Genomic DNA, 72,089 nt, shown 5'->3' on the forward strand with positions numbered 1-72,089 from the left:
TGTCTTCTTTGGTTATTAAGCACTTGGTGTTGGAAATTGCTATTGAGTGCTTTAAGTCTAGCATGTATATGTTGTCAATTCTTTTTCCAATGAATCTAATTTCTTTTGTCTTTTTATCACAGATTAAGCAACAAGTATTATCAAATTCAATTTTAAAACCTTTATCACTAAGTTGACTTATACTTAGCAAATTATGTTTCAACCCTTCAACAAGCAATACATTCTCAATCAATGTTAGGGAGGAGGAGTTACCAATATTACCATGACCAAGAATTCTCCCTTTATTGTTGTCACCATAAGTAACAAACCCTTCATTCTTCAATTTCAGACTTGAGAACTTTGAAGGATCTCCAGTCATATGCCTTGAGCAGCCACTATCAAGATACCATAGTAAGCTCTTGGCCCTCAAGGATTCCTACAACAAAGATCAGAAAAATGATTTAGGTACCCATGTGAAGGGTCCTTGATGGTTAGTTCTTAGCCTTTGACTCTTTTTAATCAAAACCATTTCTCCATTTGGAACTCCATATTTCCTAGAGTAGCAATTCCTTGTTGTGTGACCTTTCTTACAACAATAATAGCAAGTTGTTTGTCTAATGAAATTTCTTTTATATTTTCTGAAATCTTGGTTTTTCTTAAAAACTCCTTTCTTTGCTTTTAATGGCATGTTCATGCTTTGATTAAAACCAAGTCCACTTCTATCAAAAGTATTTCTTTCTTTTCCCAAAATGATATTCAAATTTGCATTTCCATTTGTGAACTTTGCAAGAGTGATTTTCAAATCATCATTTTCCTTTTCCAAAGTCTTGCAATTTTCACAAAAACCTTTTGAGGAAAGGGAGGTTTCACAATGGGCTTCATTAAAGTTGAAAATAGTTTGAAGGTTGTCATGCTCATTTTTCAAATCCTCAAGCTCTTGTTCAGCTTTAATTAAAGCATTTTCATACCATGACAGCTTGTTGAAGTTGATCATAATCTGGATTAGATTCAAGGTTAGAATCACTTACCATTGTGTCTTGATCAGCTCCAGCCATCAAACACAGGTTGTTCTCTTCAAATTCAGATTCATCACTTGTTGTGCTTCAGTCATTGTCTTCCCAAGAAATGTAGGCTCTCTTTCCTTTGCCATTTTTCTTCATTTTCTTTTCCTCTTGTTGCTTCTTTAAGAGGTTTGGACATTCAGCTTTTATGTGTCCCGGTTTCCCATACTCAAAACAATTGTAGGAGGATGTGCTTGCTTCCTCTTTTTTGTTAGTCTTCTTATTGAACTTATAGGGGGAATTCCTCTTCTTCCTTAGGAATTTTCTGAACTTCTTCACCAGCAAGTTGAAGTTCTCTGTTTCAGAATCTTCAGAGTTTGATTCTTCACTGTCGCCACCCGCCGAAACGGACCTTGGCAATCGCGACGATGGTTGGACTCTTTTTAAAGTTTTGAAAAATGATGGATTGTTAGAACGACTTATTCTCAAACTGAGACCTCATCGAACTAACAATTTTATTAAATGATTCACCAATCCATGTTAATCCCAAGCGGGACCCTCCATGGATTAGTGGTTTTCGCAAAAGAAGGGTTCTTGGAGTCGCCACCAATGTTTTACTCAAAACTTTGGAAAAAGATATAAGGCAATTGATTTCATAAATCAACTTTGGCCATTACAACCAGAGTCGGGTAAGGGAGTCGGTTACGTGCGGGGAAGGTGTTAGCACCCCACAACGCCCCTTTCGGGTTCCCTATGACGGATTATTTCATAAATAACAGTGTAAAATTACTAAATTACCCCTATTTATTATAAACGGCTATGAATAAGATATCTACATGATGATAAATTTAAATATGCAACAATCAGAAAGCGGTAAAAGAAGGGATTTTTAGAAAAGAAACCTCTTGAAGCGTGCTTTTTATATATCAATGAAGTCTAGGAGGCTTTTTGGCACTCCCTCCCTCTACAAGCTCGCTCGCTCCTTCCTAAAAAATAATTTTTGACTATGGAAATCCAAAAGATTTCCCTTCGACTAAGTTCGAATCTCCAAGCTAAATGCTCGGAATTCCAGAACTTCGTCGGATCGACTCCTAGAGAGATTTCTAGGGCAGAACACTGCTCAAAAACCCCAGAATACTCAAGGAGGGAGTCAAAACTGTGTGAAAAAGTGTGGAATGACGTTCAATTTTAGGGGTCTACATTCACACACCTCTTTGCCTTTGACTGATGTTAAGGATCTTAGTGACACTCCCTTGCCCTTCTTGTCTTGCTGTTCATTTTCCTCAAATATATGCAGCTTTTGCTCATGCTCTCTCAGCTTTCTAAGAGAGAAGCCATGGTCAATGAAGTCAAGTCCTTTGATTCTTTTATGGCAATCACATTTGCTTGCCATGATCTGTCCAAGCATTGCAACACTTTCAAATTTAATTCTTCTTCTTCAAATTTCCTACCTAGATCAACAAGGTGATTTATCAAGTGTGTAAACCTCTTTTGAAAATCAGAAATTGATTCACCATTGTTCATTCTCAACAATTCATATTCTCTTATGAGAGTATGCTTTCTAGATCTCTTAACATCACTTGTTCCTTTATGAGTGACTTGCAAAGTGTCCCACATTTCCTTAGCAGATTTGCATTGAGAAATTCTAAAAAATTCATCAATAGACAATGCAGATGTAATGATGTTCTTTGCTCTATAGTCATATTGGGCTTTTTTTCTCTCATCATCACTCCACTCACTCCAATGTTTTTCTCTCTTCCCATCATCATCTTTGGTCATAGGGATATAGGGTCCATTTTCAATAGTATCCCACATAGCAATGTCAATTGCTTCAATGAAAATTCTCATCCTAATTTTCCAGTAGACATAGTTTTCACCATTGAAAACAGGAGGTCTATGAATAGACACACCCTCACCATAAGGTAGGTTGCTATTGGTCATTTTTGAAATCTTGAATAACACTCAAGAACCTTGCTCTAGATACCAAGTGTTAGAAAAGAATGGCTCAATCCAAGAGGGGGGGGGGTGAATTGGATTCTATGACACTTTAAAAATTTTCAGAGTTCTTAGGATCTTTATTTCAATTCAAACTTTTCTAATATGAATTTTCAAAGAAGTTCCTTAAAGGATTGTTAATGAAGAATGAATCCTATATTCTTTCTTGATTAATCATTAATAAGATTCAAAGTTAAGAGCAATCAATATGCAATACTTTGATTCAGTTTAAAACAATGTTATGCATACAAACATGTTAATCAAGAATACTTAAAGTAAAGGATAAAGGTAAGAGAAGATTGCACAAGTCTTTTATCCTGGTTCAGCCACTCCACATGTGACCTACATCCAGTCCTCAATCATAACCTGATCAAGATTTGTTCCACTATCTTAATGAAGAAGTTTTACAAGCATACCACACATGCATACACTCCTACATTCAAGATAATCACTTTCTTGACCCCAAGAAAGCACCCATTGTAGAAACCCACGACAAGAATTCCTTACCACTTAAGAAACCTACTCAAGATTTACAATTATTCACAAAGAATTAAGGAATGAATTCACCTGGAATTCAGAAGCAAATCTTAATCCTTCTTCTTTTCAAGAATATGATGATGATGATGATGATCTTTTCTCAAAGCATTTCAAAAATGTTATTCTTCTTGGTTTCACAAAGAAAACACTCCAAGAAGGTCACAAAGACTCCACAAACACGTTTTTCTCTTTTTGATTCTCTGTTCTCTCTTTTTTTGAAGTTTCAAAATGTGCAAACTATTTATAAGTTTTCCAGAACCAGATAATCGATTATTTTAAAGAATAATCGATTATTTTGTTCTTCATGATTTCTGGAAATCAACCAAGAACAATTTAATCGATTATTTTGCAGGATAATCGATTATTCCAGAGAGTGATTCCTGGGATAATGGATTATTTCACAAATAATCGATTATTGCAGCAAGGCATCCTTTTTACCTGTTGCTGGAATAATCGATTATATTTAATGATAATCGATTATTTTGAGTCAGTTTTCAAAAACTCTGTTTTATGTCTCAAAATAACTTCTTAAGTTTCAAACTCATCTTCATACTCACTCTTAATCAGATTATATAAAGATTATCTCATGCACAAAGCACACACATGAAAAATAAGCTCAACAAAACAATACAATTTATGAGCTACTCCTATTACAACATAATAGTCATATTTTTCTTCTTGAATTTGTTTTTGACTTGTTGATGTCCTTGGTCAGCTTTGTTCAACACTTTGTTATCATCAAAACCTTCATTCTCCAGATGTGAGTTGATTCACCACTATGAATCTCAACAGCCACATGATAGTCGCATTTGGAATTAGCATCGTATCCTCTAAAGATATGGTGGTTATATGGGCTTTATCAAGTAAGATACTACTAATGAATTTTGTAGTAGGAGAGGGAACAACTCAGTATAGGACATAGGGATAGGGTCAAACTCAATCGACTTTTGGTCTTGGATATTTTGTGACCTTGTATAGATAGAATTTTGGTTCCATGGTTGGGTAGATTGAGGTGGTCGTATGGTAGGTGTTGTGGGTGAAGCTTACGAAGCTTGAGGGACAGGTTGATGAGGATATGGTGAGATGCTGGTAATGTTTGGGTAGGCCATGTGAGGAGTATAGAAATGAGGATATTTGTTGTTAGGTATCCCAGGAAAGTTGGATGTCACTGCATTAGTATCTCATTCTTTTCTCTTTCTCGCACCACTTAAAAATTTCCTTGAACCAGTCATTCCAACAATCTTAACAACAATCTTCCCACTCCTTATGCCACTCTCAATCTTTTCCCCAATGATGACTATATTAGAGAAATTCGATGAAATTTTTCCAATCATCTTATCATAGAACGGTGCTCGTAAAGTATTAATAAATAAAGCTGCTATTTCTTTATCAGACAAAGGAGGTTCCACTTGTGTTACCACTTATCTCCACCTCTGAGAATATTCCTTAAATGTCTCACCATCCTTTTTGGACATACTGTGTAGTTGAAATCTATTTGGAACCATGTCAATATTATATATGTATTGTTTAAGGAAAGCATCAATTAAATCCTTCCAAGAGCGGATATAGGCCCATTCAAGATGAATATACCAATTCAAAGTTGTCCCAATTAAAGAATCTTAAAAATAATGAATAAGTAATGTATCATTGTGAGCATATGTTGCCATCTTTCTACAATACATGGTTAGGTGGTTCTTTGGACAACTCGTTCCTTTGTATTTATCAAATTCAAACACTTTGAACTTTGTGATGGAGGACCATCCTTGGAGCTTCATGTGGGACTCATCACTAGGTCCATTGCTAGGAGATTGGAAGAGTACAGGGGAGTTAACACCCCTAGAGACATGCTTCCCTTAGCTAACGAATATCAATCTTTCTCCTAAACCTTGTTAGCATGGAATTTATTTTTATTCCTATTTTCCCTTATCCTTAATTTTCCCATTTTACCCTTGTATTTTGGGTATCTTAGACATAGGATTTATTTTACTTGTATTTCCAATTTTACCCTTGTATTTTGGGGTATGTTAGTCATAGGATTTATTTTTATTTGTATTTTTCATTTTACCCTTGTATTATGGGGTGCCTTAGATTATAGGATTTTATTTTTTGGACTAGGGTATTTATTTAGGGCCTAGATGTATTTGTTAGGTGAGCATTAGATTTATTTTTGGACTTGGCAAAACTTGGGCCCAAGTGGAGGGCACATAGGTTGCATGGTCTTATCATGCACCTAGTTGTAGCCTAGCCAAACCCATAGATTCCATCCTTGGCCACCAAGTAGCATCTAGGGTTAATTTGAGTTTCATTTAAAGTGCATTTGGTCGTGCATTTTCGGCCATGCACCCCCCAAATGCAACCCTAAATGCTCCCTCCCTGATAAATACCCAAACCCATGCACCATGTAAATACTTTGGATTATATTGATATTGAGTGAGCATTTCATGTCTCAACATCCTATCCTTAGTCCCTAGGTTAATTTGTCTAACCTTCTCCTATCTCCAGCCTTGGAGAGTAAGAAACCTAGAGTGGCCTCCATCTTCACTTTGGAGTGAGCCAACATACCTTGAGAGCAATCCATTTTCACGCCCAAAATTCCCTCACCCATAAATGTCCATTTCTCTCTTCAAAGGCTACTCTCCCTTGGTGCGCCTAGAGCATTGGGCAAAGGTGACCTTTCTTCAAGACGTTTACATCATCCATGGAAGGGAGGTCTCCATCATGTGGTATCTAGAGCCAAGGTTCATCAAGGGTAACCTCTATTCTTGTTTTTCTTCTTTCCGGTCATGTCATGTCTTCCTTGCTTGTCATTCCTTGTTATATGATCAAGTGTCTTGCTTTGCATTTTGGTTCATTTTATGCTTCCTTGTGAACCTTCCTTGAATGTTTTAGGTTTCCATTTTTAAGGTGTATCTGTCCTTTTTATGTTTAGGCTTGAGTCTCATATGAACATGAAGAACATGCTATGAACATGTTTTTTGATTTTTGAATCCTTTCAAGTTTTGTCTAAGTCTTATTTTCCATTTTGTCTACAAAAAATTCCATGTATGTATGCCAAACACCTTGTATGACTACATGAACCAAAAATATCATGATGCATAACATGAAGTGGGCGTGACATATAGAAGCTATTTAGGAGTCATTCATGCATACTATTTAGTCTTAGCATGTTCCATGTATTTTTGAGTATCCATGTGTAAAATGATTCCTTGCACATGCATTTAAATTGCAGCCCACTTTTTCCTTGCATTCTCACTTGATTTGGTCAACATTTGATGCTTAAAAACCCTAAAAGAATCTAAGAGGTGTGCTAGAAATTTTGTGCAAAACAACTTGTACTAAAAGTACAAAAACCAATTCCACTCAAAAGATACCCTAAAAGCCTCTAAGAAGCCGCCACTTGTGTTCTTCTCCTTCTCCTAAAATTTGACCTAATTTCCTCTCCACCCACAAGTGCAAAACCTAAGCAACAAAAAAGGGCTGAACATAAAAAAATTTTGGACCCAAAAGAATACAAAAAAAAATTTGATGTGAAAAAGAAAAGAAAGAACAAAACAATTTTGGACCAAAAAAGACTTGTTGCTAGACTTGTGTACTTGGACCCTTACCTATGCTTTTGGGAGTTTGACTTATGACATTATTGAACCTATTTTGAGACCTTAAGAGTGGCTGGACTGAATCATATAAAAGACCTAATCAAGTGGACTAAAACAACTAATCTACTCTAGTGTCATTCTAAGACTACTCTTTATGTGCTTCCTTTTTAAATGTGCCTTAATTTTAGTTTGTCATTTTTTTTTTGCCTCTTTTGTTTTGTCTCAATCAATTCTCTCTGACTTTACCCTTTCCTTAATTGTGCCTTTTCAGTTTTTATTTCTTGGACTCTTGCTATTGGGTTGGTTTCATTTTGAGTGTAGGTGAAGAACATTCCTAGACAACTAGCAAACCTTTGGTGGATTGAGTGGAGAAGCAAACCGAAACTCTACCTAGACCTTTGGAGGGATTTCCACTACCAAAAGGAGTGCTTAAACACTTGGAGAGACTAACCAAAGTTTTCTCATTGGTGCAGGACTTAAAGAGAACACACCCTAGACAAGCATTGGTGACAAATTTGGTGACCGTTTTTGTCACTAAATTTTCCATCTAAATTTCTTTGTTACTTGTTTAATTTCTTGCCAATTTTTTTCATTTTGACTTTGTATAAGGCCTTTTGAGGGGTGCCTTGGGAAGCCTTTGGTGTGATCCCATCTCCCCTTGGTTGATTGTTTTTAGTAGCAATTTCGTGTAGTTTGAAGGTGATTTGAAAACCTTCACCTAGGAATCCGACTAGCTTGTACTTCACTATTTTCTTGCATGTTTTAAAATATTTTGTAGTATAATTGCTTAGGACTTTATGTTTTTTCATTGACATTTAGAAGGCTTTCATTTGCCTACTAGGGGGCCGTGCACACCACACACTTAATTTTTGATGGAACTACTTGGAGAAGATTGATGTTCTTCCAAGTTTCCATGCAAGGACCGAAGATGCACTTTGAGGTTGATACGTTTTAACCTTAGAGAAATCCTTTGAAGAAGCTTCAATGGAGGAGAAGCTCTTGAAGAAGGTTCGGTTACTTCCTAGCTTGTGAAGGAAGCTTGAGGAACCAAGGCAAAGTTTGAAGAAACTTTGATAGAAACCTTAGAGAGAGAGTTCTCTACGGTTTATAAGACTCTTGAATGAGAAAGAAATATGATTTATATTTCTCAAAATGTTTAAAAGTGAGTACAAGTGAAGAGATTACAAATATATAGGGAGAGGTAGCTTGTAGTGTAAGCTAACCTTAACCATGGTTCACTAGGAACCATGGTAAGGTGTAGCTAACCATCCATGGTTTCTTAAAACTTGTAGGAGAAGCTAACCTTGACCATGGTTCACTTAAGAACCATGGTAAGGTCAGCCAAACCTACTAAGGTTTAGAAGCTTGGAAGGCAAGCTTCAAAGCTTGTAGGAGAAGCTAGAAATTTCGACCAAGAACAAAAGGAATGAGCTAGGCAGCCAAGGCTCAAAATAGCTTCATGATTTAATTCAAAAATATTTGATTTGGTTTAGTTAGGTTCATCATATGATGATGAGACCTAGCTAAATCAAATCTATGAAAAATTAGGAGCAAAATGAGTGTAATATGCAAAATTTTGCCTAGGCCCAGTTCTGGCCCAATTACTAGTTACACCCTCAAGCATTGCTAAATGACACCCCTTTTTCCCTACTGAAAAAATATAAAATGAATGTATCAACAAAGGAGGTTAAATGGAGTTAAACTCTCCAAGTAACCCACCCTAAAAATAATATACAATCACTAATTGAAAGCAAGTAAAGTGCCTCACAAATACAAAGGCAAAATTAGACCTATACAAAGGAACTATGTACAAATTTTATGAAAAGGTCTTTAAGATCATCCCATTCCTCTTGGTTCTTTTAAGATATCACCTCTTGGATTCCTTGGCCTTGGCCATAGTCTATCAATTTTTGTGGAAAATTGTTTTTGTAAGAAAGGTCACAAAGGGCTTAGTAATTTTTACTTAAACAGACTTGGTTTTTAAGTGATTCTTAGTAGTCCACCTCCCTTGATAGTTCAATTTGTACACATAAGCCTTTTACACCAATATTACACCTTGAAAACGTTTTGTGAAAACTCTTTTCATCACTCACTCTTCGTGAAAACCTTTTTGAAAACTTTTGTGAAAACCTTTTTGATCAAAGCTGAGTGATCATTCTAGTGTACATGGTCATAATTCTCGTAGTATTAGGTCTAGTGTTAGAGAAGAACTTAGAGAATTAAAAGAGTATTTGAGGAAAAAAAGGAGGAAAATATAAAAAGAGAGGAAGAACTTAGAAAAAGAGAAAAAGAGAATGCTAGAAATAATGAGGAAATAAGACAACTACTTGTAAGGTTAGTTGTGGGAAGGAGGTTAGTTGTGGGAAGGGAGGCTAGTGGATCAAACCCTAGATTTCCCCCACCTAAGTCCTCAAAGGGCAAGGGAGTTAGAATACCTTCAAGTATTCATGAGGAGGAAGGGCATCACACCCAACCTCCAAGTGATAACTTCTATAGTAGTCATCACAGTAATGATTACTATCAAAGACCCCCAAGGAAACCAAGACATAGGGAGTCTTCCAATAAGGAACCCAACATCACTCTTCCTCCATTCCATGGCAAAGACAACGTTGAAACCTATTTAGATTGGGAAATGAAAGTTGAACAACTTTTTTCTTGCCATGGAGTGAGTGAAGAAAAGAAGGTTTCTTTGGCAAACCTTAGCTTCCAAGGGCATGCCATGTATTGGTGGACCTCCTTAGAAAAAGAAAGGAGAATAAATCAAGAGCCCTCAATCCAATATTGGAATGAGCTCCGTAGTGCCTTGAGAAGGAGGCATATTCCTCCATACTATGACTGGGAACTCATGGATAAACTTCAAAGAATAAAACAAGGGTCATCTAGTGTGGAAGAATATAGGCAATCTATGGAGTTGCTAATGATGAGGGCTGAGATTAGGGAGGAAGAAAGGACCACAATCTCTAGATTTCAAAGTGGTCTTAATCTTGAGATAAGAGACAAAGTTGAACTTTTGCCTTATAGAGATTTGAATGAACTTGTTCAACTTTGTTCAAGGGTGGAGCATCAACTAAAACGAAAATCTTTTCGAAAAGACTCCACTCCCTCTTATTCCAAGAATTTTAAGAAAGAGGGCCACTCTTCCCAACCTTTTCCCAAAGAAGAAAAATAAAAAGAGAAAGAGAAAGAAAAAAGAAAAAGAAAAATCATCTTTCAAAGCACCTTCTAAAGAATCTAAGTAAAGTGACATCAAGTGCTTCAAGTGTCTTGGAAAAAGACATATTGCTTCTCAATGTCCTACAATGAAAACTATAATTTTAAAAGCCCAAGATCACTATAGTAGCCTTGATGAAGCTACTTCATCTTCCTCTAGTAGTGAAGAAGAAGCCATAGATTCCGAGGAAGAAACCATACCTTGCGAAGGAGACTTACTATTGGTTAGAAGACTTCTTAACAATCAACCTAGTGAAATTGACCAATCTCAAAAAGAGAACTTGTTTCACACAAAATGAAAAGTTTTAGAAAACTCTTGTTCTCTCATTGTAGATAGTGGGTCTAGTTTAAATTGTTGTAGTACTAGGTTGGTTGATAAGTTAGCCTTAACTACAAAACCTCATCCTAAACCTTATAAAATGCAATGGATCAATGAGGAAATAGGTATTGTAGTTAACCAACAAGCAAGCATACCAATCTCCATTGGTAAATATAAAGAAGAGGTTTTGTCTGACATAATACCATTGGAGGCTAGTCATGTCTTGCTTGGGAGGCCATGACAATTTGACAAGAAAATAATCCATGATGGCCTCACAAATAAAATAAGTTTCCAACACTTGGGTAAGAAATTTGTGTGGTGTCCTCTATCACCTTTTCAATTGAGTGAGGACCAACTCAAATTGAAAGCCAAGAAAGATGAAGAGGAGAAAAGCAAAAGCAAAAACAAAAAGAAAAGAAAAGAAAAGAATTCTCCCTTTGGAGAGAAAGAAGGGCTAGGTTCAAGAAAACCTTAACCCTTGTGCCATCCTCATTCTTTTGGTGCCAAAGAAAGATGGCAATAGAGGATGAGCACCGTTTATGAAAGCCATCATTAAATAAATTCTAGGCACCCAATCCCTAAGATAGATGATTTGATGAATGAATTGCATGGGGACACCAAAAATTTTGAAATTTTCCTATATGCTTGGTTGGTGATGCCTTTTGGCTTCCCCAATTCCCCTAACACTTTCATTCATCTAAATCATGTACTGGATTGCGTAAGTAAGTTTTAGTAGTTTATTTCCCTAATTGTGGTCTCACATCTTTTGAAGGGACCAATGGAATGGATGAGCTTAAAGATTTGAGGTCAAATCCTTCCCAAGAAGGAGGGGATGATGGAGGACCATCCTTGGAGCTTCATGTGGGACCCATCACTAGGTCCATTTCTAGGAGATTGGAAAAGTACAGGGGAGGTAACACCCCTAGAGACATGCTTCCCTTGGATAACGAATATCAATCTTTCTCCTAAACCTTGTTAGCATGGAATTTATTTTTATTCCTATTTTACCATTGTCTTTAATTTTCCCATTTTACCCTTGTATTTTGGGTATCTTAGACATAGGATTTATTTTACTTGTATTTCCAATTTTACCCTTGTATTTTGGGGTATATTAGTCATATGATTTATTTTTATTTATATTTTCCATTTTACCCTTGTATTATGGGATGCCTTAGATTATAGGATTTTATTTTTTGGACTAGGGTATTTAATTAGGGCCTAGACATATTTGTTTGGTGAGCATTGGATTTATTTTTGGACTTGGCAAGGCTTAGGCCCAAGTGGAGGGCACCTAGGTTGCATGGTCTTATCATGTACCTAGTTGTAGCCTAGCCAAACCCATAGATTCCATCCTTGGCCACCAAGTAGCATCTAGGGTTAATTTGGGTTTCATTTGAAGTGCATTTGCCCTTGCATTTTTGGCCATGCACCCCCCAAATGCAACCCTAAATGCTCCCTCCCCTATAAATACCCAAACCCATGCACCATGTAAATACTTTAGATTATATTGATATTGAGTGAGCATTTCATGCCTCAACATCCTATCCTTAGTCCCTAGGTTAATTCAGCTAACCTTTTCCTATCTCCACCCTTGGAGAGTAGGAAACCTAGAGTGGCCTCCATCTTAACTTTGGAGTGAGCCAACCTACCTTGAGAGCAATCCATTTTCAGGCCTAAAATTCGCTCACCCATAAATGTCCATTTCTCTCTTCAAAGGCTACTCTTCCTTGGTGTGCCTAGATCATTGGGCAAAGGTGACCCTTCTTCAAGATGTTTACATCATCCATGGAAGGGAGGTCTCCATCACTTTGGGGGGGGGGGAACTTTATATCTGCAACCAAACAAAGATCAACAGCTTCACCGATGTCATAACTACCTCCCTCCACAACCTTTAGCCTCTCTTCTAGCATTTGTAACTTCTCACTAGACTGAACGTGCTCAGTTCTAGAGGTTGGTTGAGATCCCCCAAAAGTTTGATGAGGATTACCTTGGTTGATAAAATCAGTATTTTGGGGTTGGTAGGGAATTTGGTTTTTATAAGAGGCGACATTCGTAGATGAACCCCTGGGCTGGGTAGGTTGCATTTGCATAAGCGGCTGATTCACCAATTGTTGGTGTTTATCTGGAGGGTCCATGATTATTGGAGGTGTGTAGTTAAGTGGAAGGCCATATGATGGCCATTGGACCTCTAGAGGGTCAACTTGTTGGCCGGGTTTGTTAAGATGTAAAGTTAATGGTTATGTTGGGATTGGGGTAGAGCCAGGTGGATACGTAGGAGAAGTTGACAATTCTCCTCTGGTTATTGGAGGGGTCCCTTCTACATTTTTCACTTGCATAAACTGCAACATCTCTAGAATTTAGGTTGTTTGTTCCTTCAACTGATTGACATCACTCCTCAATTCTTCGTTGCATTCCTTTATCTCATCCATGATCTTGGCCTAAGAGCATGTCTTATAATGAAATCGAGGAAACACTTTTGTTTTTTGATTTATTATTTTTTGAGTACAAAGTGAATTTATGAGTATAAAAGAAACGAATAAAGAAAAAAAAATTTAGAAAAAATTAATTTTATATTCAATTTGAAGAGAAATTCCCCACATCTCAATGCTAGAGGCAAAACCCCTTAGGTCATACAATGGTTGACACTGATTCCAAGGGAGCATTCACTCCTTAATGGATAAGGTCATTTTACTAGCAATGCAACAATGCAACCCATATTTTCAAACAAGGATCAATCATTTCAAGATATAAATGTGATTAACAATCATTTAAGTGAGAATTCTCTCCTCAATAAATGATGTTTAAAATAAGTTATATATCAAGTTAAATGTGTTATTATTATATTCCACATCAAAGTGAGTTACAATAATTGTACTATCTCATTTTACATGAGAATCCTAGCTAAATTTTGACAACATTTCATGAGCTTAAAGATCTTCCAAGGAAGCTTCATTTTAGGATTTGAGTTGATCTCTTCATTTACTTCATGCACATGCATTTTCAAGCTTTATGTTTGTTTTTGGATAGCATTAGTCATATCTTCACATGTCTTCATCTATTTTTTTACCCTTTCATGATGGTGTTCTACAATTAAATGTAAGCCCTTAACATCAGATTTTAGTTGGTCTCGCTCCCATGTTAAATCATCAATTTTTTTCAACCATTGTTCTTTGTTTTGACTAGCCATCTTGAGTGACTCAGAGTATTCTATAGCCAAATTCCATCATTTCTCTACTTCTTGGTGTGCATTTGTTAGCTCCTCTTGCATGCGTTTTATTTTTTGTTCTTTCTCACAATCATTTAACTTTGAGCGTTCTTTTTCTTCTTAGATTTTTGTTATGTCTTTTTTCATTGCTTTAATCTTTTCTTCCATATTTTTCAAAAGGATTTTTGTCTCTTTTTCTGCCATTCGCTTTACTTTTTTCATGTTAGTTGAACTTTCATAAGCATTGGCACATTCATTTTTTAAGTGTTCAATTTCCATGTCCTTCTTTTGACATTGCCTCTTAAGAATCTCTATTTCAGTTTGAGCATGTTCTTCTTTTTCCTCCATCAATCTCATTTGAGCTTTCATAACTTCTAACTAAGAGGTTAAAGAAGCTAATGTTTGGTTGGTTTCATAAGATTGACTCTCTCCATGTTGGATTTCTTTGAGGATCTGAATAGAAATTCCTCTAGCTTTTCTCTATTCTTTATATTCCAAAAAGGCTGTCACATAAGGTTTTCTAAGCTTTGCTCCCCTTTCTTTTTAACCTTTCCCTAAGCAGCTCTAACTTTTGCCTATTGCCCCACATTATCTGAAGCATATTGAAAACTCAAACCTCTTAACTCTTCATGTTGAGGCATGAATTGAGTCTATTTGAGTTGTCTAAGAGCGATTGTTGGGGTGTATGCTACACATCCTCTCGACCCCATTAATGGGATATTCAAGAAATTCCCATAACTAAAGTATTTATGGGATGGTACCAAGGGCATACCCATGTAAAGTGCTCTACTTTGAATGTTGAGAGATCTTTTTTCCACTCTGCTGCTTCTAATTTCTTCACTAGAATACGATGAAAACTTCTTAGAGGATTTGGCATATATCCCATATGATTGGAAGCATATAAATGAGTCATGATCCAAAAAAAATAGTAAATGATTACAACATCGTAACATTCCTCTTTCCTTTTGATGACATACTTCCAGAGAGAGGAGACTATCTACAAGAATGGCTGGAATATGATTCTTTTTGTGTTTCATAAGCGAAGAACACATCCATAGCTGCTTGATCAATCAAGTCCATTGTTAATGGGAACAAAATTAACCCATAAATAAGTAGAGCTAGAGTCTTGTTGAAGTGTTCCTAATCAACTTTCTCGGCTAGAGATATCATATGATCTTCTAGAATACCTTTATTTTATCCTGAAGGAAAAAGGGAGTTGCTTCAATTCGTCCATCTCACCACCGACAAGGACGTCATGAAAAGAAACAGAGTCGGTCTGCGCTCAAAGCCACGACAATACATTGTTGACAGAATAATCAGTGTGCTTTTCTCCCATTATCTCATCAATTGGGCCAGACGCTATGTTTTGCAAACGCCCACTTTGCATGCCCTGGGATATTACCGACCAGTGTACTCCTGGCTTGAGGAAGGCTTAGTCATACTAGACGCCTCAAGAAACCCGCGATTCGCAAGGGAACCCTCATAAGTATGAAGCCATCCTGTCCAACAAGCCAACATATGGACTGGAGTACTACTACTTGGAGTAGCCTCCTCCTCCAGCTCCATTCTCAATTCTTGCTCGACCACCTGCTTTTAGGCTCAAGCAAGAATCTCACTCATCCTCTTCATCCTCCTCATAGACTGCAGAAGATCTACCCAGACATCCTCCATCTGTGTATTTTATATTGAAACACTTTCCCGCACTTAGTGTCACTGATCCTCATGGACAAATAGTTGAAGACTCCTCCCCGACATGCCCAAATGCCTTTCCCGTGCCGGAATATAAGTATGAGGAAGGAGTGTATGAGTGCAAACCATACTGCCTAGACGTACCTTTCTCTCTGTCTAAGGCGTACCTAGCTCTACCTCCCGATGCCATAACTGCTCTTCCTCCACCAACATTCAAGAGGAAAATCTATCCAGGTGGAGTAATCAAGTCCAAATTCACATGGACTCCACCATAAAGGACTCCCCAACTTATCCGTCCTCTCCTTCAACAATACTCATCCTCCTTACCTTCCAAAGAGACAACTTCGTCCTCCACACAACCAAGGAAGCCTCCATCCCATCTACCAAAGGTAGAATTATTTAATTCTCCTAATAAATTTTTTCCTGTACATATAGGTCACCATCGCCCCCTCTCAGCTTCGGACCTTTCAGTAATTAGTCATCTACGTCTATGTATAGATACACCCTCACAATTGTACATACCTCCTTCTTTATATACCCCAAAAGCAACACAAATCTACATTTATCCTAACCGTATCTGCCCACATCTTCCTACAATTGATCAAAATAAAATGAAGGAACCTGCACTCCATCTGGGATGAATGCCCGTGCCATCAAAAGTTGAGGTTCATCGATATAAAGGAGTGAACCTGGATTGGCAACAAGATCCTGCTAGGGCACTAATATATACTGAAGACGACGTTGAAAAGCTCTATCAGAACTTCATGCATAAGTGCGGGCAAGAGGCAGGCTCGTCTGGCCTCTCAGACGATGAAAAGGCTAAGACGCTCATGCTGCATGGGTATCACTGGATGACTCCATGTAAAGTGATACACTTCAACGACACATCTGCTTCCTTTCTTCATAGACGATTTGGACCCGACCTTGACGCACTCAGCAAAAGATATTTCATTCATTCTGCGCTATTCAATCTTGATTTATACAGAGATGAGTGGAAGGCGGTCACAGACACATGGCATAAGGTTGATTATAAACGGTGCAAGGATATCCCACCATGGAAACCTGGTATGCCTATGCCTTAGGATGCCCCTTCCAAAGATGCACGGTCTGAATCACCCACGTCCGAGCCTATCTTCGTTGAACCAATCTCTGCATCTGGTCCTCTGGTGGTACTTCAATTTTCCCCTGAACCAGCACAACAATATGTCTCGGTTGAGAAATTCAACAAGTTCAGGACTGACCTAGACAACAAGGTTGACAGCTTGTTTAATCTGATCGCATCCAAGCTTTCCAAGGATCCCCCTTCGTCTTGATGATCATATTCAGGGAAGATAGGACAACTCGTGCAGAATTAGTCATGTTAGAAAGAGGACAACAATGTGTATTTTCTTTTTGAACATTCTTTTTGTACACTCTTATTGTTAATCAATACACATTTTTTTTCGCACCTCACATTTTTTTTCTTCCTCTTTCTTGACATTTTCATCTGTTAACTTGGTATCTTCATCTGTTTCCAATTTCTTTTTGATGATTACAAAGGGGGAGAAATAGAACATACATTAATCAAATAATCAAATATAATCAAACATGCATTAATTAATCAAAAAAGGGGGAGAGCATACACTAAGGGGGAGAATTGAAATACATGTGCACTAACGAACAATACGATCTGCTCTAATTGCTTTAATTTAGAAGAATTAATCTTATCTGAAACAAATTTGATCAATTATATTTGCCATCATCAAAAAGGAGGAGATTGTTAAGATAGACGAAGATGAAAGCAATTCCCAGCAAGGTTTTGAATGTGACAAATATAATACATATTATTTCTAACAAGTGTGTTAGTGTTTCAGAAGAACATGAGTACAAGAAAGATGAAGGACAAATGATAGCAAACTTAGGAGAAGTGATGGATGATCTTCTCCACGGATTTGCTTAGGCCGGATCTTCTTCAATGGAGGCTTGATTCTTCAACTCAAGAACACTTAGAAGCTTAAGAACTCACGAATGCACTCAACCTAGAACTAGGAGGGAAGCATCCAAGCTCAAGCATCAATGGAGAGCACACTTCAAAGAGGAGGATTCTAAGGTGAAATCCTAAGGTTTTGAAGATGAACTCTAAGGGACTTTTGAGAGAGGAAACTCGGCCAATGGCTCACAAATTTCAATTATGATCAAAAGTGAATACAAAAGGTGAAAGAATGGCTTAAGTATGCACGGAATTATGACCCATAGGTGCCTAAACTAAAGCCTCACAAAATGGCGCCTAAAGTTTGAATTCAAATTTGAATTTTGAATTCAAACTTTGGTGCACATGTGTAAGTCCGAAAATTTAGGTGCCAAGGTGCATTTAGGTGTGATTTGAGAGTCATTTAGGGTTAATTTGAGTGGCACATGTTCAGCCACCCATGGTGCTAAACATGTGACTCAAATGTAACTTAAATGACTTCCAAATTAAACCTAATTTAACCTAATTAGCATACTTTAGTATTCCTTGTATTTTCCTATTCTAATGACCTAATTACATTGGTCAAACAATTACAATGGAAAGGAAATATTACAAGAATGAAAATGAGCCCAATATTGGGTACCAAAAGCCCAAAGGCCCATGAAGCCCAAAACTAGGGCCAACTAGCCTAAAACCTAAAATGCTACTCTATGTGGTCCAAAATACAAGACCAAAATATATGATACCTATACTAACATGATGTATACAAAACATATGAAAATAGCTATAACAAAATATGGCCCATGAAAAGTTCAACTTGGGCCTTCTCAGGCCCATCAGGCCCATTGGGCCCTGACTGGCCCAAACCTTCATGTCTAGCCAACTCCTCTTGGTTCTTTGAGTATGTCACCTCTTGCACTCCAAAGCATGATTCCATCATCCCCTCCCTCTTGAAAAGGATTTGTCCTCAAATCTCGAGGATGAATGGAAGAAGAAAAATTAACACCTACATATAAAACATGCAAGGAATAAGTAGTAACATGATAAGATAAAAGATCATGGATCCTAAGAGGAGTCCTAGTATCTAACCTAACAAAGAAAGATAAAATATTAGACTCTCTAGAAATAGGCTCCTCTTCTAAGCATAACCTAGAAGTAAAACCTAAAAATGTAAGAACACTATGACTAAGACAATGAAAAGACTGATTTTTAAACACTACAATATCTTGCCTAAAGTACCCTAAATGGTATCCTAGGCTTTTCCTAAAATATAAAGAAAATACTACTAAAAAACGTCCTAAACAATTTTGGATTTGATTGTTTATTAGATACTCATAGTCATATAATCTATTTTTGTCTTGTAGGGAAGGAAATATATTAAGTTCAAAAAAATAAGAACTTCCCATAAGATCAAACATAGAATATAGATTATTACAAGTTATATCTACTAAACAATGTAAACCGAAAATTGGGTGCTTTATGAAATCTAAAGAAATACTTCCTTCCTTGTGCACCTTCAAGGAAGTAGTATAAGGAGTAACACTAGGTATAGTCCACTCCTTCTTCACTATATCTCGAAGTTGAGAAGAATTCTTTACTTGAAATTCATTTTGTTCCTTGTAGACCCCTAAAATTGTCCGGGTCGGAAATAAAGCTTGAAGACTCTCGAAGACTGAAGGATAATCAGCCAGAAGGACTCCTCGAAGGCCCTAGGAGGGTTCTCTGTAGGTCCAGAGGTCTTAGAATAGCTCAAAATAAAGAAGTGGAGGGAAAAAGCCCAATACGGCCGTACTGAACTCAATACGGCCGTATTGAAGCTTCAATACGGCCATACTGAAGTCAGTACGACCGTATTGACACTTCAATACGACCGCTGCGAACTCAATACGGGCGTATTGAAATTTCTGACTTTCAATACGACCGTATTGAACCCCAATACGACCGTATTGAAGTTCAAAAATTTCAATACGGCCGTATTGGCCCTGTAGGCCGTACTGCGCCTATTCCCTATAAATATGACGTCAATTGGACGTCATTCCACACTTTTCAACATAGTTTGAACCCTCTCCTTGAGTATTCTGGGGTTTTTGAGCAGTGTTCTGCCCTAGAAATCACTCGGAGAGTTGATCCGACGAAGTTCTTGAGCCCCGAGCCATTTTGCTTGAGGATCGAACCTAGTCGAGGGGAAATCTTTTTGATTCCCTTAGTTAAAATTTTGTTCTAGGAGAGCGAAGAGCGGGCTTGTAGAGCGAGGGAACGCCAAAACGCTTCCCAGTTCATTTTTTATAAAAAGCACGCTTCAAGAGGTTTCCCTTCAATCCTTCCTTTTACTGCTTTCTGTGTGCATATTTAAACTGTCATCATGTAGATAGTCAATTCATAATTGTTTAGAATAAATAGGGGTAATTTAGTAAATTTACGCTGTTATTTTAGAAAATAATCTGTCATAGGGAACCCGAAAGGGGCGCTGTGGGGTGCTAACACCTTCCCCACGCGTAACCGACTCCCTTACCCAACTCTGGTTGTAGTGGCCAAAGTTGATTTTTAAATCAATTGCCTTATCCCTTTTTCCAATGTTTTGAGTAAAACATTGGTGGCGACTCCACGAACCCTCCTTTTATGAAAACCTCTAATCCATGGAGGGTCCCGCTTGGGATTAATATGGATTATTGAGCCTTTTAATAAAATTGCTCGTTTGACGAGGTCTCAGTTTGAGAATAAGTCATTCTAGCAATCCACTATTTTTAAACAAATAAACGAGTCCAACCATCCCTCGCGAATGCCGAAAGCCCGTTTCGGGCCGGTGGCGACAGATGGCGACTCCACTGGGGAAGCCTTGAGAGTCAGTCCCATTTAGTGACAGATTATTTTTAACAAATAATAGTTAAAATTACTTCATTACCCCTTGCTTGTATTATAATATGTTTTATTATATGGCTTTAAATAACTGTTGTATGCTTAAATTCCGCAATTGTTTGAAATAAAAACTGCACACAAACCTTTGCACACAACAGTTCCCTCTATACCCGGGGGCATGAGTGGTAATCCATAGGGAGTGGATGTTAGTACGGCCGGTTGATGGGTTTATAGGAGCCTATGAGACCGTTGTCGAAAAGCATCACTCAAGGTGATAACCATGAACTTGGGTCCGACGGTGCGTTGGAGCTTTCCATCGACCTACGACGAGAGGAATTGGGTCCCTATAATGGGGGCACCTTGGGGGCCTTTGACCAAGTGAGAACAGTTAGATCCTCCTTGAATATGCACTTTTCTGCAGGAGACCCCTACCTCGTAATTCGCTCGTGACTGTTCGTGGATGAGTGAATTGTTTGTGCATTCGTTATGTGACATTGTTTGTGCATTAATAAATAACCTCGTGATAAGGTCTAAAAATAATCCCCATGCATAAAAAACCATGACATGAGAGGAAAGACCATGTGTGAAAATATAATAAAAGTGAGGAGCATGTACATCATTACCAATAAGACATCATGCATCCTCATGAAAACATACATTTTAGGATCACCAATACCTCTTGACATGAGTGAAAGAGACCCATGACTATAGAGATTCTCCGTTGGGGAGAAATCATAGATAAAGAAGGGTGGTAAACTTCCGTCTTAAAAAGGCAGCGCCTTAAAGATGGAGGTTTATCAAGCTCGTGTTAAAGAGTGTATTCATTCCATAAAATAAACTAACTAAACATTCATTTTAGAAAGTGGCTGGTCATCTCTCTATCCTTACGCGCGCACGGAAAATCAAGAAAATGGAAGCATTGGAGGAGCAAAACAAGAAGCTCACAACCGAGCTTTCACAGCTTAAAGAGCAGATGGCGCAAATGATGGAACTCATGCGTCATCACAACATCCATGATTCTCATCATAGTGATCATGGGTCCCATCATGAGGGAGAGGAGGAAGAGCATGAAAAAGATCCTCCAAACGCCGTACCCCTTGGGGCAGGAATTATAATAAAAGAGCCCGAGGTCTCAAAGGAACAATTCCATGCCCTCGAGGATCGGCTAAGGGCTATGGAGGGGCATGACTTTGACATTAAGGATGCCGCCGACATGTGTTTGGTGAGGGACATTCAATTCCCTCCTAAATTTAAAGTGCCAGATTTCCCAAAGTATGTGGGATCGACTTGCCCTAAAAGTCATCTCACCATGTACTGTCGCAAGATGGCTGCATATGCCACAAATGAAAAGCTCTTGATCCACTGCTTTCAAGAGAGCTTAGCTGAAACTGCACTCAACTGGTATATGCAGCTAGATGGAAATCTAGTACACACATGGAGACAGTTGGCCGACGCCTTCCTCAAGCGCTACAAATACAACATCGACCTAACACCCGATAGGTCTGATCTTCAAGCCTTGAGTAAAAAGAACGATGAATCCTTCAAGGCGTACGCCCAACGTTGGAGGGAGTTGGCGGCACAGATAGAGCCCCCGCTGTCGGATAAGGAGACGGTGTCCTTATTCATCAACTCGTTGACTGGTCCCTATTACGATAAAATGATAGGGAACACAACGACACTCTTCTCGGACATCATCACCATAGGAGAAAGGGTGGAACAAGGACTTAAAAGTGGGAAGCTGGCTAAGCCTTCCCAATCATATGAAGCTAAGAAGGCCTTTGGGAAGAAGAAAGAAGGAGGAGTCAACGCTGTAACCATTGCTCCGTCTTCTTCCGCTTCGAAGTCAGGCAAATCGCAAAACAACTCTGTGAAGAAGTTTGATAGACTTCCGACCACTTACAGTGATCTCCTGCCGAAGCTAGTGGAGGCGCGCCTTATAGCTTACGTTCCACCAAAGAAAGTGAATCCACCCTACCCCGATTGGTACAATCCACAAGACAAATGTCTATACCATTCGGGGGCACAGGGGCACTCAACGGAGAACTGCCGAGCTCTCAAGTACAAGGTCCAAGACCTTATCGACGCTGGGTGGGTCACTTTCGATTCGACGGCGCCCGACGTGAGCAAGAATCCTCTACCGCAGCAGGAGTAGAGAGAAGGGCAAGCCATGATAGGGCCCCTCCACATTTTTCTTTTAGGGACTCATGATCAGTACCCGAGATCATGAGGACCTTTTCATGTAAATAAAGGGTTTTGTACAGTTTTACACTCATATATCAATAAAAAGGCATTTTTCACACATTATTCTCTCATTTTGTTCTATTCTCTCTCTCTCATTAATATTAATAAACTCTAAACCTAAACAGAACCAATAAATAATTATGTCTGTGATTGCTCGCTCTGACCGGGATCCGAAAGCCGAGGGTGAATGGGTTGAGTTGGACAGTGATGAGGAGACCATCTCTCCGGATCTGCAAAGACTGCTAGATCAAGAAGCTCGTCTACTCCAACCGAATCAAGAAGAATTGGAGACCGTAAATTTGGGGCAGGGTCAAGAGTTGAAAGAGGTCAATATTGGGACCCGTATCAGTGATGGAATAAAAACGCAATTAATTCAATTATTGAGGGAATACAAGGACGTATTTGCATGGTCGTACCATGATATGCCCGGGTTGGACTCCAACATTGTCGAACACAAGTTGCCCTTAAAAGAGGGGTTTCGACCTATTAAGCAAAAGCTTCGACGAATCAAGCCCGAATGGTCCTTAAAGATTAAGGAGGAGGTGGAAAAACAATTGGACGCGGGATTCTTGGTTGTATCCCAGTATCCCGAATGGCTGGCTAACATTGTGCCAGTTGTCAAAAAGAATGGGAAGGTTAGAGTGTGTGTTGATTATAGGGATTTGAATCGTGCCAGTCCAAAGGACGATTTTCCCTTGCCACATATTGATACACTCGTGGATCACACTGCCACAAACACACTCTATTCCTTTATGGATGGATACTCGGGGTATAATCAAATCAAGATGAATATAGAAGACCGCGAGAAAACTTCTTTCATTACACCCTGGGGGACTTTCTGCTACAGGGTGATGCCTTTTGGACTTAAAAATGCGGGTGCCACCTACCAACGAGCGATGGTGACACTATTCCACGATATGATCCACAAAGAAATTGAAGTATACGTGGATGACATGATCGCAAAGTCAAAAGACGAAATGGACCACATCCAATATTTGAGAAAGTTATTCAATCGGCTTCGTAAGTATCAGCTTAAGCTAAACCCAGCTAAGTGTACTTTCGGAGTTCGGTCGGGTAAGCTTCTTGGGTTCATCGTCAGTGAAAAAGGCATAGAGGTGGACCCCGATAAAATAAAGGCAATAATGGAAATGCCTCCTCCTAAAACCGAGAAAGAAATTAGAGGATTCCTCGGCAGGGTGAACTACGTCGCAAGGTTCATCGCACAGTTGACTGACACGTGCAAACCAATATTCAAGCTGTTGCGCAAGAATCATTCCGAAACTTGGGACGAGAATTGTCAACGAGCTTTTGACAAAATCAAACAGTGCTTGGCCAATCCACCAGTATTGGTGCCACCTGTCGAGGGAAGGCCATTAATCCTCTATCTAACAGTGCTTGATGAGTCCATGGGAGCCGTGCTAGGGCAACAGGACGAAACTGGAAAGAAAGAACAAGCCATCTACTACCTGAGCAAAAAGTTCCTTGATTATGAAACCCGCTACACGCCATTAGAAAAGACTTGCTGTGCGTTAGCGTGGGCAACACAAAGGCTCAGGCAGTACATGATAAGGCATACTACTTGGTTGGTTTCCAAAATGGACCCAATTAAGTACGTGTTCGACAAACCAATAATCACTGGGAAGATTGCCCGATGGCAAGTGCAATTATCAGAATTTGACATCATACATGTCACACAAAAGGCCATCAAGGGTAGTACCTTAGCTGATTACCTAGCACACGGGCCGACCAATGACTATCAATCCCTTCAGGACGATTTCCCCGATGAACATATAATGAGTATACAACATGAAGATCCTAAGGACGATGCGTGGACCATGTATTTTGATGGAGCCTCCAACATGCTTGGACAGGGGATTGGGACAGTGTTAATCTCCCCACAAGGAAAGCATATCCCTCTAACAGCAAGACTCAATTTCGACTGTACAAATAATATGGCCGAATACGAGGCTTGCGCGTTAGGAATCCAAGCGGCTATCAACAATGGTATCCTCAAACTCAAAGTATTTGGAGATTCGGCTTTAGTCATCCATCAGCTACGAGGAGACTGGGAAGTCCGAAATCCTAAACTGATACCATATGTTGAGCATATCAAAGATTTGACACAATTCTTCCAAAGTGTCATCTTTGAATACATTCCAAGGGAGGAGAATCAGTTCGCTGACGCCCTTGCTACACTATCATCGATGTTCGCCTTGGATAAGGAACATGAAATGCCCATCATCAATATCCGGCGGCACGATAAGCAAGCGTTCTGCTTACTGATAGATGAAGCTGTTGACGATCATCCATGGTTCCATGACATCAAACAATATCTGTCAAAAGGGGAATATCCTGATATGGCCAGCGATAATGATAAAAAGCATATCCGAAGAAGGGCCATGGGATTTCTGTTGATTGGAGAAACCCTCTACAAAAAGAATTATGACTCGGTCTTGTTGAGATGTATAGACCAAGTCGAAGCTCAAAATGTAATCAAAGAAATACATGAGGGGGTTTTTGGTACCCATATTCCCGGGCCTGCAATGGCTAAGAAAATCCTCAGAGCAGGATATTATTGGTCGACCATTGAAAAGGATTGTTACCAATACGTCCGGAAATGCCACAAGTGTCAAGCATATGCCGACAATATTCATGTCCCACCAACGCCACTCAATGTTCTGGCTTCACCATGGCCATTTGCAATGTGGGGCATGGATGTTATTGGACCCATCGAGCCAAAGGCATCCAATGGACATAGGTTCATCCTTGTGGCCATTGACTATTTCACCAAATGGGTAGAAGCGGCATCGTATGCTCATGTGACCCGAAAGGTGGTAACATCCTTCATCAGAAAGAATATCATATGCAGATACGGTATTCCCGATAAAATCATCACTGATAATGGATCCAATTTGAACAATAAGATGGTGGAAGAGCTGTGCAAAGAGTTCAAAATTCAGCACCATAACTCTTCCCCATATCGACCAAAGATGAATGGGGCAGTCGAGGCAGCCAATAAGAATATCAAGAAGATAGTACAAAAGATGGTTGTCTCATTCAAAGACTGGCATGAGATGCTACCCTTCGCTCTCCATGGTTATAGGACTTCAGTACGTACATCCACAGGAGCTACTCCATTCTCCCTTGTTTATGGAATGGAGGCAGTTCTGCCGGTTGAAGTCGAGATACCGTCTCTGAGAGTAATCATGGAAACAAAGCTTTCCGAGGCAGAATGGGTTCAATGTCGATACAACCAATTGAACCTTATCGAAGAAAAACGACTGAACGCCATATGCCATGGTCAAGCCTACCAAAGGAAGATCAAAAAGGCTTTCGACAAAAAAGTCCATCCTCGAATCTACCATGAGGGAGAGCTGGTGATGAAGAAATTGCTACCAGCTCAAAAGGACAAAATCGGAAAGTGGGCCCCAAATTACGAAGGACCATACGTGGTGAAGCGAGCCTTCTCCGGAGGAGCATTGATTCTCACAGACATGGACGGAGAAGAACTTCGATACCCAGTCAACGCTGACATGGTAAAGAAGTATTATGCTTGAAGACGTTGCTTGCATCAGCCCGCTAGGATGAAAACCCAAAAAGGGCATCCTAGGCAAAAGTTAGGGCAAAACAAAAAGCCCGCCAGTACAAGGGTACTAGGCAAAACAAAGGCAAAATTATCCCCGCTAGGACACGTCCTAGGCAAAAATTAGGGAAAAAAGAATAAGATGCAAAAAGTAAAGCAAGCAACGATCACGTGAACTGAAGACCGAAAGGCGGTTCAAGTGATAATCTTCTAGAAGCAAGCGTCTTGCAGTATCTACACTCCTGGCTCAGGCATCTCACCCGAAACAACTAGGGAAACGGGAAGAGCAGCAATTACAAATATAATTGTTTAAGCCAAAAATGTATAGCCCACCTTGGCCAGCCATTCTTCAGAAATTCCCTTTGTAAATCTTTCTGTGTAAACATTTGTGAATATCAATAAAATATCCATTTGTTTCTTTTCTTTCTTGACCTTGTGATTATGCCTTTAAAATTGATGTTTCTAAAAATTGTACGAAACTCTTAATAATCGGTCAATAAAAGAAAATTGGAGGGGTTCCTGTAAAATCCATAATCTCCTGCATAAAGGCTCACAAAAATACTCCCTCGCGTCAATGACAGAAAGTCCTCCAAGAAGAAGAGGATAGGGAGAGCCACTCACTTTTCTAAATAAATGAACAAAAATAAAAATCGTATCACATTTGTGCATCACACACATGAGTTGCACATTCAAAGACCTTATCATGAGGCAACTGCATAAAATAGAAAAATAGAAAATTGCTTGTGTATGACAGCAGCAAGCAAAATACAAAGATTCAGAAAATCAGCAGCATCATACAGAATAATTGAGCCTGGAGAGGCTTGCCGAAAGAATACTCTCAAAATAACTGAGCCTGGAGAGGCTCGCCGAAATAATACTCTCTCAAAAATAACTGAGCCTGGAGAGGCTCGCAGAAATAATACTCCCCAAAGAAACCTCAACTCACGCTCTTGGACTCAAAATCCCCAGCAAGAGCTATCAAAGCAAGATCGACGACATTCTCAATGGAAGTACGATCACCCAAGCAGAATATCCAAGTCAAAGGACTTAAACTTCCTCAGTGAAGATAGCTCTCCAACTCAAGTGTCGAGTGAGGCTAAGCCTGTAGAGGCTTCCTAAATAATACTCTGGGGTACATAAGATCCCCAAATCCCCAGTCGCCTATTCAAGAGGCATCCCTGCAGAAGGAGAAAAAAATAAAAAAATCAATAATCATTCCCCAAGTGGAATCTGGCCCTCAGCCAATCATTGAACGTCAAGCTGATATGCCTAACAGAAGAGGCTAATCAAAATCAACGACAATATCTCCCATTGGATAACAGCCTACACAGAGGCAGCAAAATCAGAAAACCAAAAGAGACACCCGAACAAGGATAACCGGGATACTCCACCAACGTCGAAAGGACGTCAGCCAATCATAAGGCACCGCTCACATCAGAAAGAGCATCTTTGTGTCTATACCCCAAGGAGTCAGAAATTCCCCAAGGGTACCAACAATGCAATGCAAGTTGGGGCACAGGAACCTGTGAATGACTGCACATCCCCTAGACGGATCCCTGCGTTATCCAGCCCTCAGCGGCACAAAAATCAAAAAAAACAACCGTCGAAGCAGCATCGTGGACTGTGGAGACAAAATCATCACGAATCCCTGGAAAGGAGATATTCACGCTACCCCGTCGTCACAAACACGGAGGTATGCAGCTTCCGGCTCGGACAATGAGCGAAGCTATCTCTGAAAAAGGGTACTCACCGCCTACCGTTGTCATAAAGGTACTTAGCTTCCGGCTCGAACAAAGAGTGAAGCTAAGCCTGGAGAGACGGTACTTACAGCTTCCAGCTTGGGCAACAAGCAAAGCAAGGCCTGGAGAGGCACAACTCATACTGCTCACCGTCGTCACAAAGGTGCTTAGCTTCCGGCTCGAACAAAGAGTGAAGTTAAGCCTGGAGAGACGGTACTCACAGCTTCCAGCTTGGGCAACAAGCAAAGCAAGGCCTGGAGAGGCAAAACTCACACTGCTCACCGTCGTCGCAAAGGTGCTTGGTTTCCGGCTCGAACAAAGAGTGAAGCTAAGCCTGGAGAGGCGGTACTCAACCATCAGCGTCATCAGAGGCGCGTTGATGTCCAACTTCCGGCTCGGGCGTCGAGTGAAGTTGGCCTTGGAGAAGGTAAACTCAGCTACCGAGGATGTCAGAAGCGCCGAGGTATGCACCCACCTGGAGAGGCTACTCAACATTTTCCCACCGGAAGACGCTACAAGTCAGAAGGTCGGCACAATACCCGGACAATTGGGTCAACTCCTTTACTTGTCAGCCGATACACCAAGAGGCCGTCCGACTAAGTAAAGGGGGGGGCAGCTGTAGACCCCTAAAATTGTCCGGGTCGGAAATAAAGCTTGAAGACTCTCGAAGACTGAAGGATAATCAGCCAGAAGGACTCCTCGAAGGCCCTAGGAGGGTTCTCTGTAGGTCCAGAGGTCTTAGAATAGCTCAAAATAAAGAAGTGGAGGGAAAAAGCCCAATACGGCCGTACTGAACTCAATACGGCCGTATTGAAGCTTCAATACGGCCATACTGAAGTCAGTACGACCGTATTGACACTTCAATACGACCGCTGCGAACTCAATACGGGCGTATTGAAATTTCTGACTTTCAATACGACCGTATTGAACCCCAATACGACCGTATTGAAGTTCAAAAATTTCAATACGGCCGTATTGGCCCTGTAGGCCGTACTGCGCCTATTCCCTATAAATATGACGTCAATTGGACGTCATTCCACACTTTTCAACATAGTTTGAACCCTCTCCTTGAGTATTCTGGGGTTTTTGAGCAGTGTTCTGCCCTAGAAATCACTCGGAGAGTTGATCCGACGAAGTTCTTGAGCCCCGAGCCATTTTGCTTGAGGATCGAACCTAGTCGAGGGGAAATCTTTTTGATTCCCTTAGTTAAAATTTTGTTCTAGGAGAGCGAAGAGCGGGCTTGTAGAGCGAGGGAACGCCAAAACGCTTCCCAGTTCATTTTTTATAAAAAGCACGCTTCAAGAGGTTTCCCTTCAATCCTTCCTTTTACTGCTTTCTGTGTGCATATTTAAACTGTCATCATGTAGATAGTCAATTCATAATTGTTTAGAATAAATAGGGGTAATTTAGTAAATTTACGCTGTTATTTTAGAAAATAATCTGTCATAGGGAACCCGAAAGGGGCGCTGTGGGGTGCTAACACCTTCCCCACGCGTAACCGACTCCCTTACCCAACTCTGGTTGTAGTGGCCAAAGTTGATTTTTAAATCAATTGCCTTATCCCTTTTTCCAATGTTTTGAGTAAAACATTGGTGGCGACTCCACGAACCCTCCTTTTATGAAAACCTCTAATCCATGGAGGGTCCCGCTTGGGATTAATATGGATTATTGAGCCTTTTAATAAAATTGCTCGTTTGACGAGGTCTCAGTTTGAGAATAAGTCATTCTAGCAATCCACTATTTTTAAACAAATAAACGAGTCCAACCATCCCTCGCGAATGCCGAAAGCCCGTTTCGGGCCGGTGGCGACATTCCTCATTCTCAACTTTAAGATAAGTGGCAGCATTAGGATAAGAGTCAAGACTTTTGTGAATAAAGAGAGTTCTTTTTAAGTCTTGTTTGGTCATAAAATAACTCTCTTTTGTCATAAAGGTCTTAGTGGAGTCCCATTTATCCACACTCTTTCCTTCTTTCTTTTTTTTGTTTCTTTTCTTTTTCATTTGCTTTTGATCCTCAAACACTTGGGATGGTGTTAAAGGATTAAAAACAATTTCCTTATTTTTATGAGTGAAGGATATTTTGTTAGTGAGGCCATCATGTATAGTTTGTTTATCATATTGCCATGGCCTACCAAGCAAAATATGACAAGCTTCCATAGGGATCACATCACATAAAACTTTGTCTTTATAATCCCCTATAGAAAACTTGACCTTCACTTGTTGATTCACCTCCAATTCCTCACCTTCATTGAGCCAATGAAGTTTATAAGGGTGAGGGTGAGGAATGGTGGTAAGGGCTAACTTGTTAACCATCCTTGTACTACAACAATTAGAACATGATCCACTATCAACAATGAGAGAACAAGTTCTTTTAGAAGCCTTTTGATCATAAGAAGATCACCATCCACAGGATATAACTTTTCAATTTTAGGATCTTCCTCACTAGTCTCACTACCACTTGAAGTGGTAGAACTAGATTCATCAAGACTACTATAAATGTCTTGTCCTCTCAAAATCATGACCTTTTTAGTTGGACATTGAGAAGCTATATGGCCTCTCCCAAGACATTTAAAGCATTTGATGTCACTAGTTTTACTACTAGAAGTGACAACATTTTTATCATTTTCTTTTTCTTTTTCTTGACTTTTACTAGAGCTTTTAGAAGAGTCATATTGACCCTCCCTCTTGTAGTCATTCTTGATATAAGAGTTAGCTTGAGTTTTTCCTTTTAAAGAATTTTTCCTTAAATTTTGTTGTTCCACCCTTATACAAAGTTGGACCAAATCATCAAGGTCCCTATAAGGGAGTAACTCAACTCTATCTCTTATGTCAAAATTTAGACCACTCAAAAACCTAGCAATGGTCAATCTTTCCTCTTCCCTTATGCCAGCCCTCATGAGATACAACTCCATCTTTTGTCTATACTCCTCAACACTCATATTCTTTTGTTGGAGTCTTTGGAGCTTATCCATAAGCTCCCTACTATAATAAGAAGGTATGTGCCTTCTTCTCATAGCACTCCTCAACTCATTCCAATAAGTGATTGGAGGGTCATTGTGAAGTCTTCTCTCTCTCTCTAAGGATGTCCACCAATACATAGCTTGTCCTTGGAAAGCTAAGGTGGCCAAGGGAACTTTTCTTTCTTCACCTACTTGGTGACAAGTGAAGATTTGCTCCACTTTCATTTCCCAATCCAAGTAGGCATCCACATCTTCTTTTCCATGAAAGTAAGGGAGATCAACCCTTGATTCCCTCACTTTGTGTTCTTTAATGACTCTCCTAGGATGAGGTTGATAGTATGCATCCATGTTCAAACTACCATCATATTCTTGGCTTTGAGAATCATTGGAGCTCTTGGTTGAGCTCCTAGAAGAACCTTTTGGACTTTTATTTTTATTCAATCTTTTCAAAAGTTTTTCTTCTCGTTGCTTAATCTTTTGAATCTCTTGTTCTAAAGCCATGATTTGTACTTCCTTTTCAAGTTTTTCTTTTTGTTTTTGAAGTATTTCATCATGCTTCCAAAGTTTTAGTGCCTCAACCTCCTTGACAATTCTTTTAAAACTTTTAGGAGATTCAAAGTCACTACTACTTTGAGAATGTTGACTCATGATTAAGCAATAAGATTTTATATGTTATGCAAAAAGTTATAAAATGTTTTTGGTATTTTCTAGGAATGAAAATAGCACTTGGAAGTCTAAGTGTACAAGTTGCACTATCAAGGGAGGTGAGCTACAAAGAGCCACTTAATAACCAAGCCTTTTCAAGTGGAAATCTCTAAACTCCTTTGTGGTACTTCCAATTCCCCAAAACTTTTCACAAAAATTTTGAATGCTTTTTCACAAATTGTTTGTTTTTGAGACTAAACTAAACGTGAGCAAGTAAATCTACACAAGTCTAGACGTTTCAAGGCAGCAAAATAAAGCAATTAAATGACAAAGAACTTAAAGGAATCAAGATAAGTAACTAGTCGGGTTCCCTAAGTGGAAGCTTGAAACATATGAAATTTCCAAGCCACTTCCACTAGCACTACACGTGAGGATGCTAACAAGGATTTAGATATACCTGACCAGCTTCTTAATACTCCCTCCAAGCTTTACAAATTGATTTTAAAATACAAGAGAGATTGCAAAATTTAAACTAGCCTAGAAAGCAATAAATGGCGGTTTTGGTGACCAATTTAGTGACGGATTGTTGTGCAAATTTTCCAACACTTAATCAAGTGTTTAATCCGCCACTAATCCTTCAATATGATGCTACTGGACCTGCAAAAGAAACACAACAAAGAGGTTAATGGTGGCTGCCTCACAAGGTGAAAGGAATGGTCACTCAAGTGAAGGAAGTTTAGGAGAAGTTTTGGTCACTAAATTAGGTCAAATTTTTAGGTCTTAGTGTCCAAACTTTTCCTACTCTTTGTTGAGCAATGCTTGATCCTTGAGCAAGGATTTGAGGCCACTTCCAGCACAGGGAAATTATTGAAAGAAAACTAGACAAGCAATAAAGCACAATTTGGAAAGCTTATACCAAAAGTTAAGAGTAATATGTATATATGACAAGACTCAAAGAGGTTCAACAAGTAAAACTGGAAAATAAAACTCCAAATAAAGCTAGCACTCAGTTAGGAATGTTCCTAGATAGGTACTAGAGTAGATGAACAAAACAAAAAAAATTTGAAAGCAATTGGATAAGTATAGCACAAGTAGTAGTCAAAACAATAACAAGGAATCAAGTGATTTTTCACCAATGTACACCTCTCGGCTTTTTCACTTTAAAATGCTTTCTCTAATTTTTTTTTTTAATTCTTTCTTTTTCTATATTCAAGTTAAGAGTCCAGAGAGTATATTTGCCTTTTGTTTCAAATTTTTCTAAGATTCCAAGCTATAGAAACCGTGACTACAAGTTAGACAAAAATTCAAGTGAAAACAAGGAAACTAGTGCACTAGTTTTTAGGTTTTGTCTTGGATTCTTTTGTACACTTTTCTTCTTTGAATATTTGTACTTTTGTTTTTATTTAGGCTCTCTTTTTGTCTCTGTTTTCAGCCTATTTACTTTTTAAAATTTGAATCCAAAAGATAGTGCACTAGAAGTAAGATTAAGCACTTGAAATTTTGAGTCACAAAAATTTTTATAAGATTTTTCAATGGAAATGTGATTTGAAAACTTAAGACACAATGGAAACCTAACTCTAAAGAAACTTACTAGAACTAATAGCAAGTTATGAACACAATAAGGTAAAAGAAAAAGCACATATAGGAGGCAAGAACAATAAGCAAACCGAGAACAACAAATTGATGAACAAGACACAAAGAAATTTAGGTCAACATGCTATTCAAGGAATTTTAAGACATATAAAGACTACACAAACATACTAAGACAAAACATGGATTAAAAACCAAAATCTAAATGCAATGTATGCAGTCCAATCACGGACACATATTAGGAATGGAGAGACTCAAAATTAAAATCAAAAACAAGCACAAGCTAATAGGTCCTAAACAAGTTGATTAAGGAAGAAATTCAAGAACAATCAACCAATGGATCTATGGAACAAAATATGATAAAAAGCATGTAGATCCGAAAAGAAACTCAAACAAGACACTTAGAACACAAAGAACACAAAAACAATCGGACCAAAACAAGATGAAGAACTTATCTCCTTGAAGACCTTGCTCTTGATACCAAAAATGATAGCAAACTTAGGAGAAGTGATGGATGATCTTCTCCACGGATTTGCTTAGGCCGGATCTTCTTCAATGGAGGCTTGATTCTTCAACTCAAGAACACTTAGAAGCTTAAGAACTCACGAATGCACTCAACCTAGAACTAGGACGGAAGCATCCAAGCTCAAGCATCAATGGAGAGCACACTTCAAAGAGGAGGATTCTAAGGTGAAATCCTAAGGTTTTGAAGATGAACTCTAAGGGACTTTTGAGAGAGGAAACTCGGCCAATGGCTCACAAATTTCAATTATGATCAAAAGTGAATACAAAAGGTGAAAGAATGGCTTAAGTATGCACGGAATTATGACCCATAGGTGCCTAAACTAAAGCCTCACAAAATGGCGCCTAAAGTTTGAATTCAAATTTGAATTTTGAATTCAAACTTTGGTGCACATGTGTAAGTCCGAAAATTTAGGTGCCAAGGTGCATTTAGGTGTGATTTGAGAGTCATTTAGGGTTAATTTGAGTGGCACATGTTCAGCCACCCATGGTGCTAAACATGTGACTCAAATGTAACTTAAATGACTTCCAAATTAAACCTAATTTAACCTAATTAGCATACTTTAGTATTCCTTGTATTTTCCTATTCTAATGACCTAATTACATTGGTCAAACAATTACAATGGAAAGGAAAAATTACAAGAATGAAAATGAGCCCATTATTGGGTACCAAAAGCCCAAAGGCCCATGAAGCCCAAAACTAGGCCCAACTAGCCTAAAACCTAAAATGCTACTCTATGTGGTCCAAAATACAAGACCAAAATATATGATACCTATACTAACATGATGTATACAAAACATATGAAAATAGCTATAACAAAATATGGCCCATGAAAAGTTCAACTTGGGCCTTCTCAGGCCCATCAGGCCCATTGGGCCCTGACTGGCCCAAACCTTCATGTCTAGCCAACTCCTCTTGGTTCTTTGAGTATGTCACCTCTTGCACTCCAAAGCATGATTCCATCAACAAACATATGCATCAAATGATACACGAACAAGAAAAAAGCACGTCAAACACAATTTAAGGTGAAACATAAGGACTCAGATGGAAGATGATCAACGACCAAGAAGAAATACCAGAAGAAATTGAAAGTCTGACCATACATAAATTGACCAGATGAATGGAAAAGTTAATACGTTAATGACAAATTCTCAAACAAAGGTCGAAGTTTGAGCTACATATAAGACTACTAGATGCAAACGAAATTGTCACACAACCACTTGAGGAATCAAGCCTCAAAGGACAAATCAAGGCATCATCTATAAATACATAAGATCAAGGAAAAAGTTTAATACGGGAAAACAGAAGAGAGGAACGAGAAAATCAAGCGCATAAGTAAAAGCATGCTTGTGTCAGTAAAAGTACATCACATTCTCAATCAAGGACAACATTTTACTAGCTATGTGACCAGGAAAGGAAAAAAAGGTTCCTACGTCTTTGCTATATCCATACACAACTGCTAACAAGAAAAAAAGACCTTACGTAGGGTCTATCACAAGAAGCAACATTTAATGCAAGAATCTGAGCATTAAATGACGAGATCAAAAGGGTCGTGAACAACTATGTCTGCTTTAACAGACACTTACAACGGGCAAATTTCACAAGACTATATATAGGTCTTAACACCAAACCTTAAGAGGTTGGCTGTTTGACCCAAATGGTGCAAGCATGAAGAGGAATTATATTCAGCCCATGAAGTAACAAAAGTAGAGATAGAGCATAGAGAGTCAAATGTACCTTAGTGTAATTCTCTCTGTAGGACTAAGGTAGTGAAACCTTAGAAAGTGTAGATTCTATATGTATCCTCTCTATGAGAGTAAACTATACACTCGAACTAAACTTGTCTAGCCAATACATTGTAGAGCCTGAAGAGGCTAGGAAAAGAATACTTGTAAAGCCTAGTGGGGCTTGTTAAAGAATACTCACTGCTAGCCAGAAGTGGCTGATAAGAAAATACTAGCGTTGGTGAGTGAAGCTAACGGGCCAGTAGTGGTCGAGAATACTTGGAGAACCAGAAATGATTTAAGAATACTAGCATAGGTGAGTGAAGCTAACGGGCCAGGAGTGGTCGAGAATACTTGGAGAACCAGAAGTGGTTTAAGAATACTAGCGTTGGTGAGTGAAGCTAACGGGCCAAGAGTGGTTGAGAATACTTGGGGAACCAGAAGTGGTTTAAGAATACTAGCGCTGGTGAGTGAAGCTGGTGGGCCAGGAGTGGTCGAGAATACTCAGGGTCAGGAGTGGAGGATAATACTCAATGTTCTTCATATTGATATCTAGTGGAACCCTTCAATTGAAGGAGACTGGACGTAGCTCAGTTGAGTAAATCAGTATAAAATGATTGCATTACTTTTCCTGCTTAACTAGGAACAAATCTTCCTTACTGAGTGAATCTTTGTGAAAAACTTCGTCCAATACTTACATACAGTTAAAACCAATTTTCAGATGAAGACGCAAGTTCGTTTAATAGATATATTACACTGAAAAGCTTTATCTACTGCTTGTCCTTAAACGAAACTATCTTGAAAAGGAAAATGTAAGAACTTCAATATTTATCATTATGAAACATTTTCTTTAGTAGACGATAAACCCTTCAGACTCATTGATCTTATGTTAAACAAATTCTGCCTAATAGTCTAACGTTTAAAAGTGCATTAGACGAAGAACATTACTCTTGCGAAAATGATTTGAAAATTCCTTCATACATGCACACACATATTCAACCGCCCTCCTTCTATGTGTTTTTCCGCTAACTTCAAGTATGAACATGTATAAAAAGAGGGATAGAGAGTAGTACATTTCCCATGTGACCTATTATGGTAAACCTAGGGTAGCAAATTTCTAAGGCTAACACCCTAATTCGGAAGATCATTAAGTCCACCTATTAGTGCATGTTTTGTAGGTGGATTTAGACTTCTTAAGATTTACTGGTCCCCAGGTTTCCCTTATCATATAAATAAAGACCTAGCACATGAATCAATCACAAGTAAGGAACATACCTTCTCAATATGATTAACCCATGCTACTAGTAACAACCTGAGCGGTAACTCGACAACTGCCAAGTGAGCATCAAGCCCCTCAATAAAAGTCAGCAAGCGACCCTCTATTCATAGGCTCGCACAAGCTTAGGTATAGAGCCCAAAGTGTGTGAGGTACAACTGTAGTGGGTGTGTGGGGTAACAAACAGACATGTAAACTTAAAAAGTATCCAAATTCGCCTAAAGGACAAGTAAAGAAAAACATATATATAACAAATAAATAAATACAATTCTAACTTAAGCTTAAACCCAAACGAACATGTGTAGGAAAATTAAAATAAATAAATAAATAAAACCATAAAAAGGTAAAAATTGATGTTTATGAAGTTATAAATTTGTGCAAATAACTTGATAAGGCCTGACTCTCAAGGTTCCCAGTGAAGTCACCATTTTTCGCAACCGGAATCACGATGTAATGACGCAAAAATATATTTTTATGAAGCCGCCACCAATATTTTATTTTAAGGGACAAACATTGGAAAACCCTTTTAAAAATCATCTTTAAAATCAAAATTAGATTTGGAAGTCAATTACGTGTAGAGAAGGTATTAGCACCCTATGACGCCTGTAAAAAAAGACATTACCTTTAATTAATTGCGCAAAACTATATAAAATTTACAAATATTTATTTTAAAAATGTGAAATAGGCTTCTTTTGTATTTTTATTTTTAAAAATGTTTGGATAAGAATTTAAGTTAACAAAGGGTTAGTCATTAAACTCTAAAATTTGATAAAACTAAAGATAGAATTTGCTACTAAATTATTATTATCAATAATTATTAATGTTGGTTTTTCATAAAAAGATAGCTTTTATTTTACTTTATACGTGAAAGCTTATGATAGCAGATAACTATTCTATAAACTTTCATGGTCTACGATATTAAAGGTAGGAATGTTACCCAATTAATATCGCGAACCATTGAACAAGTTAAAACATTTTATACATGGAATATAGTCTTTTAATATTTTTTAATTGAAGAAACAAAAAATTTTCATAAGGATTTGAGTTAGCAAATGACTAATCAATAAACCCTTGCAATAACATTAAAGATAGAATTGTTATTCAACTAATATTATTTATATTTATTCTTTGATATTATATTAAAATAAAAACTTTCATATTTGTACATTTTTTATTTTATTTAAAAAAAATTACACGAGAATTTAAGTTAGCAAATGGCTAATTAATAAACCCATGCAATAACATTAAAGATAAAATTGATATTCAATTAATGTTATTTGAAAGTGTTTTTATTTTCATAAAATGATAATTTTTATTTTACCTTATGTATAAAAGGTTATGATAGCAAATAACTATTTTTATAAACTTCTATGATTTACATGATATTAAAAGAAAGAGTGGTACTCTTTTAATATCACTAGTCATTGCACAATTGTTTTAAAACAACTTATACGTGAAATATGCCTCTTTTTTTATTTTTGATTAAGGGAAAAAGATCTTGCATGAGAATTTAAATTAGCAAATGACTAATCATTAAACTCTCATAACAATGTAAAAGATATAATTAACGCTATTAATTGTAGTATATTTTCATTTTTTTAATATTTTGAAAGATAACAACTTTCACATTTCATGCATTTTTATATGCATTTTTATCTAAAAGAGAATATGATTGCACAAAATTTTAGCAAATGGCTAATTATCAAATTCTCACAATCAAATAGTGTCAAAAATAAAATTGTTATTCAATTGACACTATTGATTATTGTTTATTGAAATAAAATTTTAAAGAATATTTTTTTTATAAGAAAATAAACTCTATTTTACTCTATGCATAAGAATTAACGATAGAAAATGATTATTCTGTTATGAATAATAATTAGTGGCTTAATTAGTGGATGCCAATATTCATTATCAATCATTACCATTTATATTTCATTATGTATTATTCCTTTTATTGTGTATTTGTTCAGTTACTACATGTACTTATAAATAGGTTAGTCCTCCCCCAAAGATAATACACCAGTCAGATTCTTTTCTCTATCTCATACTGTCTTATTTCTTCTCTCTACTTTTTCTTCCTTTTATAATACGTTATCAGCACAATAGTCTTTTATCTATTGGTCTTGCAATTACAAGAGAAAGCTGTGAAGATTTTTTTTCAAGAAGGTCATTTTTCAAGACAAATATTTTAAGGTTAGTTATTTATCTTTCATAATAAGAACTTTATCAAATATTTATATTATTTACATTATTATGAATTAAAGTAGTCCTGAAGACATTATAGTAGTCTTGAAGATATTGTGAAATAAAGAAATTCTTCGTACATTTTTGAAATGTCTAGAAGACATTATCAAAGAAGAATGTTCAACCTCTATTATTTTATTAATTTTTCACCAGAAGTGAGAAATATCTATGTTTTATTGACGTGATACATTCTACATATTACATACATTTATTCTGCCTAATAATAATAATAATAATAATATGACACATATTTTTTGCTCATGTTATTAATTTAAATATTTTGCAATAAATTATATATATATATATATATATATACCATATATTCTATTTATTTTGTGTGTGATAATATATATTAAATTAGAGACAATTTGATTTCCATTATTGAAGCACTATTAATAATTAATAATTTTATGGCTATTTATGATTTTTTTTCTTTCCTAATTTTGTCTCTCTTTTATGATAGTATTGAACATGTCAAATATTGCGAAACTCGAATTTGTTGCTCTTGACATTACGGGAAAGAATTACTTATCTTGGATATTAGATGCTGAAATACATTTAGATGCAATGGGTCTTGGAGACTCTATTAAAGAAGAAAACAAAGCATCTAACCAAGATAAGGCTAAAGCTATGATTTTTCTTCGCCATCACCTTCATGAAGGGTTAAAAGCTAAATATCTTACCATAAAAGACTCACTTGTTCTTTGGAATAATTTAAAAGAAAGATATGACCACCAAAAAATTGTGATTCTCCCAAAAGCTCGTTATGATTGGATGCATTTACAGTTACAAGATTTTAAATCTGTAAGTGAATATAATTCTGCAATAGTTAGAATTTCTTCTAAATTGAAATTGTGTGGAGAAAAAATTACTGATGAAGATATGTTAGAAAAAACATTCTTCACTTTTCATGCATCGAATGTGCTTCTGCAGCAGCAATATTGAGAAAAAGGGTTTAAGAAATATGCTAAATTAATTTCCTGCCTCCTTATGGCTGAGCAAAATAATGAGCTTTTATTAAAAAATCATGAGGCTCGACCAACTGGCTTTGCTCCATTGCTAGAAGTGAATGTTGCAACAATGATAAAGAAACTAGTGGTCAAGGCTATGGTCACAACCATGGAAATAATCGTGGCCGTGGTCGTGGCCGTGGTCATGGTCGTGGTCGTGGTAGTAAAGGTGGTCATGGTCATGGTTATGAGGTAAAAAACAATTTTTCACACCAGAAGTGGAAAAACAATGGGAAAAATAAGAAGGAAATGGATGGACATGGTAACAAACACGAGGAAAACAAATGTTATCGTTGTGGTGCCAAGGGTCATTGGTCACGTACTTGTCGTACACCAAAGCATCTTGTTGAACTTTACCAAGAATCAATTAATATGAAGAAAAAGATAGAGACACATTTTGCTCAAGAAGGCGGTGATTCAGATTATGGTCATATGGATGTTACTCACTTGGATGTTGCTGATTTCTTTGCTGATCCAAATGGAAAAATTAATCACCTTATTGGTGATGGGAATGTTCAGAAATAATTTTTTTTTTCCATATTTTATTTATTGGATTTTGGGTATTTCTTATGTTTTGATGTTATTGGATTATGATTTTTTTTAATATACAAATTATCGTTAAATTTTTTTCCAGAATATATTGTCTTCTTGTCTTTTATCATATTGTTTATTTACAATTTTTTATTTTATTTTATGAAGAATGGATATTGACCATAGCATCAATAATGAAGATATGTGTCTCGCTGGTAGTGCAACGACTCACACGATTCTCTAGAATAATAAATTCTTTTTAAATTTAGTGATGCAAGAAATCAAAGTTAGTACCATATCTGGTACTACAAATATAATTGAAGGCTCTGGAAGAGCTAATATATTGTTACTGGGAGGAACAAAGTTGCATATTAAAAATGCATTATATTCTTCTAATTAAGTCTTATAGAAACTTATTAAGTTTCAAGGATATTCGTTTAAATGGGTTTCATATTGAAACAAACAATGAAGGGAATGTAGAATATCTTTATATCACGAAAATCCACTTGAATAAAAAGAAAGTATTGGAAAAATTACCTGCTTTCTCTTATGGACTGTATTGCACGCATGTTAATACAGTTGAAACATATACTATTATAAACCAGAAGTTTACAAATCAAAATAAATTTGAGATTTGGCATGATCGATTGGGTCACCCTAGGACTATCATGATGCGAAAAATAATTGAAAATTCATGCGGACATTTATTGAAGAGCTGGGAGATTCTTCAATCAAATATTTTCTCATGTATTGCTTGTTCCCAAGGAAAGTTAATAACTAGACCTTCACCAGCAAAAATTGGGAATGAATCTATCTTATTTTTAGAACGAATACAAGGTGATATTTGTGGACCAATACACCCCCCATGTGGACCATTTTGATATTTTATGGTTTTAATTGATGCATCAACAAGATGGTCACATGTTTGTCTATTATCAACTCGCAACCAGGCGTTTGCGAGATTGTTAGCTCAACTAATTAGATTAAGAGCTCATTTTCCTGATTATCCAATTAAGAAAATTCGTTTGGATAATGCTGGTGAATTCACATCTCATGCTTTTAATGAGTATTGTATATCCATTGGAATTGATATTGAACGTCCAGTAGCACATGTTCATACACAAAATGGACTTGCAGAATCATTTATCAAACGTTTAAAACTAATTGCAAGACCATTACTCATGAGATCAAAACTTCCAATGTCAACTTGGGGGCATGCAATCTGACATGTCGCAATATTAATTCGCATCAGGCCAACAAGTTATCACAAATTCTCTCCTTTACAGTTGGTTTTTGGTGAGCAACCTAATATTTCTCATTTGAGAATCTTTGGGTGTGTTGTATATGTTCCGATTGCCCCCCCTCAAAGAACCAAAATGGGTCCTCAAAAGAAGGTTGGGAATATATGTTGGGTATGAATCTCCATCTATAATAAAATATCTTGAACCTTTAACAGGAGATTTATTTACGGGTAGGTTTTTCGATTTCCATTTTAATGAGTTGATCTTCCCAACATTAGGGGGAGAACAAAAATAGCTAGAAAAAGATATTACTTGGAATGATTTATCATTATCTCATCTTGATTCTCGTACAAAACAATGTGAACTAGAAGTTCAAAAGATAATTCATTTGCAAAATCTAGCCAACCAATTACCAAGTGTATTCACAGATACAAAAAGGGTGACTAAGTCATATGTACTAGCAGCTAATGCTCCAATAAGAGTCGAAGTCCCTGTTGGACAATTTAATACTACAAACGAGTCACAAATACCCCTGAAGCGTGGTAGACCAATTAGTTCCAAGGATAAGAATCCTCGAATAAAAAAGGGAGCTAAAGAGCAAAATGACCAAATTGAGGATGTACAAACTCAAAAAAATTCCTCTGACATAACTAATATTCCAGTTCCAGAAGAAACTCAGGTACCTGATGATGGAGGACCATCCTTGGTACTTCATGTGAAACCCATCACATGGTTCATAGCTATGACCAATTTGAGTAGTATAGAATTTTATTGCTTTATTCCAAATTTACCCTTGTACTTTGGGGTATTTTAGTCATAGAATTTATTTTACTTGTATTTCCAATTTTACCCTTGTATTTTGGGGTATTTAGGACTTAGAATTTATTTTCTTTTGTATTTCCCATTTTACCCTTGTATTATGGGGTGCTCTAGATGATTAGGGTTTTTAATTTTGGGCTAGGGTGTTAATTAGAGGGTGACGCATTTTTGGTGCTTATTGGGTCTATTTTTGGTGTTAGAAAGGCTTAGGCCCAAGTGGAGGGCAAAGGTTGCATGGTCTTATCATGCACCTAGATATAGCCTATCTAAACCCAAAGATTCCATCCTTGGCCACCAAGTTGCATCTAGGGTTCATTTGCATTTCATTTGGAATGCATTTGCCTACTCCAAATGCAACCCTAGATGCCTCACCTCCTATAAATACCCAACACCCCACACCTTGTAAATACTTTGGAATATATGAATTTGAGTGAGCATTTTTTGCCTCAAATCCTCTCCTTAGTCACTAGGTCTACATGGCCTACCTCTCCTATCTCCTCCCTAGAGTGAGTTTAGGGTTCCCTTGAGTGGCCTTCACCTCCACTTAGTGAAGAGAGCCAACCTAGAAGCACCCAAAACACCATCCTCCCTTTATCTCTCATATTCGCCCAAATCAACCCATTTACGCCCACCTTCCTTTTTCCTCACCCTTGAAGGAACATCCACCCTTAAGGTCATCCTTTTGGCCTTAGCAAGGAGATTCTTCCCACCTTGGACGTCCATGATCAACCCCTTGGTGGAAGGAGCCCATCATTTGGTATCAAGAGCTTAGGTTATCTTCAAGGGTAACTAGCTTCCTTTCCATTTCTTTGAGTCTTTTTTTTTTTTTTGAGTCTTGATTTGCGTCATCTTTGAGTTCCTTGTCATCAATGAAAACCTTGTTAAAAATGTATTTTTATGTTACTCCATGGTTCATTGCTTATTCATGAGCCTCCTTTTGTGCTTTAGGGTTTTTCTTGAGTTTTAGGTTCTTGTGTGCCATTTTTGTTTTTACTCTTGTTGCTGGAAAAATATATTATGAACATCAAGAACATGTCTTCCATCTCTTTTTGATCTTTTTACCTTTAAAGTTTTGTCAAAACTTGTGTTTATCTCACCTTTCTCAAAAATACAAAAAAATATATGTATGATGCACCCATTTGATGTATGAAACCATGAAAATATGAAATGTATGTGTTTTTCCATGAGGTGGCCTAAATTTTGCTGCACCATTTAGAGGTCATTCATGCATGTTAACTAGTCCTTGGCATGCTCCAAATTTGTGTTGAAATCTATGTGTTATTTCCTTCCTACACATACATGATTGGCCACCTTTCCATGCACATCATTACATAATTAATCTTTTGTCCTTTTATGCACATGTGTGAGTCATAAGTTTTGTGTGTGAGTGCTGGAATCTTTGAAAAAAAATCTGCACCAAAAAGAAAATAGTACAAGACACACTCCACTCACAAAATGCTTCTATACCCACTCATGTGTTGCCACTTGTCTCTCTATTTTTGACTCCTTATATGTGCTGAATTTTTAATCACCCACAAGTGTAAAAACCAAGCAACATTTAAAAGAAAAATAGAAACAAAATCTGGACAAAAATATTAAAAAAAAATGTGACCAAAAAGGCTAAAAGAAAAAGAAAGAAAAACAAAAAGGACTTGTTGCTAGACTTGTGGACATTGACCTAATTACCCTTGCACATTGGAGTTAGACTTGGACTGAATTTTTGGACCTTATTGGACCATTTTGAGACACAAAACCGTGGCTGGACCTCTACCAAAAAGGACTTAAAAATTCACAAGTGAAAACCATTAAAGTTTTAACTCCATTCTAGTGCCATTCTAGGACTTTTCCTTTGTGTGCTAGCCTTTTTAATGTGTCTTAATTTTTTTGCTTGTCTTCTTTGGAATTCTTATGTTTGTCTCATTAATCTCTCTTTGAGTTCAGCCTTTTAATTGAGCATTTTCAGTTTTATTCCTTTGGCCTCCTTCTTGTTCTTGGTTGGTTTGTTATCTTTGGGTGTAGGTGAAGTACTACCTCCAAGAAACCCTTAGCAAAACTTCTTTGGGGGATTGAGTGGAGACTAAATCCGTGAGGTCCCAAGTGCTTTGGAGAAGGATATCATATCTCAAAGAGTGCAAACACCAAAGGAGAGGACTAACTTTGTTTGTTCCTTGTGAAGGGGAGCCAAATTGGAGGAGTTGAAGACCTTTCATTTTCTTGCTTTCTTACTTGTTCATTTTGCTCAATTTTGGCCACTTGTATTTGGGCCTTATTTCTTTATCTTGGTTTGTAATTGGCCATTTTTAAACCTCTTCATTTTGGTTTTTGTTCGTGTAGTTGAAGGTGATTTGAAAACCTTCACCTAGGACTTCGACTAGTATATGCTTTAAGTGTTTTTCTTTTGCATGTTTTAAAGCTTTTAGTAGTATAATTGCTTAGGACTTTATTTTTGTCTCAATTTTCGTTTAGAAGGCTTGCTTTTGCCTACTAGGAGGAACGTGCACACACACACTTTATTTTGTGCCAAATTGTTTTGTGAGAAAAGTAGAAAAGGCTTAGTGATTTTTACTTGATAAGGCTTGGTTATTAAGTGATTCCTAGTAGTCCACCTCCCTTTGATAGTTCACTTTGTACACTTAGGCCTTTTTCTACCTATCTTGCACCTTGAAAACCATTTGTGAAAACCTTTCTATCACTCATTCTTCGTGAAAACCTTTTTTCAAACCTTTTTGAAAACAACTTTGTGAAAACCTTTTTTGATCAAAGATGAGTGATCATTCTAGTGTACATGGTCATAACTCTTGTAGTACTAGGTCTAGTGTTAGGGATGAACTTAGACAATTGAAAGAATATTTGAGAAAAAAAAGAGGAAGAAAATATAAAAAGAGAGGAAGAATTGAGAAGAAAAGAAAAGGAGTTTGAAAAAAATAATGAGGAAATAAAAAGATTGCTTGCTAGGCTAGTTGTGGGAGGAGAGGCTAGTGGTTCAAAACCAAGAGTCACTTCTCCTCAACCCTCAAGAGGAAAGGGGCATATGTATTCAAGTGTTCATGAGGAGGAAGGGCATCATACCCAACCTCCAAGTGATATCTTCTTTAGTAGTCATCACAATGATGATTACTATCAAAGACCCCCAAGGCATCATAGACATAGGGAGTCTTCCAATAGGGAACCCAACATCACTCTTCCCCCATTTCATGGAAAAGATAATGTTGAAAATTATTTAGATTGGGAAATGAAAGTTGAACAACTTTTCTCTTGCCATGGAGTGAGTGAAGATAGGAAGGTTTCTTTAGCAACCCTTAGCTTCCAAGGGCATGCTATGTATTGGTGGACCTCCCTAGAAAAAGAAAGGAGAATAAATCATGAGCCCCCAATCCAATATTGGAATGAGCTCCGTAGTGCCTTAAGAAGGAGGCATATTCCTCCATACTATGACCGAGAGCTTATGGACAAGCTACAAAGATTGAAACAAGGGTCCTCTAGTGTGGAAGAATATAGGCAATCTATGGAGTTGCTAATGATGAGGGCTGGGATTAGGGAGGAAAAGAGGACCACAATCTCTGGATTTCAAAGTGGTCTTAATATTGAGATAAGAGACAAAGTTGAACTTCTACCTTATAGGGATTTGAATGAACTTGTTCAACTTTGCTCAAGAGTGGAGCATCAACTTACAAGAAAACCTTTTCGAAAAGACTCCACTCCCTCTTATTCCAAGAGTTTTAAGAAGGAGGGCCACTCTTCCCTACCTTATCCCAAAGAAGAAAAAGAAAAAGAAAAACCATCTTTTAAGGCATCTTCCAAAGACACTAAAACAAGTGACATCAAGTGTTTCAAGTGTCTTGGCCGTGGGCACATTGCTTCACAATGTCCCACCAAGAAAACCATGCTTTTAAAGGGCCAAGATCACTATAGTAGCCTTGATGAAGCTACTTCCTCATCTTCAAGTGATGAAGAAGAAATTTTAGAATCCGAGGAAGAAATCTTACCTTGTGAAGGAGACCTATTGTTGGTTAGAAGGCTCCTTAACAATCAATCTAGTGAAATTGACCAATCACAAAGAGAGAACTTGTTTCAAACAAAATGCAAGGTCTTAGAAAGTACTTGTTCTCTCATTGTCGATAGTGGGTCTACTTCTAATTGTTGTAGTACTAGATTGGTTGATAAGCTCGCCTTAACTACAAAACCTCATCCTAAACCTTACAAAATGCAATGGATCAATGAGGAAAGAGGTGTTGTAGTTAACCAACAAGCAAGCATACCAATCTCTATTGGCAAATATAAAGAAGAAGTTTTGTGTGACATAGTGCCATTAGAGGTTAGTCATGTCTTGCTTGGGAGGCCATGGCAATTTGACAAGTACATAATCCATGATGGCCTCACCAATAAAATAAGTTTCCAACACTTGGGAAAGAAATTTGTGTGGTGTCCTCTATCACCGTATCAAGTGAATGAGGACCAACTCAAATTAAAAGCTAAGAAAGATGAGGAGGAGAAAAGCAAAAACAAAAACAAAAAGAAAAGAAAAGAAAAAAATAATTTTTCCTTTGAAGACATAGGGTTAGGTTCAAGAGAACCTTAGCCCTTGTGCCATCCTCATTCTTTTTGGTGCCAAAGAAAGATGGCAATTGAGGATGTGCACCAATTTAGAAAGCCATCATTGAATAAAAGGCACCCAATCCCTAAATAGATGATTTGGTGAATGAATTGCATGGGTCAATAACTTTTAATGGAGACGCCTCTTTGGCTCCCTCCTTTCCCTAGCACTTTCATTCAACAAATTGTGTACTTAAGGATTGCATAGCTAAGTTTTAGTATTTTACTTCCCTAATTGTGGTTTTACATCTTTTGAAGGATCAATGGAATGGAAGAGCTTAAAGATTTGAAGTCAAATCCTTCTCAAGAAGGAGGGGATGATGGAGGACCATCCTTGGTACTTCATGTGAAACCCATCACATGGTTCATAGCTATGACCAATTTGAGTAGTATAGAATTTTATTGCTTTATTCCAAATTTACCCTTGTACTTTGGGGTATTTTAGTCATAGAATTTATTTTACTTGTATTTCCAATTTTACCTTGTATTTTGGGTATTTAGGACTTAGAATTTATTTTCTTTTGTATTTCCCATTTTACCCTTGTATTATGGGGTGCTCTAGATGATTAGGGTTTTTAATTTTGGGCTAGGGTGTTAATTAGAGGGTGACGCATTTTTGGTGCTTATTGGGTCTATTTTTGGTTTTAGAAAGGCTTAGGCCCAAGTGGAGGGCAAATGTTGCATGGTCTTATCATGCACCTAGATATAGTCAATCTAAACCCAAAGATTCCATCCTTGGCCACCAAGTTGCATCTAGGGTTCATTTGCATTTCATTTGGAATGCATTTGCCTACTCCAAATGCAACCCTAGATGCCTCACCTCCTATAAATACCCAACACCCCACACCTTGTAAATACTTTGGAATATATGAATTTGAGTGAGCATTTTTTGCCTCAAATCCTCTCCTTAGTCACTAGGTCTACATGGCCTACCTCTCCTATCTCCTCCCTAGAGTGAGTTTAGGGTTCCCTTGAGTGGCCTTCACCTCCACTTAGTGAAGAGAGCCAACCTAGAAGCACCCAAAACACCATCCTTCCTTTATCTCTCATATTCGCCCAAATCAACCCATTTACGCCCACCTTCCTTTTACCTCACCCTTGAAGGAACATCCACCCTTAAGGTCATCCTTTTGGCCTTAGCAAGGAGATTCTTCCCACCTTGGACGTCCATGATCAACCCCTTGGTGGAAGGAGCCCATCACCTGAAATTATTGAAAATGAAGAGATCTCAATAAATTATGTCATGAATGGAATATGATGGAATCGAAACAATGTCAATATTTATGATGTATTTGTATATACTATAGCGCTAAATGAAATAAATGATATTGAGGATCAAGAACTAAAGTCCATCAACAATTGTCGACAAAGAAATGATTGGACAACATGGAAAGATGCAATTGAGGCAGAATTAGACTCACTTGCTAAACAAAAAGTTTTTGGACTGGTACTACGTACACCAAAAGTTGTAAAACCAATTGGATACAAATGGGTTTTTGTGCGAAAACGAAATGAAAATGTTGAAATTGTGAGATACAAAGCAAGACTAGTTGCTCAAGGTTTTTCACAAAGACCCGGTATTGATTTTGAAGAGACATATCCACTTGTAGTGGATACAAACACTTTTCGATATTTAATTAGTTTGGTTGTACATGAAAAACTTAATTTACATTTAATGGATGTAGTTACAACATATTTATATGGCTCTCTTGATGCTGACATTTATATGAAACTCCTAGAAGGATTTAATTTGCCTGACGATGAAATTTCTAGAGAAGATTATTCGATTAAATTAAATAAGTCCCTATATGGGCTAAAGCAATCAGGTCGTATGTGGTATAATCAACTAAGTGAATACTTGTTACAAGAAGGATATAAAAATGATCCAATTTGTCCGTGTATATTTATTAAAAGATCTCAAAATGGATTTTCCATAATTGTAGTTTATGTAGATGACATAAACATTATTGGAACTCCTGAAGAGCTTTCAAAAGCAATAGATTGCTTAAAGAAAGAATTTGAAATGAAGGATCTAGGAAGGACAAAGTTTTGTCTAGGATTGCAAGTTGAATACTTAGAAAATGGAATTCTTGTGTATCAAGAAGCTTATATAGCAAAGGTAATTAAAAGGTTTTATATGGACAAATCACATCCATTGTGCACTCTCATGGTTGTAAGATCTTTAGATGTTAATAAAGATCCATTTAGACCCCAAGAAAAGGATGAAGAAATACTTGGTCCTGAAGTACCATATCTTAGTGCTATAGGAGCTCTAATGTACCTTGCTAATTATACATGACCTGATATAGCATTTGTTGTTAATTTGTTAGCAAGATATAGTTCTTCACCTACACGAAGACATTGGAATGGAGTTAAACAAATACTTCGTTATCTTAGAGGTACAATGGATATGGGGTTATTATATTCAAATGTTTCCAAACCAGAACTAAATGGTTATGCAGACGCAGGATATTTGTCGGATCCACATAATGGTAAATCACAAACAGGATATTTGTTCACAAGTGGTGGTACAGCCATTTCATGGCGATCTGTAAAACAAACCATATCAGCCACTTCATCTAATCATGCCGAAATTTTAGCATTACATGAGGCAAGTCGTGAATGTGTTTGGCTAAGATCCGTGATTCAACACATATGGGAAACTTGTGGTTTATCTTTTGGAAAAATGATATCGACAATTATATATGAAGATAATGTTGCATGTATTGCACAATTGAAAGATGGATACATAAAGGGAGATAGAAAAAAGCATATTCTACCAAAATTCTTTTTTACTCATGATCTTCAAAGGAATGGTGATATGAATGTTCAACAAGTCCGCTCAAGTGACAACTTAGCAGATCACTTTACAAAGTCACTTCCAAGAAAACTTTTTGAACAATTGATACACAAGATGATGGAAGGACTTGGAGAAGATGAATGTTCTTCCAAGCTTTCCATGCGAGGACCGAAATGCTCCATGAGGTTGACACGGTTTTGAACTTGAAAATCTCCTTTGACGAAGCTTCAATGGAGAAGAAGCATTGAGGAGGTTCGGTTACTCCTATCTTGTTGTAGAAGCTTGAGGAACTGATAGAAGGAAGTAGGAGAGGTGAAAGTTGAACTCCTCCTAAACTCCTCCTAGGCACGGATCTTCTTCAAAAGAGATAACACCGAATGGAATGGCTCTTGAATGGAGGAGGAACACAGATGGAATTAGGTCCAGCCTTGGATGGAAGCATCCAAGCTTAAGCATCAATGGAGAGCTCACTTCAAAGAGAAGGAATAAGGTGAAATTCCTAGGGTTTTGAGGTGAACTCTTAGAGACTTTGAAGAGAGAAACTCGGCACTATGGCTCACAAATTTCATATATGATTCAAATTAATACAAAATGGGTAAGGAGGGAACTAATATAGCAATCCGGAATAAGGTATTGGCTCCAATGTGAGGGAGCACATGTGGCGCCAAGTTTTGAAATTCAAAATTCAAAAATTTGAATTTCAAAACTTGTCTCACATGTCCTAAACCGGTCACACTAGTGCTAATACATTTAGGTTGGATTTAGTATGCATTTAGGGTTGCATTTCGGTGTCACACAAGTGCAGCCAAGGTGGTGCCAAATGTGTGATCCAAAATGTAACTTAAATGCATCCTAAATTAAACCTAGTTTACCCTAATTTAACTAAACTAGTAATCCTCCTTTAATCCTAATATAATGACCTAAATACAATGGTCAAGAAAATACAATGAATAGGAAAAATTACAAGAAGAAGAATGAGCCTGTCGCCACCGGCCCAAACGGGCCTCGGCGGTCGCGAAGACGGTCGTGCTCGCTTTTATTTTGGTTTTGAAAATGTATTGGATTATTAGAACGACTTGTTCTCAAACTGAGACCTTGTCGATCTTATCCAATTTATTTATTAAATGTCTCACCAATCCATATTAATCCCAAGCGGGACCCTCCATGGATTAGTGGTTTTCGCAAAAGGAGGGTTCGTGGAGTCGCCACCAATGTTTTACTCAAAACATTGGAAAAAGGGATAAGGCAATTGATTTAAAAATCAACTTTGGCCACTACAACCAGAGTTGGGTAAGGGAGTCGGTTACGCGTGGGGAAGGTGTTAGCACCCCACGGCGCCCCTTTCGGGTTCCCTATGACAGATTATTTTTAAAAGAACAGTATAAAATTACTAAATTACCCCTATTTATTCTAAGCAATTATAAATTGACTATCTACATGATGACAGTTTAAATATGCACACAGAAAGCAGTAAAAGGAAGGATTGAAGGGAAACCTCTTGAAGCGTGCTTTTATATATTGCAAAGAACTGGGAAGCGTTTTGGCGTTCCCTCGCTCTACAAGCCCGCTCCTCGCTCTCCTAGAACAAAATTTTAACTAAGGGAATCAAAAAGATTTCCCCTCGACTAGGTTCGATCCTCAAGCAAAATGGCTTGGGGCTCAAGAACTTCGTCGGATCAACTCTCCGAGTGATTTCTAGGGCAGAACACTGCTCAAAAACCCCAGAATACTCAAGGAGAGGGTTGAAACTATCTAAAAAAGTGTGGAATGACGTCCAATTGACGTCATATTTATAGGGAATAGGCGCAATACGGCCTACAGGGGCAATACGGCCGTATTGAAATTTTTGAACTTCAATACGGTCGTATTGAAGTTCAATACGGTCGTATTGAAGTTCAGAAATTTCAATACGCCCGTATTGAGTTCGCTGCGGTTGTATTGAAGCGTCAATACGGTCGTACTGACTTCAGTACGGCCGTATTGAAGCTTCAATACGGCCGTATTAAGTTCAGTACGGCCGTATTGGGCTTTTTCCCTCCACTTCTTTATTTTGAGCTATTCTAAGACCTCTAGACCTACAGAGAACCCTCCTAGGGCCTTCGAGGAGTCCTTCTGGCTGATTATCCTTCAGTCTTCGAGAGTCTTCAAGCTTTATTTCCGACCCGGACAATTTTAGGGGTCTACAGCTGCCCCCCCTTTACTTAGTCGGACGGCCTTTTGGTGTATCGGCTGACAAGTAAAGGAGTTGACCCAATTGTCCGGGTATTGTGCCGACCTTCTGACTTGTAGCGTCTTCCGGTGGAAAAATTTTGAGTAGCCTCTCCAGGTGGGTGCATACCTCGGTGCTTCTGACATCCTCGGTAGTTGAGTTTACCTTCTCCAAGGTCAACTTCACTCGACGCCCGAGCCGGAAGTTAGACATCAACGCGCCTCTGATGACGCTGATGGTTGAGTACCGCCTCTCCAGGCTTAGCTTCACTCTTTGTTCGAGCCGGAAGCTAAGTATCCTTATGACGACGGTAGCAGTGTGAGTTTCGCCTCTCCAGGCCTAGTCTCGCTCTTTGTTCGAGCCGGAAACCAAGCACCTTTGGGACGACGGTGAGCAGTGTGAGTTTTGCCTCTCCAGGCCTTGCTTTGCTTGTTGCCCAAGCTGGAAGCTGTAAGTACCGTCTCTCCAGGCTTAGCTTCACTCTTTGTTTGAGCCGGAAGCTAAGTACCTTTGTGACAACGGTAAGCGGTGAGTACCGCTTTTCCAGAGATAGCTTCGCTCATTGCCCGAGCCGGAAGCTGTAAGTACCGTCTCTCCAGGCTTAGCTTCACTCTTTGTTTGAGCCGGAAGCTAAGTACCTTTGTGACAACGGTAAGCGGTGAGTACCCCTTTTCCAGAGATAGCTTCGCTCATTGCCCGAGCCGGAAGCTGCATACCTCCGTGTTTGTGACGACGGGGTAGCGTGAATATCTCCTTTCCAGGGATTCGTGATGATTTTGTCTCCACAATCCACGATGCTGCTTCGACGGTTGTTTTTTGATTTTGTGCCACTAGGGGCTGGATAACGCAGGGATCCGTCTAGGGGATGTGCAGTTACTCATAGGTTCTTGTGTCCCAACTTTCCATTGCGTAATTGGTGCCCACTGGGGAATTTCTGATTCCTTTGGGGTGCAGACACAAAGATGCTCTTTCTGATGTGAGCGGTGCCTTATGATTGGCTGACGTCCTTTCGACGTTGGTGGAGTATCCCGGTTATCCTTGTTCGGGTGTCTCTTTTTGATTTTCTGATTTTTTGTTGCCTCTGTGTAGGCTGTTATCCGCTGGGGATTCTGGATGTTGATTTTGTCTCCACAGTCCACGATGCTGCTTCGATGATTGTTTTTGATTTTTGTGCCACTGAGGGCTGGATAACGCAGGGATCCGTCTAGGGGATGTGCAGTCATTCACAGGTTCCTGTGCCCCAACCTGCATTGCATTGTTGGTACCCTTGGGGAATTTCTGACTCCTTGGGGTATAGACACAGATGCTCTTTCTCTCTGAGTTGAGCAATGCCTTATGTTTGGCTGACGTCCTTTTGACGTAGGTGGAGTATCCCGGTTATCCTTATTCGGGTATCTCTTTTGGATTTTCTGATTTTTGTAGCCTTTGTGTAGGCTGTTTATCCGCTGGGGATTTTGTTATTCATTTCTTGACTGGCCTCTTCTGTTAGGCAAATGATCTTGATGTTTGGTGCTTGGCTGGATGCCACATTCCGTTTGGGGAATATTTATTGATATATTTTTTTTCTTTTTTGGAAGAATGCCTCTGAGTAGGCGAATTATCTTGATGTTCAGTGTTCGGCTGAGTGCCGGATTCCTCTTGGGGAATGGTTATTGATCTTTTTGTGATTTTTCTTGAAGGGGTGCCTCTGAGTAGGCGACTGGGGATTTAGGGATCTTATGTATCCCAGAGTATTATTTAGGAAGCCTCTGCAGGCTTAGCCTCACTCAATGCTTGAGCTGGAGAGCTATCTTCACTGAGGAAGTTTAAGTCTTTTGACTTGGATATTCTGCTTGGGAGATCGTACTTCCATTGGGGATTTTGACGATCTTGCTTTGATAGCTCTCGCTGGGAAATTTGGCCCGTGAGCTTGAGTTGAGGTTTCTCTGGGGAGTATTATTTCTGCGAGCCTCTCCAGGCTCATTTATTCTGAGAGAGTATTATTTCTGCAAGCCTCTCCAGGCTTTAGTTATGATGAAAGAGTATTATTTCGGCGAGCCTCTCCAGGCTCAGTTATTCTGAAGGAGTATTATTTCGGCGAGCCTCTCCAGGCTCAGTTATTTTGTGGGAGTATTGTTTCGGCAAGCCTCTCCAGGCTCAGTTATTCTGAATGAGTATTGTTTCGGTAAGCCTCTCCAGGCTCAGTTATTCTGCGGGAGTATTATTTAGGCAAGCCTCTCCAGGCTCAATTATTTTGCGGGAGTATTATTTCGGCAAGCCTCTCCAGGCTCAGTTATTTTGAGAGAGTATTATTTCGGCGAGCCTCTCCAGGCTCAATTATTCTGTACGAGTATTTTTTCGGCAAGCCTCTCCAGGCTCATTTATTCTGTATGATTTGTTGAATTTTCTGTATTTTGCCTTTTTTTTGATTTTGGCTTTTTCTGTGTTTTTGCCTTTTTTGTTGAGTTCGGTTTTTTCTGTATTTTTGTTGATTTCTGTATTTTTGCCTTTTTTGTTGGTTTTGGCTTTTTCTGTATAGAAATGTCTCAGTTATTCTGAGAGAGTATTATTTCGGCGAGCCTCTCCAGGCTCAGTTATTTTGAGAGAGTATTATTTCGGCGAGCCTCTCCAGGCTCAGTTATTTTGAGAGAGTATTCTTTCGGCAAGCCTCTCCAGGCTCAGTTATTCTGAGAGTATTCTTTCGGCAAGCCTCTCCAGGCTCAGTTATTTTGAGAGTATTCTTTCGGCAAGCCTCTCCAGGCTCAGTTATTTTGAGAGTATTCTTTTGGCAAGCCTCTCCAGGCTCAGTTATTTTGTATGACGCTGTTGATTTTCTGAATCTTTGCATTTTGTCTGCTGCTGTCATACACAAGCAATTTTTCCTATTTTTTCTAATTTATGTAGTTGCCTCATGACGAGGTCTTTGAAAATTTCTTTATGGCCAATACGGCCGCATCCATTTCAGTATGCCCATGTTTGAGTTAAAAATTTGTTCATAACCCCAATTTGGTACGGGTGTACTGAACATGGTACGGGCGCATTGTTTTTTCTGAAGTTTATATATTTTATTTTTTTTGTTTTTTCAATAAACAGAGAATAAGTGATCTTCCAGTACACCTATCATCTGTATGCATGTATGCAGTATGATGCACCTAATTCTATTTGATTCTTTTTTCAAAAGAATTAACCGATGCGTTTTTGTGTTTAGATTTTGCCCTTCCTCCAGACGGACTGTGCTCTGCCGATTTCTGTTACCGAGGAATGATGCATATTTGATTTTGGTGTCATCAACCAAATGATTCTTCCCTTTCTTTAGAAGATGTGTCAACCCTCCTATTGACCACTATATCTCCATGTTTCCACAAGATTATTCAAAAATCGTTTGGGACAAGAGAGAAAAGAAAGAAAGGATATATTTTCAAAGGTTTGTGTTTTAGAGGGGATTATTTTATTTTTGAAAAATGGTTTTTGTAAGAATGGCTGGCCATGGTAGGCTTATGTGTTTAGGCTTGTTCGATTAAACACTTATGAGGTTAAGCACATCTTTGTTATTAATGATTGTGTTTTGACAACTTGGATAGCTTTCCTTGAGCCCCTTGTTGAATTCAATTGATGGTACCATCATGGATTTATTTTGTTTTTCTTTTTTGACGGCCCTAACTTTTGCCTAAAACACCCATTTGTGATGTCTTAGCGGGCTTTTGTTTTTGTTCATTATTTTGTAACCCTAATTTTTGCCTAGGTCACCCTTTTGTGGGATTCCTAGCGGGTCTTTTGCTCTTATTTTTGTGCAGCCCCCTTTTTGGGTTTCCTGCCGAGCTTTTTTTTGTTTTTTAGGATTTTTGTCCTGAATGGATTTCTTTTATCCATGACGGCACTTATTGAGGCCAAGAAAAGGTGCTCCAAGTTGACACACACACTTCCACATAAAATGATGTGGGTTTATTATTATTAAGATGATTTTAACCTCATTCATGTTTATTCAAACAGGGTTAAAATAATGTGGTCTAGAATTTTATTGCAAGCGAGAAAAGAAGCAATAAAGAATTAATGAAGAATGATTTTATTATAATCATAATGGAAACATGTGCCCTATCGAGGCTCGGGGGTCGGGCTGTCCCCGAGGAGTGATCTCTAATAGTCACTGAATTTACACATCCCTATTAGAAGGAAAAGAACACTTTGACGACGACGACCGGCCTTGACGCTTGTGAACCGGCCTTCCTAAAGATCTGGCTTAAAGAACGTCGAGAAGGATCTTGGTTTCTCTTCGTCCTTTGATCTTTATAAGGGTTGTATCCTAACCCTTGTTTCCCCGGATTATCCTTGATAATGGGTAGCTCCGGGATTCCTTGGGAGTCCTTGCCTAATCCTTGTCCTGGCAAGTATCCGTTCTTTGTGAGCATATGAGCTACCTTCTTCATTTCTCGGGGAAACGTTTCGACATTGGCGATTTCCAATGCTTGGAAGGCGGTTTCTAAAGCTTCCTCGGTTGCATCCACGTAAGGTATGGTGGATGGCTAACTGATGAGTATATCATCTTCAGCTTGTACAGTCACCAGCTTGTCACCCACAATGAATTTGACTTTCTGGTGGAGCGTAGAAGGTACAGCTTTCGCATCATGAATCCAAGGTCGGCCGAGGAGACAGCTGTATGCGGGAGTAATGTCCATCACTTGGAATTCGACATTAAAGATAGTGGGTCCAATTTGGATTGGAAGATTGATCTCTCCCACCACTTCTCTTTTAGATCCATCGAAGGCTCGAACGATCATGTTGCTCGGGCACATTTGGATTCCCTTGATTGCCACTTGCTCGAGCGCTCTTTTTGGCATTACGTTCAAGGAAGATCCATTATCTACCAAGACTTTAGTGATGTGATACTCCTTGCACTTTATAGAGATGTGCAAGGGCTTGTTGTGGTTTGATCCCTCGGCGGGGATTTCTTCATCGATGAAGGTGAGGTGATCATTAGCCTTGATGTGACTAACAATCCTCTCAAACTCGTCTTGGGAGATAGTGTGCGACACGTATGCCTCGTTCAAGACTTTCGACAGAGCTTGCCGATGCGGTTCGGAACTTAGGATCAACGACAACAGCGTAATCTTTGCTGGCGTCCTATGAAGTTGATCCACGATGGAGTACTCGCTCTGTCGGATAAACTTTAACAGCTCGTCTGTCTCCTCCTCGGATTCTTTTTCCTCGGTTTTCTTTTCTTCTTTTTCTTTATTCTTGGGGGCTTTATCATGAAGATCTTCGGGAGTGTAGATCCTGCCACTCCTAGTCATGCCCCCAAGTCCAGCGATGTTGGAGATATCGCTGTCGGCAGAAGAGTGGATGTCGTATATCCACGGCACAGCCTTATTCGATTCGTAGGGGAAAGGTCTTGGAGCGGTGATCCTTAATGGTGTCGGACCTTCCCCTTTATTCGTCTTGATTACCAACAACGGAGTTGATGTGCGCTCGCTTGGCGCGGTTGTTGGCTTACACTTGATGACGAACGGCGTGCGATCCATTTTTGAACATACGCATCGATTTAATCCTTTCTTTTTATTTATGTTTATTACTGAATTACTAGGAGGGATGTATGAAATGAATGATTCCTAGATCCCTCCATGATCTATATGCATGAGATGATGATGTTGAATATGCATGCATTGTGTTTATTGAACTAAGCATTATCATGTTTTTAGGATTTTCCTAAGATGATGCATGATATTGCTTGGTTTGGGTAAATACATATTTTTCTTTTGAATATTTTGTATCTTTTTTTGTATTTTTTGGGTGAAAAGGAAAACTACCTATATGAATGCAATGAAGGTAGATGTTAACACCATGTACTAGAAGATCTTTATTTCTATTTATTCTTTTTATTTAAAAAAGAATGTTGTATGTTTAAAAGGTGCAAATGTATGCTCATACAATGTCACATAAAAATGCACAAACAATTCACTCATCCACGAACAGTCACGAGCGAATCACGAGGTAGGGGTCTCCTGCAGAAAAGTGCATATTCAAGGAGGATCTAACTGTTCTCACCGGTCTGAGGCCCCCAAGGTGCCCCCATTATAGGGACCCAATTCCTCTCGTCGTGAGTCGATGGAAAGCTCCAACGCACTGTCGGACTTGAGTTCATGGTTATCACCTTGAGTGATGCTTTCCGACAACGGTCTACGGGCACCTATAGACCCATTCGACAACCGGCCGTACTAACATCCACTCCCTATGGTTAATCACTCATGCCCCCGGGTATAGAGGGAACTGTTGTGTGCAAAGGTTTGTGTACAGTTTGTATTTCAAACAATTGCGTAAATTTAAAAATACAACAGTTATTAAAGCCAAATAGATAAACATGTTATCATACAAGTGAGGGGTAATAAAGTAATTTTAACTATTATTTGTTAAAAATAATCTGTCACTAAATGGGACTGACTCTCGAGGCTTCCCCAGTGGAGTCGCCATCTGTCGCCACCGGCCCAAACGGGCCTCGGCGGTCGCGAAGACGGTCGTGCTCGCTTTTATTTTGGTTTTGAAAATGTATTGGATTATTAGAACGACTTGTTCTCAAACTGAGACCTTGTCGATCTTATCCAATTTATTTATTAAATGTCTCACCAATCCATATTAATCCCAAGCGGGACCCTCCATGGATTAGTGGTTTTCGCAAAAGGAGGGTTCGTGGAGTCGCCACCAATGTTTTACTCAAAACATTGGAAAAAGGGATAAGGCAATTGATTTAAAAATCAACTTTGGCCACTACAACCAGAGTTGGGTAAGGGAGTCGGTTACGCGTGGGGAAGGTGTTAGCACCCCACGGCGCCCCTTTCGGGTTCCCTATGACAGATTATTTTTAAAAGAACAGTATAAAATTACTAAATTACCCCTATTTATTCTAAGCAATTATAAATTGACTATCTACATGATGACAGTTTAAATATGCACACAGAAAGCAGTAAAAGGAAGGATTGAAGGGAAACCTCTTGAAGCGTGCTTTTATATATTGCAAAGAACTGGGAAGCGTTTTGGCGTTCCCTCGCTCTACAAGCCCGCTCCTCGCTCTCCTAGAACAAAATTTTAACTAAGGGAATCAAAAAGATTTCCCCTCGACTAGGTTCGATCCTCAAGCAAAATGGCTTGGGGCTCAAGAACTTCGTCGGATCAACTCTCCGAGTGATTTCTAGGGCAGAACACTGCTCAAAAACCCCAGAATACTCAAGGAGAGGGTTGAAACTATCTAAAAAAGTGTGGAATAACGTCCAATTGACGTCATATTTATAGGGAATAGGCGCAATACGGCCTACAGGGGCAATACGGCCGTATTGAAATTTTTGAACTTCAATACGGTCGTATTGAAGTTCAATACGGTCGTATTGAAGTTCAGAAATTTCAATACGCCCGTATTGAGTTCGCTGCGGTTGTATTGAAGCGTCAATACGGTCGTACTGACTTCAGTACGGCCGTATTGAAGCTTCAATACGGCCGTATTAAGTTCAGTACGGCCGTATTGGGCTTTTTCCCTCCACTTCTTTATTTTGAGCTATTCTAAGACCTCTAGACCTACAGAGAACCCTCCTAGGGCCTTCGAGGAGTCCTTCTGGCTGATTATCCTTCAGTCTTCGAGAGTCTTCAAGCTTTATTTCCGACCCGGACAATTTTAGGGGTCTACAGAGCCTAATATTGGGTATCAAAAGCCCAAAGCCTAAGAAGCCCACATACAAGCCCAAATGCATAAACCCTAATCTAAGGTCAAAATACAAGACCAAAAATCAAGTAACTTCCTATATTAAGAATAATCCAATAAAACATGGTGTTTAATCAATCAAGGTCCAAGTGAGAAGCACCCTAGGCCCACCAAGCCCATTGGGCCCACTAAGCTCTGAAGCAGTCAAGTCTTCAAGTAATCTCCTGGCCATAGCTCTAGTGGTTGGGCCTTTAGCCCATGCTCTTCCATCAGGAACCAAGGCAAAGTTTGAAGAAACTTTGATAGAAACCTTAGAGAGAGAGTTCTCTACGATTTTCAAGACTCTTGAGTGAGAGAGAAATCTGATTTCTATTTCTCAAAATGTTCAACAGTGATTACAAGAGAGGGATTTACAAATATATAGGGAGGGGTAGCTTCTAGGAGAAGCTAACCTTAACCATGGTTCACTAGGAACCATGGTAAGGTGTAGCTAACCATCCATGGTTTCTAAAACTTGTAGGAGAAGCTAACCTTGACCATGATTCACTTAAGAACCATGGTAAGGTCAGCCCAACCTACCAAGGTTTAGAAACTTGGAGGAGAAGCTTCAAAAACCAAGAATATAGCTTAGAAATTTTGGCCAAAGAGAAATAAGTGAGCTAGGCGGCCAAGGCTCCATTTCCTTCTTTGAATTATTTCAAAAATTGTTGATTTGGTTTAGTTAGGTTCATCAAATGATGATGAGACCTAGCTAAATAAAATCTATGAAAAATTAGGAGTAAAATGAGTCTAATATGCAAAATTTTGCCTAGGCCCATCTCAAGCCCAATTTCTAAACACACCCTCAAGCATTGCTAAATGTCACCCCTTTTTCCCTACTAAAAAAATATAAAATGAATGTATCAACAAAGGAGGTTAAATGGAGTTAAACTCTCCAAGTAACCCACCCTAAAAAAAATATACAATCACTAATAAAAGCAAGTAAAGTGCGTCACAAATACAATGGCAAAAATAAGCCTATACAAAGAAACTACTATATGTACAAACATATGAAAAGGTCTTTAAGATCATCTCATTCCTCTTGGTTCTTTTAAGATATCACCTCTTGGATTCCTTGGCCTTAGCCATAGTCTATCATCCCCTCCCTCTTGAAAAGGATTTGACCTCAAATCTCAAGGGTCTTCTTGATTATTGGCAACAACTACAAATATATAATAAAATTCATTTGAGGTGATATTCCCAACAAATAAATGTGAAAGGTATATCCTAGAAGGAATCCTTTCATGGAACCTAAAGAAATCTATGATACTAGACCTTCTAATATAATGAATAGGATACTCTACTAAACATAGACTAGATATATTTCTAAATCCTAAAAATGTGCTAAAACTAAAACTATAGCACACTAGAGACTCAATCCTAAAAGCTAGAACATCTTGCCTAAAGTACCCTATGTGGTAACCTAGGCACTTCCGAGAAAATAAGGAAAATACTACTAAGAAATTTCCTAAACAATTTTAGATTATATTATTTGTTAGATAGTTATGAAAAGAATTTGTCACAAGGAACCTTGAAGGTTCATATGTTATATCCAACAAATAATATATTCCATAAATTGGGTGCATTATTGACACAACCAAGGTAGGAAAAGTCCTACACAAAGGAAGGCTATCTACCTTGGGCACCACTAAGGAAGTAGCATGAGAAGTAGAACTAAGTGAAGTCCACTTCTCCTTCACCAACTCTTGAAGTTGAGATTCTTTTTCTTTAAAAATAATGGATTTGTGAATCTCTTCTTCAAGACTAGTGGTAGTGTGAGGGTAAGAGTTAAGGTCTTTATGAATAAAGAGAATATTTTTCGTAGGTCTTCTAGTAGTAAAGCAATTCTCTTTAGTCATAACTCCCTTAGAGGATATTTCTTCCTCTTTACTCTTTCCTATTTTCTCACTTTTTCTTTTGATTTTCATTTGTGCTTGATCCTCAGCCACTTGTTGAGGTGAGAGAGGATAAAACACAAATTTCTTTTCCTTATGAGTGAAGGTAATTTCATTAGTAAGACCATTATGTATAGTTTTCTTTTCAAATTGCTATGGTCTTCCTAACAAAATATGACAAGCTTCCATTGGTACTATATCACATAAAGCTTGGACCTCATACTTCCCAATGGAAAACTTAACCTTCACTTGTTGGTCAATTACTATGTCACCATCCTTATTAAGCCATTTCAAATGATAAGGTTGAGGATGTGGCATAGTAATTAAACTCAACTTTTTAACCAACCTAGTGCTACAACAGTTGCACCATGAACCACTATCAACAATGAGAGAACAAGCATTATTTAAAACATTACATCTTGTATGAAAGATGTTCTCTCTTTGTGATAGGGTACCACTAGGTTGATTATGAAGGATTCTCCTAAGCATTAGGAGCTCTCCTTCATAAGGATAAACTAGCTCCACTTTGGACCTTTGAAGTTTTGTTTCAACCTCACTCTCACTAGAAGAGGAGGTAGTAGTCTCTTCTTGACTACTATAAGTGTCATGCCCCCCTTAAGATCATGACTTTCTTTGTAGGGCATTGAGAAGAAATGTGGCCTCTCCCTAGACACTTGAAACATTTAATATCACTAGTCTTTATGCTAGTGTGTGGAGTGATGAGATCTTTATCCTTATCTCTATTTTTCTCTTTCTTTTTAGCTAATTCCTTTGAGGGTTCTAAAATAATTTTCTTTTCAAAAGATTTTTCCTCCTCCATGTAGTCTTTCTTAAGAGATCTAGAGTGGGAGCTTTCTCTTTTAGAAGATTTTCTCAATATTTGTTGTTCTACCCTTACACAAAGTTGGACCAAGTCATTTAGGTCCCTGTAGGGTAGTAGCTCCACTTGGTCTCTAATCTCTAAGTTAAGACCTCTTAGGAATCTAGCTACAGTGGTGACTTCCTCTTCTCTAATACATGCCATCATCATGTATAGCTCCATTTTTTACCTATATTGTTCAACAGTCATATCTTTTTGTTGGAGCCTTTGGAGCTTATTCATAAGCTCCTTGCCATAGTAAGAAGGAATGTGCTCCTCCTCAATGCACTCCTAAGATCATTCTAATATTGGATAGGAGGATCATTGTGGAGACGTCTTTCTCTTTCCAAAGAGGACCACCAATACATTGCATGCCCTTGAAAGCTAAGGGTTGCAAGTGGAACTTTCCTTTCTTCACTTACCCTATGGCAAGCAAAGAGTTGTTCTACCTTCATCTCCCAATCAAGGTAGGCCTCCACATCATCCTTCCCAAAAAATTGAGGGAGATCCACCTTGGATTCCCTAGGTTTAATAGTTCTTCTAGGGGAAGGTTGATAATGGTTACCCACATTAAGGCTTTCATTAGGAGATGTGTATTGGGAGTGTGAGCTCCTACTTTTTTTTCTCTATTTTTTCATATCTTCTTTCAATTTTTCTTCTTCTTGTCTAAGAATTCTCAATTCTTCCTCAAGATAAGCAAGTTGTCCTTCCCTTTCAATTTTATCTCTTTCTCTTTGAAGAGACTCTTTCTTTTTTTCCATAGTTTAAGTGATTTGAGCTCTTTTGTAATGTATGAAAGACTTTTTGGAGAGCCATCACTTTCACTATGAGAGGAATCTTGAGACATTTTAAGACAAAAAGATTTTTCACACAAAAATAGTTTTTAAGAAAATAGTATTTTTGGGAAGTGCTTAGACTTGGCACTTGGAGGTCTAAGAGTACAAATTGAACTTTAGAGGGAGGTGAGCTACTAAAGAGCCACTTAATAACCAAGCCTCTTCAAGTAAAAATCTCTAAACCCCTTTGTACGTTTGCCTTGCACAAAGCAATTTTCACAAAGATATTTTCCAAAGAAAAATAACAAGCAAGTGCCTAAAGTGTACAATTATACAATGCTTGAAAACATAAATGACAAGAAAACATAAATTGCTTGAAAACTTAAATTGCTGAAAATATAAATTGCTTATAACATAAATGGCATGAAAACTTAAAGACAAGAAAACATAAACTAGGTGTTGAAAGCAATTAAACCTATGTGAGAGCTTGAAAGGCACCAAAGACCTTCAAGGACCACTCTCACAAGTACTACACGGTTTTACTATTTAGAACACTTAAGGAGAGGTGGAGATACACCAAAGGCACTCCAAGACACTCCTTAATAAAGGCCTTGTACAAAAAATAGAAAATTAAAAGATTACAAGCAAGATGAAATGCAAATTTACTTCAAATGAAATGCAAATTCACACTCCAAATGAAATGCAAATTTACAATCAAATGAAGTTAGTGGCTGCACTTAATTTCAAAGAAAACAAATTAGCCACTAATTAGAGACAAATTTTAGATACGGATTTTGTAAGGAAAAATAGGTTTTAGAAACTAAAATTTCCGTCACTAAAAATTGGTCTCTAAATTTCACAAAATTTTTCAAAAATTTGTTGCTCCTTCTCTTCAAATTTCAGCCACCAAGCATGCAGCCCTCACTAGTGTATCACTCTTCTTTTAGAAGCAACCTTGACTTTGGTTACTTCTAGGTGTTTGCAAGAGACCTTCCACGAAGAGAGAACAAGCTCCCTAAGCAGCCACCAAAGCCTTCAAGTTGACTTCCTTTGACTTGGCCTCCTACACCTTTTAAGAAGCACTCAACCACCTTCAATTTCTGGAATATTAGTGCTAAAACTGAAAAGGCACAATTTAGAAAAGCTACACCAATTGGTGGAATGAAATGAGACAAACTAGAAGGAGTTCCAAAAATTGACAAGCAAGAAACTAAGGCAAATTTAGAAAGCTAGCACACAAAGGATAACCTATCAAAGGCACTAGAATGGATTAAAAAATCAAAGCTAAGATTAGAAACAAAAACAAGACACAAAATATGTGGCTGGACTGAAAATTCTAGAGGCAAAGTTTCACCAAAATCAAGAGCTAGTTACACAAAATTTTTCACTCCTTTTGGCTTTTTCTTTTGCTATTTTCTTTCTTTTCTTTTTGCAAAATATTTCTCACTTCTTTTTCTTTGATTAATCAGGAGTTTGAATGCCTTTTGAACAATTATAGGTCTCGGATTTAATCATAAAAAATCTGTTGCAAAAATTTTCACACAAAACAAGAGGTGTTCATATGCAATATTCAACTAGTGCTTCACAATTTTGTACTATTTTTTTTTCAAATTTTTAAGCACTCTTTCTCTTGTTTTTCTAATGCTTTTAGAACACAAACACCTCTGTTTTGCCTCTGTTTTTAGTGCCTAAAAAGTTTTAAAAGTTTCAGCCACAACACAAGACTCAAAGAAACCTAATAGGAATTAGTGTTTAACAATTTTTCTTGACAAACTTTTAACAAGACATAAAGGAAACCTAACTCTAAGAAATTTGCTAGAACTAATAGCAAATCATGAACTCAAATATGTAAATCAAAAGCAGATATAGATAAGGTTCAGATTCAATAAGAAAATACACAAAATTTTCGGACACAAACAACACACAAAAAATTAGGTCAACAAGCTAGTCTAGGAATTTTCAACATGAAAAGGACTACACATGACTTCTATGACAAAACAATTGATTCAAAAATAAAACTAATGCAATGTGAATGAAGTCCAATCACGGACACATTTTATAGAATGGAGAGACTCAAACAAAAGCAAAACGCACAAGTATAGGAACCTAAAGCACAAAATAATTGATTCACGGATTAATAGGAACAAGCAAAAACATGAATCAATTTCTTCTTATGTGACATATAGGATTTATCAAAAAAAAAACTAGAAAATTTAGATCCATGCAGAAAACACATATTTAGACATAGGAGAACGAAGATACAACACGGATTCATACAAAAAGTTAGAACACAAAACCTCAAGAGCACTAGGCTCTAGATACCAAAAATGATGGAAGCACTTGGAAAAGATGAATGTTCTTCCAAGCTTTCCATGCAAGGACCGAAATGCTCCATGAGGTTGACACGGTTTTGAACTTAAAAATCTCCTTTGACGAAGCTTCAATGGAGAAGAAGCATTGAGGAGGTTCGGTTACTCCTAGCTTGTTGTAGAAGCTTGAGGAACCAAGGCAAAGTTTGAAGAAACTTTGATAGAAACCTTAGAGAGAGAGTTCTCTACGGTTTTCTAGACTCTTGAGTGAGAGAGAAATCTGATTTCTATTTCTCAAAATGTTCAAAAGTGATTACAAGAGAGGGATTTACAAATATATAGGGAGGGGTAGCTTCTAGGAGAAGCTAACCTTAACCATGGTTCACTAGGAACCATGGTAAGGTGTAGCTAACCATCCATGGTTTCTAAAACTTGTAGGAGAAGCTAACCTTGACCTTGGTTCACTTAAGAACCATGGTAAGGTCAGCCCAACCTACCAAGGTTTAGAAACTTGGAGGAGAAGCTTCAAAAACCAAGAATATAACTTAGAAATTTCGGCCAAAGAGAAACAAGTGAGCTAGGCGGCCAAGGCTCTATTTCCTTCTTTGAATTATTTCAAAAATTGTTGATTTGGTTTAGTTAGGTTCATCAAATGATGATGAGACCTAGCTAAATCAAATCTATGAAAAATTAGGAGTAAAATGAGTCTAATATGAAAAATTTTGCCTAGGCCCATCTCAGGCCCAATTTCTAAACACACCCTCAAGCATTGCTAAATGCCACCCCTTTTTCCCTACTGAAAAAAATATAAAATGAATGTATCAACAAAGGAGGTTAAATGTAGTTAAACTCTCCAAGTAACCCACCCTAAAAACAATATACAATCACTAATAAAAGCAAGTAAAGTGCCTCACAAATATAAAGGCAAAAATAAGCCTATATAAAGAAACTACCATATGTACAAACATATGAAAAGGTCTTTAAGATCATCCCATTCCTCTTGGTTCTTTTAAGATATCACCTCTTGGATTCCTTGGCCTTAGCCATAGTCTATCACATGGTTGGACTCCTTCGTCTTAAAGATTGTATGCATGAGGGGGAGAAATAAATATTTATGAATGATGTACTCTTTTTCCTTCACTAGTTTTTATCCCACAGGGTTTTACCTAGTAATGTTTTAACGAGGCACATTCTAAATATCAGACATCGAAGGGGAAGTGTTATGAATAATAATTAGTGGATGCCAATGTCGCCACCGGCCCGAACGGGCCTCGGCGGTCGCGAAGACGGTCGAGCTCGCTTTTATTTTAGTTTTGAAAATGTATTGGATTACTAGAAAGACTTGTTCTCAAACTGAGACCTTGTCGATCTTATCCAATTTATTTATTAAAAGTCTCACCAATCCATATTAATCCCAAGCGGGACCCTCTATGGATTAGTGGTTTTCGCAAAAGGAGGGTTCGTGGAGTCGCCACCAATGTTTTACTCAAAACATTGGAAAAAGGGATAAGGCAATTGATTTTATAAATCAACTTTGGCCATTACAACCAGAGTTGGGTAAGGGAGTCGGTTACGCGTGGGGAAGGTGTTAGCACCCCACAGCGCCCCTTTCGGGTTCCCTATGACAGATTATTTCTAAAATGATAGCGTAAAATTACTAAATTACCCCTATTTATTATAAGCGATTATAAATTAACTATCTACATGGTGATAATTTAAATATGCACACAGAAAGCAGTAAAAGGAAGGATTTAAGAAGAAACCTCTTGAAGCGTGCTTTTATATATTGAGTAAAACTGGGAAGCTTTTTGGCGTTCCCTCGCTCTACAAGCTCGCTCGCTCCTAAAACTTTTGACTATGGAAATCCGGAGGATTTCCCTTCGACTAGGTTCGAATCTCCAAGCTAAGTGCTCGGAATTCCAGAACTTCGTCGGATCGACTCCCAGAGAGATTTCTAGGGCAGAACACTGCTCAAAAACCCCAGAACACTCAAGGAGGGAGTCAAAACTGAGTAAAAAAGTCCCGAATGACGTCAAATTGACGTCATATTAATAGGGAATAGGCGCAATACGGCCTACAGAAGCAATACGGCCGTATTGAAATTTTTGAACTTCAATACGGCCGTATTGAGTTCAATACGGCCGTATTTGTCGCCACCGGCCCGAAACGGGCTTTCGGCATTCGCGAAGGATGGTTGGACTCGTTTATTTGTTTAAAAATGTGGATTGCTAGAATGACTTATTCTCAAACTGAGACCTCGTCAAACGAGCAATTTTATTAAAAGGCTCACCAATCCATATTAATCCCAAGCGGGACCCTCCATGGATTAGTGGTTTTCGCAAAAAGAGGGTTCGTGGAGTCGCCACCAATGTTTTACTCAAAACATTGGAAAAAGGGATAAGGCAATTGATTTTATAAATCAACTTTGGCCATTACAACCAGAGTTGGGTAAGGGAATCGGTTACGCGTGGGGAAGGTGTTAGCACCCCACGGCGCCCCTTTCGGGTTCCCTATGACAGATTATTTTTAAAAGAACAGTATAAAATTACTAAATTACCCCTATTTATTCTAAATAATCATGAATTGACTATCTACATGATGATAGTTTAAATATGCACACAGAAAGCAGTAAAAGGAAGGATTGAAGGGAAACCTCTTGAAGCGTGCCTTTTTATAAAAAATGAACTGGGAAGCGTTTTGGCGTTCCCACGCTCTACAAGCCCGCTCCTCGCTCTCCTAGAACAAAATTTTAACTAAGGGAATCAAAAAGATTTCCCCTCGACTAGGTTCGATCCTCAAGCAAAATGGCTCGGGGCTCAAGAACTTCGTCGGATCAACTCTCCGAGTGATTTCTAGGGCAGAACACTGCTCAAAAACCCCAGAATACTCAAGGAGAGGGTTCAAACTATGTTGAAAAGTGTGGAATGACGTCCAATTGACGTCATATTTATAGGGAATAGGCGCAATACGGCCTACAGGGGCAATACGGCCGTATTGAAATTTTTGAACTTCAATACGGTCGTATTGAAGTTCAATACGGTCGTATTGAAGTTCAGAAATTTCAATACGCCCGTATTGAGTTCGCCGCGGTCGTATTGAAGTGTCAATACGGTCGTACTGACTTCAGTATGGCCGTATTGAAGCTTCAATACGGCCGTATTGAGTTCAGTACGGCCGTATTGGGCTTTTTCCCTCCACTTCTTTATTTTGAGCTATTCTAAGACCTCTGGACCTACAGAGAATCCCTCCTAGGGCCTTCGAGGAGTCTTTCTGGCTGATTATCCTTCAGTCTTCGAGAGTCTTCAAGCTTTATTTCCGACCCGGACAATTTTAGGGGTCTACAGCTGCCCCCCCTTTACTTAGTCGGACGGCCTTTTGGTATACCGGCTGACAAGTAAAGGAGTTGACCCAATTGTCCGGGTATTGTGCCGACCTTCTGACTTGTAGCGTCTTCCGGTGGGAAAATGTTGAGTAGCCTCTCCAGGTGGGTGCATACTTCGGCGCTTCTGACATCCTCGGTAGCTGAGTTTACCTTCTCCAAGGCCAACTTCACTCGACGCCCGAGCCGGAAGTTGGACATCAACGCGCCTCTGATGACGCTGATGGTTGAGTACCGCCTCTCCAGGCTTAGCTTCACTCTTTGTTCGAGCCGGAAGCTAAGTACCTTTGTGACGATGGTGAGCGGTGTGAATTTCGCCTCTCCAGGCTTAGTCTCGCTCTTTGTTCGAGCCGGAAACCAAGCACCTTTGGGACGACGGTGAGCAGTGTGAGTTTTGCCTCTCCAGGCCTTGCTTTGCTTGTTGCCCAAGCTGGAAGCTGTAAGTACCGTCTCTCCAGGCTTAGCTTCACTCTTTGTTTGAGCCGGAAGCTAAGTACCTTTATGGCAACGGTAGGCGGTGAGTACCCTTTTTCCAGAGATAGCTTCGCTCATTGTCCGAGCCGGAAGCTGCATACCTCCGTGTTTGTGACGACGGGGGTAGCGTGAATATCTCCTTTCCAGGGATTCGTGATGATTTTGTCTCCACAGTCCACGATGCTGTTTTGACGGTTGTTTTTCGATTTTTGTGCCACTGAGGGCTGGATAACGCAGGGATCCGTCTAGGGGATGTGCAGTTACTCATAGGTTTTTTGTGTCCCAACTTTCCATTGCGTAGTTGGTGCCCACTGGGGAATTTCTGATTCCTTTGGGGTGTAGACACAAAGATGCTCTTTCTGATGTGAGCGGTGCCTTATGATTGGCTGACGTCCTTTCGACGTTGGTGGAGTATCCCGGTTATCCTTGTTCGGGTGTCTCTTTTGGTTTTTTGATTTTGCTGCCTCTGTATAGGCTGTTATCCACTGGGGGATTTTGTCGTTGATTTTGATTAGCCTCTTCTGTTAGGCGTATCAGCTTGACGTTCAATGATTGGCTGAGCCAGATTCCGCTTGGGGAATGATTATTGATTTTTATTTTCTTCTCCTTCTGTAGGGATGCCTCTTGAGTAGGCGACTGGGGATTTGGGGATCTTATGTATCCCAGAGTATTATTTAGGAAGCCTCTACAGGCTTAGCTTCACTCGACACTTGAGTTGGAGAGCTATCTTCACTGAGGAAGTTTAAGTCCTTTGACTTGGATATTCTGCTTGGGTGATCGTACTTCCATTGAGAATGTCGTCGATCTTGCTTTGATAGCTCTTGTTGGGGATTTTGAGTCCAAGAGCGTGAGTTGAGGTTTCTCTGGGGAGTATTATTTCTGCGAGCCTCTCCAGGCTCAATTATTCTTTGATGTGGGGGATGAGGAGTATTGTTTCGGCAAGCCTCTCCAGGCTCAGTTATTCTGTGCAAACTGATTGTTGGATTTTCTGTATCCTTGCCTTTTTTATTTTTTTTTGGCTTTTTCTGTATTTTGCCTTTTTCTTTATGTTTTTGGCTTTTGCTGTACAGAATTTAAATTGCTAGAGAATTTTGAATTCAAAAGTGGCAAATTTCATTAAAAATGAATTTGTACAAGAAAAATTTGGGAAATGGGGCTAAGCCCAACCAAATTAGTACATGAAAAAGCACTAAAACAGAAGCCAGTCTTCACTCCTCTGCTGGCGGGTCCTGTGGCGAGTCCGGGAAGCGGCGATGCATCCAGACGGAGAGGTTGTCGAACCCCTGTACCAAGGTATCTAGTCGAGCATCGGTACTCTGCTGCCATGTACCGACACTATGCTGAAAAGCATCGAATCGCGTGTCGATGCTCTGCTGAAAAGCATCGAATCGCGTGTCAATGCTCTGCTGCAGTGTGTCGAAGCGGGCGTCAAAGTATCCCCTGTCCGACCGTGACGTGCTAGCCTCTGGCTGCGGGGTGTCGCCTCCCTCAAAGTCGAGATTGTTGAGGAGGTCATCGAAGGTCTCGAGGCCATCTACTCGCACAAACCCCCCTCCTGGCGATCTAGCGATGATCTTCATGTTGATCAGGGTGGAGGCACCAATCAACTTTGGCGCCAACGCCCCTGGCTCTGCACCATCGGGACATCCCCATGTTTCCGCGAGCTGTGAGAGGAGTGGGGCAACCAAGATGTACCCCTGTCTGGACTCTCCTCCCTCTCGTATCCCAAACTTCTTCACGTGCTCAAGGAAGAAATATCCAGGGTTGGCCTTCCGGCCGGTGGCCATGCAATATAAGGCCAGCAGATCCGGTCGTGTAATCGACTCCTGACTCTTGGACCTGCCATGAATGGTACTGGTGAGGATCTTGTGACAGATCCTAAGAGAAGTCGGGAGCCGGGAGCCCTTCACCCCTGAATGATAATCCCGTCGGCCAGTGAGCAAACTCCACATCTCAACCGGAGTCCACTGATCAGGCCACTCGCATATGGCATCTCGGAAGGCCAGCTGATCAGTGCGGCTGAAAAACCCTGCCTGGACGTTGAACTCGTCCAACGTCAGCGTGCGGTATCCTTCATTCATCCAGAAATCCACCGCGCAAACATCCTCCCCATAGCTGTTAGTCGACTCCGTGACGCCGACTGTGGCCAAGAACTCCTTCGTGGCCGTCAAATATAGCTGGGATGGTGGATTAAGGACAAATCCCCATCCTATGGCGTCGAAGTAGTTCCTGACATCATTCTCCAAGCCCACCGCTTGGAGAAGCTCGAAGTCGAGCACTCTTGACGGCTCGATGGTGAACGTCTCTATGAGCTGCAGCCGGTCTCGGTGTCGGTCTGTCATTACACGTCTGGCCGGGGCTCTCTGCCTTTTGCGAGAAGATTCTGCCATTTCCGATAATCTCTCTAGGAATGCACTCACAAGCAAGGAATGTGGAGAATGAAGAAAGGTATGCAAAATGAGGGAGGGGAAGCCTTTATTTATAGGCAAAATTCCGCCAATACGGCCCGTATTGGATTCAATACGGCCGTATTGGCCTTTCCGTTGATGTACAAAATTTACAACCAATACAGACCGTATTGGATTCAATACGATCGTATTGGGATTCAATACGATCGTACTGGATTTTAATACGCC

At 38.7% G+C, this 72,089-nt stretch overlaps 1 protein-coding gene across 1 annotated transcript; it reads left to right on the forward strand.

Annotated features, from left to right (window-relative positions):
• Window positions 1-39,330: 39,330 nt before the first annotated feature.
• Window positions 39,331-40,394, forward strand: LOC145956296 (uncharacterized). Its single transcript, XM_083071874.1, has 2 exons — window positions 39,331-39,743; window positions 39,923-40,394. The coding sequence occupies exons 1-2, from the start codon at window positions 39,331-39,333 to the stop codon at window positions 40,392-40,394; spliced, it is 885 nt and encodes a 294-aa protein (XP_082928000.1).
• Window positions 40,395-72,089: the final 31,695 nt, after the last annotated feature.

This window comes from Cajanus cajan, chromosome 3 (genome assembly GCF_000230855.2).
Source record: "Cajanus cajan strain Asha chromosome 3, NIPB_CcT2T_4, whole genome shotgun sequence".
NCBI lineage: Eukaryota > Viridiplantae > Streptophyta > Magnoliopsida > Fabales > Fabaceae > Cajanus > Cajanus cajan.

Excerpts from the sequence above, each read along its gene's own strand:
- LOC145956296 (XM_083071874.1), top strand. The coding sequence starts at position 39,331 with ATGTCAAATATTGCGAAACTCGAATTTGTTGCTCTTGACATTACGGGA. Across the intron at positions 39,744-39,922 it reads AAAATTACTGATGAAGATAT|AAGTGAATGTTGCAACAATG; the intron begins GTTAGAAAAAAC and ends CTCCATTGCTAG.